Here is a 72089-nt window from a genome sequence, read left to right on the forward strand (position 1 = left end):
GCTCTTGATACTTGTGAGACCTTTAAAATACGATATATTGGTTGATGTGTGCGAATATTGTCCGGTTTTCGATCTTGTCGCCGATTTCAGTGATGAACCTTTACATATTATATAGTTGGGGTGGGGGTTGGGGCTATGTTTGGGAAATGTCGACTTACTGCTTCCAGCATTATTGCAGGCTTCAAGACTGCGACAAGTTATGGACATTCACAGAGAAACGAAATATACTGAGTCAAAAAAGAAACTTCACATTCTTTCTTCAAGGCACTATAAAAGAACAAGAGATGGTAAGATGGTTAAAGTGTTATTATTTCATTGCTGAGATCTGTGTGTTGTACTCGATACACTGACAGTGTCATAATCAGTTCCATTAGGCTACACCGCCGTTCCAAAACATGGGTATACAGAATGTCAAGTCACAAGAATAAAAATGCGAAATTTCTCAGTTCAATATCGTGTATGGCCGCCCCGCGCATTCACCACTGCCAAACAGCGTCTCCTCATCGACTGCCTGATGCTTGTGAACTGCGCAATTGTTCTTGCAAGGCAGCGCCAAGTTCCTGCAAATTCTTGGGTTGGTTCCTAAGACCACGAAGCCTTCTCCCAAGTGCATCCCAAACGTGCTCTATTGGATTAAGGTCAGTGGACCTCGATGGCCAGTCCATGACGTTGATTCCAGCGTTTTGAAGGAAATTTCGTGTCAACATCGCGGTATGCGGCCGAGCATTATCATGCTGGAACTGTAGACCTGGGCCATGGGCCGCCATGAAAGGAACGAGTTCAGGGGTGAGCACCTGGTCGCGGTAAGCAGCAGCTGTGAGGTTTCCACGGATGACCAGAAGTCGGGAACGGTTGTTCCCACAGAAAGCACCCCACACCATGCAACTTCCGCCCCCGAATCTGTCGACTTCCTGTACACAACATTGTGCACGACGTCGTCTCCAGACTCTATGCCTGCCGTCCGCGAATCTGAGGTAAACCTGGATTCATCGCTAAAGATTCCAGTCTCTGGGTCCATCGGAGGTGACGGTGGGCCCACAGCGAGACGTTGACGTTGATGAAACGGCGTCAATATTGGCCCACGATGTGGACGTCGAGAATGGAGATTGGCAGCCCGCAACCGATTTCGAATGGTCTGTGAGGACAGTCGACCTCTAAACATCTCAGCCCTGGTTCGTGTAGCTGGCAGAAATCTGTCAAGTAGGTGACGTAGGACGGTCTTCTGCTCGTGACGTCACACGTGGACGACCCGACCTTGGGCGATCAGAAGTGGTGCCAGTTTGTTGTAGACGACCTTGCAAGTCATACACAGTACGACGGCTGCATCCCATTGCTCTTGCGACGTCAATAATTGATCTTCCCGCCTACAACATGCCAACGGCACGTTCACGTTGCACATTTGGCAATCGTTGCATTTCAAGTACCGTTAGAACAGTGGTTTAAAAGTGTTTTTTCAATTCTTGAGGCCAATGCAAACACGTGCATATGAAGAAAACTTCGATGCGAAGATCACGTGATCGACTTCACGTGCAAAACCTGATTTGGCACTAACGTCATTTGCACGACGAATGGATGGGTTTGAGTGGGTTTTGCTAACGTTTTTCTAGAGTCGAAAGATAGGGATCCCATTTCGGATACATAGATGTATCATCAGAGAAAAATTATTCATTATTTTTCATTTTGTGAAGTTTCTTTTTTGACTCAGTATATATCCTGCTGCCACATATTCGCCCATTGTATTGCACATTTCAGTTCCAAGCCTATATCCCTTCCATTAACATGTTTGTTCAGTATGCAGTGATTTGGTCTGGTTATTTGATCCTTGTATTATTTCATCATGTAGCTCTGGTTCTGGATAAACATTGTTTTCATGTTTGAAATCACCTCGTATCAATAAATTGGAGATCAAGAAATCGCTACTCCACTGTACTCAAATGTACCTGTAGACTGTGCAGCTGCAACGAGCCCCGCGCCAACTCCCGTCGTCGCAGCTGTATACATCCCGGCCCCGATAGCAACTGGCCCCAGTACCGCACCTGCTACAGTTCCACCCACAACAGCGGGGACCCAGGCCCACGGGCTATCCCAGAAACTCTTCTCCTTGTCCTCTTGAAAACATATTTCATGCATTAGGTTTCTTACTCCAAATTTTATACGATACAAGATAGAAAGTCAAGAATTCGTAGAGTAACAGCCGATTCTTGAAAAAACATAGAATCATTTTCTTCACAGTGATTTCACCACTGTTCCCTTATAAAACCCCACAATAACACAATGACCTTAATGGTTTTGACACGGACATAGGGACTGGTGTAATGTCTTCCATGACTATCGAAGGGTCTTGCTGCTTTAATCATTTAATCATGACAATACCTCAAATCTGATGCTGATTCAACCATGCATACAAACAGAACTTTGACCTTGACGTTTATATGCTGACCTTGACATTGGATTTTTTTCTAACCAGATGCAATGTTCACCAAAACTCTCAAACCAGAAGTATCTCAATCACTGACATTTAAAAAAATAGAACAATCATTACTCAACCCATTGCTTTTTTGTATAGTTAACCGTCAGACTGACAAACGTAGACGGTTAAACCAACGTTTCGTCAAAAGTGCTCCCCTGACCTTGACCTTAACATGACAGAAGCAGCCATGTTTATTATGGTTGTTTAATAATGGTCGAAATGGTACATAAAATGGTAACCACGAGACAGAACGCACACCGGGACGGAGTGGCCAATGTTCCCACAAATAAACCTAACCAACTTCAAAACTCAAAACCGAAAGTTGATGAAAAATTAATTCAAGTGATATTGACTCGAAGATATTTTAGCGAATTGTATATTGTGTGCCAGTTACAATAAAAGTATTATGCACAAAGATACTAAAGTTTCGCCGGTATTATAATTAAGCACAAAAACACGTTGGCAAAACAAAGAAGTAGGATATAGACTGGATAAACAGTCTCCACTAAATAAACTTGGTAGGCCATTACTTATTATACTACTATTACAATATGAAAAAGATTTACTTTTTTTTTGGACAGAGTAAATAGGATTATTACATAACTCGTTATAAGCTATTACCTATAGTAATAGTTATGGAAGACAAAATTGGTAGAGAAATCCTTGAAACAGGAAGTCTGATCTAAATGGGATGACTCGGAACCGGAAGATAGCATGGATCTGCATTAAATATGTCGTGTGAAGAAGCTGAAGTACCGTCAGTACAGCCGAACATTGTCGTGTGAAGAAGCTGAAGTACAGTCAGTACAGCCGAACATTGTCTTGTTAAGAAGCTGAAGTACCGTCAGTACAGCCGAACATTGTCGTATGAAGAAGCTGAAGTACCGTCAGTACAGCCGAACGTTGTGATGAAGAAGCTGAAGTACCGTCAGTACAGTCGAACATTGTCGTGTGAAGAAGCTGAAGTACGGTCAGTACAGCTGAACATACTCGTGTGAAGAAGCTGAAGTTCCCTCAGTACAGCCGAACATTGTGGTGTCAAGAAGCTGAAGTTCCCTCAGTACAGCCGAACACTGTGGTGTGAAGAAGCTGAAGTACCGTCAGTACAGTCGAACATTGTCGTGAAGAAGCTGAAGTTCCCTCATTACAGCCGAACATTGTCGTGTGAAGAAGCTGAAGTTCCGTCAGTACAGCCGAACATTGTCGTGAAGAAGCTGAAGTACCCTCAGTACAGCCGAACATTGTCGTGAAGAAGCTGAAGTTCCCTCATTGCAGCCGAACATTGTCGTGTGAAGAAGCTGAAGTACCGTCAGTACAGCCGAACATTGTCTTGTCAAGAAGCTGAAGTACCGTCAGTACAGCCGAACATTGTCGTATGGAGAAGCTGAAGTACCGTCAGTACAGCCGAACGTTGTGCTGAAGAAGCTGAAGTACCGTCAGTACAGCTCAACATTGTCGTGTGAAGAAGCTGAAGTACGGTCAGTACAGCTGAACATACTCGTGTGAAGAAGCTGAAGTTCCCTCAGTACAGCCGAACATTGTGGTGTCAAGAAGCTGAAGTTCCCTCAGTACAGCAGAACACTGTGGTGTGAAGAAGCTGAAGTACCGTCAGTACAGTCGAACATTGTCGTGAAGAAGCTGAAGTTCCCTCATTACAGCCGAACATTGTGGTGTGAAGAAGCTGAAGTAACGTCAGTACAGTCGAACATTGTCGTGAAGAAGCTGAAGTTCCCTCATTACAGCCGAACATTGTCGTGTGAAGAAGCTGAAGTTCCGTCAGTACAGCCGAACATTCTCGTGAAGAAGCTGAAGTTCCCTCAGTACAGCCGAACATTGTCGTGAAGAAGCTGATGTTCCCTCATTGCAGCCGAACATTGTCGTGTGAAGAAGCTGAAGTTCCGTCAGTACAGCCGAACATTGTCGTGTGAAGAAGCTGAAGTACCCTCAGTACAGCCGAACATTGTCGTGTGAAGTAGATGAAGTACCGTCAGTACAGTCAAACATTGTCGTCTGAAGAAGCTGAAGTTCCGTCAGTACAGCCGAACATTGTCGAGTGAAGAAGCTGAAGTACCGTCAGTACAGTCGAACATTGTCGTGAAGAAGCTGAAGTACCCTCATTACAGCCGAACATTGTCTTGTGAAGAAGCTGAAGTACCGTCAGTACAGCCGGACATTGTGATGAAGGAGCTGAAGTACCGTCAGTACAGCCGAACATTGTCGTGTGAAGAAGCTGAAGTACCGTCAGTACAGCCGGACATTGTGATGAAGGAGCTAAAGTACCGTCAGTATAGTCGAACATTGTCGTGTGAAGAAGCTGAAGTACCGTCAGTACAGCCGGACATTGTGATGAAGGAGCTGAAGTACCGTCAGTACAGTAGAACATTGTCGTGAAGAAGCTGAAGTACCCTCATTACAGCCGAACATTGTCTTGTGAAAGCTGAAGCAGTACAGCCGTACATTGTCGTGATGAAGGAGCTGAAGTACCGTCAGTACAGCCGAACATTGTCGTGTGAAGTAGAAGAAGTCAGTACCGACATTGTGATGTAGCTAAAGTACCGTCAGTCGAACATTGTCGTGTGAAGAAGCTGAAGTTCCGTCAGTACAGCCGAACATTGTCGAGTGAAGAAGCTGAAGTACCGTCAGTACAGTCGAACATTGTCGTGAAGAAGCTGAAGTACCTTCAAGCCGAACATTGTCGTGTGAAGAAGCTGAAGTACCGTCAGTACAGCCGATCATTGTGCTGAAGAAGCTGAAGTACCGTCAGTACAGCCGAACATTGTCGTGTGAAGAAGCTGAAGTACCGTCATTACAGCCGAACATTGTCGTGTGAAGAAGCTGAAGTACCGTCAGTACAGCCGAACATTGTGATGAAGAAGCTGAAGTACCGTCAGTACAGCCGAACATTGTCGTGTGAAGAAGCTGAAGTACCGTCAGTACAGCCGGACATTGTGATGAAGGAGCTGAAGTACCGTCAGTACAGCCGAACATTGTCGTGTGAAGAAGCTGAAGTACCGTCAGTACAGCCGAACATTGTGATGAAGGAGCTGAAGTACCGTCAGTACAGCCGAACATTGTCGTGTGAAGAAGCTGAAGTACCGTCAGTACAGCCGAACATTGTCGTGTGAAGAAGCTGAAGTACCGTCAGTACAGCCGAACATTGTCGTGTGAAGAAGCTGAAGTACCGTCAGTACAGCCGAACATTGTCGTGTGAAGAAGCTGAAGTACCGTCAGTACAGCCGGACATTGTGATGAAGGAGCTGAAGTACCGTCAGTACAGCCGAACATTGTCGTGTGAAGAAGCTGAAGTACCGTCAGTACAGCCGAACATTGTCGTGTGAAGAAGCTGAAGTACCGTCAGTACAAACGAACATTGTCGTGTGAAGAAGCTGAAGTACCGTCAGTACAGCCGAACATTGTCGTGTGAAGAAGCTGAAGTACCGTCAGTACAAACGAACATTGTCGTGTGAAGAAGCTGAAGTACCGTCAGTACAAACGAACATTGTCGTGTGAAGAAGCTGAAGTACCGTCAGTACAGCCGAACATTGTCGTGTGAAGAAGCTGAAGTTCCGTCAGTACAGCCGAACATTGTCGTGAGCTGAAGTAGCTGAAGTGTCGTGTGAAGAAGCTCAGTACAGTCAGTACCGAACATTGTCGTGTGAAGGAGCTGAAGTACCGTCAGTACAGCCGAACATTGTCGTGTGAAGGAGCTGAAGTACCGTCAGTACAGCCGAACATTGTCGTGTGAAGAAGCTGAAGTACCGTCAGTACAGCCGAACATTGTCGTGTGAAGAAGCTGAAGTACCGTCAGTACAGCCGAACATTGTCGTGTGAAGAAGCTGAAGTACCGTCAGTACAGCCGAACATTGTGATGAAGAAGCTGAAGTACCGTCAGTACAGCCGAACATTGTCGTGTGAAGAAGCTGAAGTACCGTCAGTACAGCCGAACATTGTCGTGTGAAGAAGCTGAAGTACCGCCAGTACAGCCGAACATTGTCGTGTGAAGGAGCTGAAGTACCGCCAGTACAGCCGAACATTGTCGTGTGAAGAAGCTGAAGTACCGTCAGTACAGCCGAACATTGTCGTGTGAAGAAGCTGAAGTACCGTCAGTACAGCCGAACATTGTCGTGTGAAGAAGCTGAAGTACCGTCAGTACAGCCGAACATTGTCGTGTGAAGAAGCTGAAGTACCGTCAGTACAGCCGAACATTGTCGTGTGAAGAAGCTGAAGTACCGTCAGTACAGCCGAACATTGTCGTGTGAAGAAGCTGAAGTACCGTCAGTACAGCCGAACATTGTCGTGTGAAGAAGCTGAAGTACCGTCAGTACAGCCGAACATTGTCGTGTGAAGAAGCTGAAGTACCGTCAGTACAGCCGAACATTGTCGTGTGAAGAAGCTGAAGTACCGTCAGTACAGCCGAACATTGTCGTGTGAAGAAGCTGAAGTACCGTCAGTACAGCCGAACATTGTCGTGTGAAGAAGCTGAAGTACAGCCAGTACAGTCGAACATTGTCGTGAAGAAGCTGAAGTACCGTCAGTACAGCCGAACATTGTCGTGAAGAAGCTGAAGTACCGTCAGTACAGCCGAACATTGTCGTGTGAAGAAGCTGAAGTACCGTCAGTACAGCCGAACATTGTCGTGTGAAGAAGCTGAAGTACCGTCAGTACAGCCGAACATTGTCGTGAAGAAGCTGAAGTTCCGTCAGTACAGCCGAACATTGTCGTGTGAAGAAGCTGAAGTTCCGTCAGTACAGCCGAACATTGTCGTGTGAAGAAGCTGAAGTACCCTCAGTACAGCCGAACATTGTCGTGAAGAAGCTGAAGTACCGTCAGTACAGCCGAACATTGTCGTGTGAAGAAGCTGAAGTACCGTCAGTACAGCCGAACATTGTCGTGTGAAGGAGCTGAAGTACAGCAAGTACAGCTGAACATTGTCGTGTGAAGAAGCTGAAGTACCGCCAGTACAGCCAAACATTGTGATGAAGGAGCTGAAGTACAGCCAGTACAGTCGAACATTGTCGTGTGAAGGAGCTGAAGTTCCGTCAGTACAGCCGAACATTGTGATGAAGAAGCTGAAGTACCGTCAGTACAGCCGAACATTGTGGTGTGAAGAAGCTGAAGTACCGTCAGTACAGCCGAACATTGTCGTGTGAAGAAGCTGAAGTACCGTCAGTACAGTGGAAAATTGTGGTGTGAAGAAGCTGAAGTACCGTCAGTACAGCCGAACATTGTCGTGTGAAGAAGCTGAAGTACCGTCAGTACAGCCGAACATTGTCGTGTGAAGAAGCTGAAGTACCGTCAGTACAGCCGAACATTGTCGTGTGAAGAAGCTGAAGTACCGTCAGTACAGCCGAACATTGTCGTGAAGAAGCTGAAGTACCGTCAGTACAGCCGAACATTGTCGTGTGAAGAAGCTGAAGTACCGTCAGTACAGTCGAACATTGTCGTGTGAAGAAGCTGAAGTACCAGTCAGTACAGCGTGAAGAAGCTGAAGTACCGTCAGTACAGCCGAACATTGTCGTGAAGAAGCTGAAGTACCGTCAGTACAGCCGAACATTGTCGTGAAGAAGCTGAAGTTACCGTCAGTACAGCCGAACATTGTCGTGAAGAAGCTGAAGTACCGTCAGTACAGCCGAACATTGTCGTGAAGAAGCTGAAGTACCGTCAGTACAGCCGAACATTGTCGTGTGAAGAAGCTGAAGTACCGTCAGTACAGCCGAACATTGTCGTGAAGAAGCTGAAGTACCGTCAGTACAGCCGAACATTGTCGTGTGAAGAAGCTGAAGTTCCGTCAGTACAGCCGAACATTGTCGTGAAGAAGCTGAAGTACCGTCAGTACAGCCGAACATGTCGTGTGAAGAAGCTGAAGTACCGTCAGTACAGCCGAACATTGTCGTGAAGAAGCTGAAGTTCCGTCAGTACAGCCGAACATTGTCGTGTGAAGAAGCTGAAGTTCCGTCAGTACAGCCGAACATTGTCGTGAAGAAGCTGAAGTACCGTCAGTACAGCCGAACATTGTCGTGTGAAGAAGCTGAAGTACCGTCAGTACAGCCGAACATTGTCGTGAAGAAGCTGAAGTACCGTCAGTACAGCCGAACATTGTCGTGTGAAGAAGCTGAAGTACCGTCAGTACAGCCGAACATTGTCGTGTGAAGAAGCTGAAGTACCGTCAGTACAGCCGAACATTGTCGTGTGAAGAAGCTGAAGTACCGTCAGTACAGCCGAACATTGTCGTGTGAAGAAGCTGAAGTACCGTCAGTACAGCCGAACATTGTCGTGTGAAGAAGCTGAAGTACCGTCAGTACAGCCGAACATTGTCGTGTGAAGAAGCTGAAGTACCGTCAGTACAGCCGAACATTGTCGTGTGAAGAAGCTGAAGTTCCGTCAGTACAGCCGAACATTGTCGTGAAGAAGCTGAAGTACCGTCAGTACAGCCGAACATTGTCGCGTGAAGAAGCTGAAGTACCGTCAGTACAGCCGAACATTGTCGTGAAGAAGCTGAAGTACCGTCAGTACAGCCGAACATTGTCGTGAAGAAGCTGAAGTACCGTCAGTACAGCCGAACATTGTCGTATGAAGAAGCTGAAGTACCGTCAGTACAGCCGAACATTGTCGTGTGAAGAAGCTGAAGTACCGTCAGTACAGCCGAACATTGTCGTGAAGAAGCTGAAGTTCCGTCAGTACAGCCGAACATTGTCGTGAAGAAGCTGAAGTACCGTCAGTACAGCCGAACATTGTCGTGTGAAGAAGCTGAAGTACCGTCAGTACAGCCGAACATTGTCGTGTGAAGAAGCTGAAGTACCGTCAGTACAGCCGAACATTGTCGTGTGAAGAAGCTGAAGTACCGTCAGTACAGCCGAACATTGTCGTGAAGAAGCTGAAGTTCCGTCAGTACAGCCGAACATTGTCGTGAAGAAGCTGAAGTACCGTCAGTACAGCCGAACATTGTCGTGTGAAGAAGCTGAAGTACCGTCAGTACAGTCGAACATTGTCGTGAAGAAGCTGAAGTACCGTCAGTACAGTCGAATATTGTCGTGAAGAAGCTGAAGTACCGTCAGTACAGCCGAACATTGTCGTGTGAAGAAGCTGAAGTACCGTCAGTACAGCCGAACATTGTCGTGTGAAGAAGCTGAAGTACCGTCAGTACAGCCGAACATTGTCGTGTGAAGAAGCTGAAGTACCGTCAGTACAGCCGAACATTGTCGTGTGAAGAAGCTGAAGTACCGTCAGTACAGCCGAACATTGTCGTGTGAAGAAGCTGAAGTACCGTCAGTACAGCCGAACATTGTCATGTGAAGAAGCTGAAGTACCGTCAGTACAGCCGAACATTGTCGTGTGAAGAAGCTGAAGTACCGTCAGTACAGTCGAACATTGTCGTGAAGAAGCTGAAGTACCGTCAGTACAGTCGAACATTGTCGTGTGAAGAAGCTGAAGTACCGTCAGTACAGCCGGACATTGTCGTGTGAAGAAGCTGAAGTACCGTCAGTACAGCCGAACATTGTCGTGTGAAGAAGCTGAAGTACCGTCAGTACAGCCGAACATTGTGGTGTGAAGAAGCTGAAGTACCGTCAGTACAGCCGAACATTGTCGTGTGAAGAAGCTGAAGTACCGTCAGTACAGTCGAACATTGTCGTGTGAAGAAGCTGAAGTACCGTCAGTACAGTCGAACATTGTCATGTGAAGAAGCTGAAGTACCGTCAGTACAGCCGAACATTGTCGTGTGAAGAAGCTGAAGTACCGTCAGTACAGTCGAACATTGTCATGTGAAGAAGCTGAAGTACCGTCAGTACAGTCGAACATTGTCGTGTGAAGAAGCTGAAGTACCGTCAGTACAGCCGAACATTGTCGTGAAGAAGCTGCTTCCTAACGGAACGTGACAGGTGGTTGTGAGGGTCCACTTACCTGTGCCACAGACGCCCAGACCGCTGATGAGGAGCAGATAACATACGACGTACGTTCGCAACATGTTGTTACAAGTGATCGTCTGTGAATGAAAGACAGCGGAGTTTTAGTACAATATTAATACTTAACTAAGTAAACATGAGAAAAAGAAGAGGAAAATGATTACATTACGATGTCCGTTCGCTTAATTCGATGTGAAGAGTCCCTTAGGTCAGGCACGCACTAGGAGTGAAACGGTATACCGCGGTATTTTGCCTGCCGTTCAGTATACCGTAATGCTATCCAAAAATTCAGTATTTTCGGTTTTCGTACCGTAATTATATTGACCTTTATAAACCTTTTCTAAATGTCTAGAAATCGAATCATTGTCAAAATATATGCCGCTTTTTTCCCGGAAGTTCGAGACTGCCTCAGCTCGTCTACAAGCAGAGACCATCCAGTCAGCAAGACAGCTACTGCAGATACTAGCGCGGATCAGTAGCTGGCCTCCATTTCTTTTTCAGTTGTTTCAAATCAGACGAACAGCGTCGAGGTGCAACACACCTCGTTTTAACGCGGGTGCCATCCGAAAACGTATGATGACAGAAAACACATAATAAAACGATATTCCTTGATTTCATTTTATTTGATTACATTTGATCCCATTTTCACTCTTTGCAGTAACATCGCAGAAAACGTGCGTGAAATGGCGTCACCTCATTCTATACGTTCACCAGTCACCACTTCCGCTTACCATGTTCATGAGGGTCCGCTTTTCGCGCCTACCGCGGTAGCATCAATTTTACATTATTCTCAGCAATCACAAACTAAATACCGGCTCGTCATCCATGGACCCCTTGACCCGCGTTATTGACTCATTGAAGTCATATTTTACATTCTAAGATGCCTAGCGGTTAGAACAATCGAAAAAACAAACATTAACAGACAATTAAGGTATAGTTTTTTTGATGACGTAACAATTGAATGACTTTATCCTGTCACTGCGCCATTCTAGTGTGCCCCCTCGTAATCGAACCATTTTACATTACGTCACAATGTAAGCGACGTCACGATGCATGTCAGTTGCCATCGCCTCGTACGGCCTCCTACAGTAAACTACGCCGTTGCATCCCGTTTCTTGGTTTGCAGTTGCTTCACGCAGCTAACATCACTGGTGGAAACATTACGTTTATGTTTTACGACGGTTAAAATGTGTCAATTCGACTCACAAGTTTTCAGCGACACCGTAACGTTCGCAATGTTTACATTCCCACAATGCAATCGTGGAATGTCGCTTGACTACTCAGCTTCATCTGGATGTACTGATCTAAACTTACGTTGGTAGTAGAAATGCGACGTTCATATTGCCCCATATGGTTTACGTTAATGACAAATGTAATTAAAATAGTTTAGAGAAGATATTTAATCCGAATGTAAACCGTCATCAAACTGTTATCATTTGTTTTTTTCTGGTAACGTTCGTCTTAACGTAGGGGGGGGCAGACACATCAATAGAACAGCGCGCCAGTTAGCCCTGTGCGAGGATTCATAATTTAGGTCACCGAAACGGTCGTTTGTTTTCTGCCTTAAATTAATCGTAATTATCCCTAGAAAGTATTAAATTTGGCATCTTAGAAAAAGAAATACAGTTCGCTCTACCACCATGCACGCAAGCGTCCTCGTACTTTATCTATAATAGTTCAGGGCGAAAGTGTGCTTTATTACACTATACATGGTGGTAGAGCGAACTGTATTTCTTAAATTAATGGCCAACAGTTTGTAAAATCAAACAGAACCAGGTACCCCAGGAAGTCAACGGTGACTTGTCAAACTGTCTCCTGTGTAAAATGTAAGCCACGTAACCAAAGGTGCAGAGTGTTAATTATTATGTTAAACATATTTGAGAAACATGCATTATACTTAAACGATAGCACTATGTATAATCTCTGTTACAATAATTGCTTGAGATATAACCTATTCTGGTAACGGAATAGAATTTCTTTGATGTTATATGTTCGGATCGTTTATAACTAAATCACCGGTAGATTCGAGCAAAACATGTGTACACAGCTGATTGCTAGTTCCAGCTGAGTTTAATAACAGGATGGTTGATTGCAAGTTTCCTGTACATATCTATTTTCATGTACAAAGTTTGTATTTTTCACCTCCAACAACACGATATAGTTTTGACTGGGCACAGCAGACGAAATACCAGTTCTGCTATGTTCATTGAAAATACGTTTTTAGTTATCCTTTATTCCGTTCTAAGCAGGGGCGGATCCAGATTGATTTAGAACATTGACAGTGATCAGTCACACAGACTGGTAACCGTCATATGACTACAGTGTTGTGTTAATTGGTTTACTATATATTATTTATACCATCAACAGAGTCACATTCGACAAGATCTGATTTGTGTATTGTTGTTTTAAAACATGAACATTTCTGGGACATAGGTGATTTCACTACAGTAAATGTTGATGTGATGATAGTAGTACTATTAGTTCCCCTACAACCACGCTTTTTCGTTCTGAATGGTTTCAGATTTCATTCGTGACGTTTTATAATGTATGGCACTTATCTAGAGCTATACTTATCCCTCATAAGATTTAGCAAATATCAATGATCCATAGTCTCATTAGGAATGACAATGTAAATTCAGATTTATAACGTTATCTGCTCCCCATGAGTGCAGAATTGAAATGAATGAATATAATTCACATCGACACGTGAGCTTACCAAACGAATCACTATATGGTCTGGAATGTAAATGCAATCGTAAAAACGAAAATGGATTTATTCGGGAATTTATAGCCAAAGTATAGCATGGTTATTTATCGACTATTTATCGATACAGTGTTACTTAGTCTCCTATATCATATATGCAGAACTGTAATCCAAATTCGTGAATAACCTTGATTCCTGGATCGCGGAAATTTTCATGCAAGCTCGTAAATTAAGTCTCGACTAACGTCACGAAGCAATATTTTGATGTACATGCAATGCCACGCCTCGCTGACAAAAAGTTCCGAATTTCTGCATTACATGCAAGCACACTAAATATAATTATTCAACAAACGTTTCATTCACGAGTGGAATATTAGGCATTTTCAATTTGCTGGATCAATGAATAAAGTAAGCAGTACGTACACAAAATGAAATCATCTATTTAATACATGAATTTCGCCGTACTTTCCCTTATATCCAAGAATCAAAGTTACGCGAGAGTACAATTTTTTTCGGCATGAATATAATCTTTTCACAGAAAAAAAAGTATATAATATTATTTGAAAAAGACTATAGTATGAATCTCTCGCGCGGTGATCAACGCATTCAACATCGTTAACACAACTTTTTTGCCCAACTTCTTTGAGTGGCATTTTAGAAGTTGGAAAGAACAATATAGAACAAACTTTATGGATAACAACGGTACAAGAATCTGTATCGAAACGTCGCACTCACGAATAAAAAGAAGTTGTTATCCATAAAGTTAGTTCTATATTGAACTTTTTGCTCAGCTGACTGTGTTGTTTTGGGTTTTTTGCGCTATGTTCCATTTCAAGAAAGTCTCCGCTACAATCAGTCGCGAGCGAGCATCAATGGATACGAAACTACAACATTATCACATTATCCGACGAACTATAAGTCAGAGCTGATATAAGTGAAATAAAGATATTAGGCATCGTTTTGTTGGCAACTGTAGCTACAGAACCGAAGCGATGTGATTTCATTTCTAGAACATACATGCATTGTAATTATGTACGACCATGTGATGTTTTCGCACAAGACAAAGTCTTTACTGAAATCAACCGACTAGAAGGAAACAATTGGCCAATGAAATCAACAATCATCGATGGAAACATGTTTCCAAATTTGCACTTTGTGCAGCTGACTGGCAGTGCCATAACATGTGAGATGGTGACCTATCCCAGGAAGACCAGATTACGAATCGCTGGTAGCGATTGCCCAAAACAGGTACTCTGTTTTTATCATTAGGATTAAATATCAATTGTTATTAATGAATAATGCAACATGTCTTTTACAATACTTGTAAATGTTACCAATTACAATGATTAAAGTAATATTGGCTAAGAAAATATTTAGAATTATGAGTTCCTATTACAATAATTAACGAACATGTTTGTTTTTTTATGCAGTCAACTGAAAGAACCACCAGCACATCATCAATCAGTAAATCTCAGGAGTCACTTACACATCACCCATCAACCTTTTCATCTGTAAGTTGATAATAAATTCATAAATAAATACATAATAAGTTAATATATAACTGTGTTTATAATATTTGCAATGTTGTAATTTTATAATGATTGAAAGTAATATTGGCAAACAAATTACTGTTGCTAATTCCGACACCAAATCAGCTATCTCTGACCACATCAAAGCAAACCCAAATCATCAAATAAAGTGGTCCGACTTCACCATTCTCGCCAACAACCAAACGGACTTCACTAAACGCAAGCTCACCGAAGCCATTCACATCAAACGCCATAAGCCCACCATCACCCGTGACCAAGGATACTTCATTCCATCAGCTTATGATCCACTCCTCCACCAAGCCCAATCTATTGTATAAACATCGCACCTATTGTATAAACATCTCCTTCATTGTAACTACTCCTGTATTTATACATCTCTGGCTTCCATTCACTATCCTTTGTGTACTCACTGGCTTCATCAGCTTACTGCTTAACCAATTATGGCAATTATGTTGTTTCCTTTGTCAATTACAATGTATGTTGTTTCATTGTTATATACAGTATATATATGCAGCTCCTCCACTTCATGTATCACTCTTGCTTGACAACGGTACAAGAATCTGTATCGAAACGTCGCACTCACGAAATAAAGAAGTTGTTATCCATCAAAACTTGTTCCATATTGACTTTATATCTTGTTGATATTGTTCTAAATCCTGTGTTTAGTACTCAAATGTACTTATCTAAGACATATCGAAAAAACTACCTCTCACAACTAAATATTTATCTTGGATGTGTTGAATGTTGACTTTATATGTTGTTGATATTCTTCTAAATCCTGTGTTTAGTACTCAAATGCACTTATTTAAGATATTCCGACAAAAAAACAAACAAAAAAACAAACAAAACAAAAACAAGACAAAACAAACTACCTCTCACAACTAAGTATTTATCTTGAATATTACTGCTGATGTTTATATACATTTGAAGTTGATCATCCATAGAACACAACTTTTCCTGCAATTATGCTAATATTTAAGACATACCAAAGAACTACCTCTCACAACTTAGTATTTATGTTAAGTATTACTGCTGCTGTTCTGTATTTTAAGTTGACTATCCATAGAACCTGGTTTTTACTTAACATATACCTATCTACCTCTTACAACTAATTATTTATGTTTGATATTACCGGTGCTGTTTGGATTACATTTGAATGTCATGATTGTCAAATAATAAATTATTGACTTGTATTATTGATATTATTCAACATTATGAATCCTGTGTTAAATACTCAGATATATACTTATTCTTTAAGACATACCAGAAACGTTATTTTACTCCTAAAGAACAAGAGAGATCACCTTCAAGTTATAATCAAAATACTGTGTAGAAAATGTGTATTAGATGTTGGTTTCATTTGTTCTCTTATATTGTGAGATTTTAAATGTTGTTTCAGGACACAATAAGTCAACCCATAAATTAGTCTAAACTGTTTTAATGATGATATTTTTTAATCTTTTGTGTTAATGCTCAATATATATATATTCAATATTATATATTGTTGATATTTGCTTCTAAATCTTATGTTTGATGCTGAAATATGCTTAAATACCTCTGTCAACTAATTTTATCTTGATATTACTGCTTAATGTCTGTATTAAATTTGAATGATTTGATTTTTAAATATTATATTTGTTGATATTATTTTAAATCCTGTGTTTAGTACTCAAATGTACATATTTAAGACAAACCCCACAAAAACCTACCTATCACAACTAAGTATTTATCTTTAAAAAAAAAACCACCAACAACAACAAAAAACAAACCCCAAACAATCAACTACCTCTCACAACTCATTATTTACATTTGGTATTACTACCAATGTTTGTATATCATTTGAATGCCATGATTTTTCAATAAGAAGCGTGAATATTGGTATTGTAATTTGCAGCGTTTCGTTTCCCCAGAAAATACAATACCCATGAGATACAATCAAGTTGGGCTTCCCCCAATTGATTTGTACAAAGCGCTGACAGTGCTCAAGGACCTGATGAAATGTTGAGCTGATGATGTCAACGTCGACGATGAAGATTTTCTCTTATTCCGGTAATGACCGCAAGCACCTATGTGATAGATGCGGAATAATATGTTTTCGCTATACCCGTCACTATTGTAATCAACATAATCAGAACAATTATACCACCAAGATAAAACATTTAATTAACCTAAGAAAAAAAACCCGATTAACTGGTAGGGAACTATGTGAGGACTGTGGTAACATTTATTCAAGAAAATATACACACCATTGTGCACAAAATGTTTATAATTGTGTATGTGGGTATGAGGGTAAGTGTAGAATTCTGTATCTGATACATGATCGCAAATGTAAAATTAGAAAGAGGTATACTTGTACTGAGTGTAACACAAAGTTTTATAACCGCACTTTGTTTAATAATCACATTAAGGTTTGTGAAATTTACATGAAGAAGAAGAAACAAAATTGTAAAAAGTGTTCGAAATCATTTCATACTTTAAAAAGTTTATGTTTACATCAACGAACATGTCATAACAAAAAGCTATCTATTGCTTACAATTGCAGGAAATGTAATAAAAGATTTCCCAACAAAATACTTGTAACTGTTCATCAAATACTTAATCACAATCAATATGGTGGTGGTGGATCTACACAGGACGAACCTTGGGTCAATGATATCAGTAAACCATGGAATAATGAAGATGGTGAGTTAATAGATGAACCTTTAAAAGAAACATATGAAACTTATAAATCAATAATTTTGAAACCTCACGATGATTTCAATGTAAAGAAAATGGTTCGAAAATTTAATTTCCCTTTAGGCGGAAGTGATATTAATGAGATAAACTTCGAATCACAATTGAAGTATATTTATCAACAGGAAAATCAATCCTTCAAACTAAATTTATCATTTGGCATTATTTTGCAAAACTTGGATACAGGTCAATACCGTTACTTCATTCCATACCATAATGCTGATTTATTTGACAAACCTCTTTTGATCCTAAATTTACAAAGCCTAAAACGAGTCCTTAAGAAAATAGAAGATAAGAATATTGAAGATTACATAATGTTACAAAGACCAAATACTAAATGGAAAGCTGTTTTAGTTACAAATATTGTGTACACAATATATCGTACCTCTTATACGTTAGGGAATGGGAATGAGCATACGCCACCATGGTTAAAAAACAAAATGAACCTAATTACTTTTGGTGATAAGTCAGATAATTTGTGTGCTTTTAGATGTTTAGCATATCACAGGAAAAAACAAATACTTTTGGGAAAAAAGAAAAGAAAAAGTAATGGATTAATGAGATTAGAAAAAGATACTAAGTTTCTTTTTTTAAAATGGTATGAAGCAAAATTTGGAAAACAAAATGAAAAGAAATCTTGTAAATGGAAAATAAAATAATTTCAAGGATTATCAATTCCGGATGATGTACCTTCTTTTGAACGAGTGTTTGGAATTAATGTTAATGTGTTTTTTTATAATTCAGATGAAGATAATTGTACACCTTTATACCTTTCTACTAAAACTGACGGATATCGTTCCACACTGAATATGAATTGTTTTGATAATCATCTGAGTTATATAACTAATTTAGCTGGTTTCACTAAAAGATATAAGTGTAGATGCTGTGATATGCTTTTTCCAAAACCATACAGACTGAAAAGACATGAAAAAAGTGAATTCTTTAGGAAAACTAAATCTAAATACCCTGGAGGATACTGTAAACCAATCAAGAATGTTTTGGAAGAATTATTTGAATTAACTGATGTTGAAGTTCCTCCTAACCTCAAACTGTATGATTGGTTCATAATGTATGATTTTGAAGCTATGTTGGAAGTTATCCCAAATATTGATGTTATAAATAGTGAAAAGCAATCATGGACACATAAACACATACCAGTGTCTGTAAGCATATGTAGTAATGTTCCAGGTTACACTCAGCCTAAATGCTTTATTCATGAGAATACAGAATTATTATTGAAAGAGATGGTGGGATATATGTCTGAAATTAGCATTTGTGCAAATCAGCGTACAAAGGAAAAAATATCAAATGTTTTTACACAACTGGATATTCAATTAGAATATTGGAAGAAACATTCCATTGGTGATAACAACAATGCAGATTGTGACACTGGACGTGTCAATGTTCAAGATGGACAGAGTTATTGTGACAATGATATCGTCATCGACGATGACGCTGATTATGATGCAGATGAACTAACTATCATAGTGCCTTGCAAAAACTGTGTGAGACTAATCACTTGAATGTGAGTTATAACGACAGGGAAGATTTGGAAGACAGTGACTTTGAGGAAGATTTGACTCATAATTCTTCCGAACAAGAAAAGGATATCTTATCTATTTCTTCAGTTTCAGCTAAACTTTTTTATAATCAATTGTTATCAATGCAGAAAAAATTAAATACTTATGTTAGTCAGATACCAGTGACCGGATTCAATTCACCAAAGTATGATTTGAATTTAGTGAAAGCACGTTTAGCTCACTCCCTTGGTTTGGCTGAATCTAACAAGACTAGTTTTGTGCATTGCTAACTCTCAGTTTATGTTTTTAGATCTTTCTCAGTATCTTCCTCCTGGTACTAGTTATGCTGATTTCTTATTAAATTTTGGTGTTTCTCAGAAAAAGGGATTCTTTTGTTATGAATATTTTACAGATATTGATGTTTTAAAAGAGAAACAACTACCACCTATTTAAGCTTTTTGGTCAAATCTCAAACAATGTAATACTTTAGAAGACCCTTGTAGTTCACAGTATCTTAAGAAATGTACATATAATCCTGATAAGGATTCTAGTGAGATTTTATCTATGATGAAATTACGTGAGATACCCAAATCTAAAGAAGAAAATTATAAGTACTTAAAAGAGATATGGAAGTCAGAGCGAATATTATCTCTAAAAGACTTTCTTATATGGTACAATAATCTAGATGTTTTTCCAGGAATTGAAGGTGTTTCTAAACTTAAACATTTCTACTGGACTAAACTGCATATTGATATTTTTAAAGAGGCTATATCTGTGCCAGGCATTGCAAGGAAGTTATTGTTTAACTGTGCCCATGAAAACAATTCCAGCTTTTCATTATTCAATGAAGGAAATAAATCTTTATATCATGCAGTAAAGCAAGGAGTGGTTGGGGGTCCATCCATTATTTTCACAAGGTATCATAAAGCAGGAGAAACTCATTTACGAGGTAACCCTAACAAATCATGCAAATCATGTGTTGGATATGATGCGAATGCTTTGTATCTCAATTGCATAGCACAGGAGATGCCTGTATCATACTATGTGAGATGGTTACCAGATGAAACCAAAAAAAAAAGAAAATCATTTTTTTAAAAGATATCAATCGGAAACATATACTGCGGCTTATGACTGGTTAGATTGGCTATCATTCAAGAAAAATATGACTATACACCATAAACTAAGGTAAAGGTAAAGAGAACGCAATTGGACCATATTTTGTAGACGGTTATAGTAGAGAGAAAAAGTGTTGCTTCGAATTTTATGGATGTTATTTTCATGGTTGTCAAAAACCTAATTGTTCACCAAAAAAGAAACAAACAATTGTTGGTGATAAAGAATATCAAAGATATAAGAGGACTATGGAGAGAGAAACTTTTATCAGATCTCAAGGGTATGACATCCTGGTAATTTGGGAATGTGAGTTCCGTATTTTACGAGGGACAACTGAATTTCAAGACTTTCTCTTGCAAAGGCAATATCCATTCTCACGTAATTATCATCAGAGTTCAGTTACTGAAGCAAATATTTTAGAGGGGGTGTTGGATGACTCCCTGTTTGGTTTGGTTGAAGTTGACATAGCAGTGCCGGATCCATTGTATGATCAATTTGCAGAAATGTCACCCTTATTTGTTACCACTAAAGTACCTTATGAGGTAATTGGTCAGCACATGCAAAATCATTCAGAATCACGCAATATGAAGAAAGATGTCAGGACTTTACTAGTAGGTGGGATGAAAGCACGACATTTATTGTTGGCTACTCCTCTACTAAAATGGTATTTATTGCATGGTTTACATGTTACGAAAGTTCATCAAGTAGTAAAATATGGAAGGAACAAATGTTTCCTTTACTTTGCAGAAAAGGTAACACAAGCCCGTCGGTTAGGGGATGCTAATCCTGATTTTGCTGTTATGGGGGAAGTTTTCAAATTAATTGGAAATTCAGCGTATGGGTCTATGCTTCTGAATCAAGAAGCTCACAAAAAATGTATTTATCTTCATGGGGTTGATAAAGCAAAAATAAAAGTAAATTCTCCAACATTCGTGTCAATATGTGAACTGGAAGACGATGATTATGAGTTGCAAACGGCAAAGAAAACTATCAAACTTTCACTTCCAAATGTTCTTGGTTTTTTCATTTTACAGTATGCTAAGAAACGCATGCTGGAATTTTATTATGACTTCCTTGATAATTTTGTTGATAGATCTGATTTTGAGTGTCTACAGATTGATACTGATAGTTTATATTTTGCAATAAGTGGTAGAACCTTATCTGATATCATAAAGAAAGATAAGAAAGATGAATTTGATCATATGTTAATGGGGTTTTGTGATAGAGATAACATTGAATCTGATGCTGTGAATCACTTCTTCCCCAGAGAATGTTGCTCTTTCCACGCCTTGAGGGATAAAAGGACACCGGGTGTTTTCAAGTTGGAAAGCCAAGGTTTTGAGATGATCTCGCTCAATTCAAAGACTTACGTCTTAGCTAAAAGTAAAGATTGTAGTGATGACAATTTGAAAGTTAGTTCTAAAGGTCTCAGCAAGAGAGGACTGAAGAACGTTGTTGAAATGTACAAAGATGTATTATTTAGAAAAGAGACTGACTGAGTCACGCCGCTTTTAGCAATATTCCAGCAATATCACGGCGGGGGACACGAGAAATGGGCTTCACACATTGTGCCCATGTGGGGAATCGAACCCGGGTCTTCGGCGTGACGAGCCAACGCTTTAACCACTAGGCTACCCCACCGCCCCTTTAGAAAAGAGAGCAAATCTTCTATCAATCATGGGTTTCGAGCACACAACAATCATGTTTATAGTTACAGACAAGAACGTTGGGGGTTAAGTTACTTCTATTGCAAAAGAGAAGTGCAAGATGATGGTATTTCAACCAAACCTCTGAGGTTAGTACTGAAACCTGTTGTAAAATAGACGGAAAAAAAAATGTAACTGTTTGCATTGAATTTATTACAATTGATATATATTGTTAATGTCATCATCACAAACATATATTCAATGTAATAAAGAAATTATATGTACAGAAATCATTGTTGTTGTTTTTTATAATAATAATATAATAACAATAATACTACCTCTAATACTGACTGACTGACTGAGTTTGGTTTTACGCCGCTTTTATCAATATTCCAGCAATATCACGGCGGGGGACACGAGAAATGGGCTTCACACATTGTGCCCATGTGGGGATTCGAACCCGGGTCTTCGGCGTGACGAGCCAACGCTTTAACCATTAGGCAACCCCACCGCCCCACTAATACCTCTAATATCTACACCACAGTAAAGGTGTTACATGCTTTGATTTAATTCTCCTTTTTTGTGACATCTTTGATCCTTTCACCCGTGGATTAGTCTCTGACTTTGCATTCGTTCGGTTGCATTTGTCTTCTAAATCTGTCTTCTAAATATTCAAATGATGGCTTGTAGCAGTGAATACTTTACACATATGTTGATTAGATACGACATCATCAATCAAATCATCAATAACCAACAAACTATGATCATTTTGATTTCCCGAAAGTTCAATTAGTTTTTCTTCAGAAGGTATTCCTTTATGGAATTCTACAAACAACTCTCGAGAATTATTATTTCTCTCAATTTTTTCATACAAAGGTTGCCAGACAGAATATGCATACAGAACTTTCTGAAATGGTTTTGTAAACATAGAATTGGCATTCTCAATTAATCTTTTAGTAAACATAGATTTACCTGATTGTGAACATCCTGCTATGTAAATAGTACTTGGACTTGGAATTAACAAAACAGGTGATATATCATTCGACATTATACAATCAGAATTGAGAATCAAACCTTAATGATATAGTATCAAGTTAGACAGGATATGCACAGTATAGCTCACGAGAAGAACTGAGACATTCTGGATATCTTTTCAATATATAATCAAAAACATATACATCATGTACATTTTTATCCTCTTTGTCGAATCGATTAATAATTTCATCCATTGAATATCCTCTTAGACGAAACATTAAGTAAAATAATACATATTGAGCACACACATTGGAATGAAAACTTTGTAATTGATACTCGTTAAATCTGATTCTATAATCTCTGTGTTTTATGTTCAACAAGAAAGAGTAAATATTCTTTTGAGAATAACTAGTTGATAACATTCCGAGACTATCAAATACTTCCATATTCCTACTGTTTTCATGATAAATAGCTAACCAATGATTTCCAGGTTTTGAAATGGGGTCAGTATTTACGATGTATGCTTCTTTCTGCCATGATGATCTCTGATTTTACTTAGCAAAATACCTCAACAATTGATCCGATGCAAACACTCCTACAACATATTGTCGAAGAATATGATCACACTGTATAACACAATTCATTTGGTCCGTATTCATGTTGATGCAGTCGTTGATTCTGTTAATGGTGATGTTGCTGCTATCGCTCCACTGACATATTGGGAGCACAGTCAATTAGTCCTAAACTATAACACTTCTAGCTTTATCGATCTCAAAATATCCAGGAAATTCTCCATAAACTATACAGTTTGTTGTCTCTGTTAAAGCTGTTCCGAACTGAGCTTCTAATCTCAGGTAACCTTGTTTTTGCAATGTAAGATATGAAGTTTCATGATGACAACTGAACAATGGTTCCAACTGAAAAGTGTACAATGCATATTCACCAGAAAGTTCATCACGAGTTACATTCAAATTAATGTTATGTTCACTATCCTAGGCCCCTGATGCACGTAACATATTAACAAACAAGGGTATGACAGTTTGACCTGAGGTTTGGTTGTATGTTAACTTCATCGGTCCCGAATCTCCAACGGCTACTCCATCACAGAATAAAGTGATCTGTCTCAAATCAAAATTTGCAAACGAGAAAGGATTTTTGTGCAAATCCCCAGCAACTGCTTTTGAATAAACAAATGCAATAATAACTTTACTTGGGCGTGTCCGCGAAAATATTTGGTCCCATGAAAAGCCAACCTGACCTTGGGGGATAGACATCATTTTTATTTCTGTTTTGCAATACATATACTTACAGTTAGTAAGACCAAGAGCTTCATTATGACCCCAAATTACACCTGGATTTACGGAAACTTTCATTACTTTCAAAACTGCGTCTTCTAATCGAATCATATAATTTTCTGTGTTGTATTTTGACATAAGACAAAAACTTGTCGAGCTTCTGTATAACTTCACTTGAACATCAACCTGGTTTAGAAGATAACGTTTCATTCGAAAGAGATCATGGTAAATGGGACCCTCCATGTCAAATGTTTTGCTTCCCTGTGTGAACTCCCATCGCTGATAAAGTCCTTCGTTTGCTCCATTCGGATCAGGGTCATCCATTGCTTCCCGAGTGTCTTTATAGTACATCTGTGACGTTAATGTGCTTTCTGATGTATCCCTACTGCTGTTCATCATCACGTAAAACATGGCTCTGTATGGGTAGTGATTACTTGTAGAATTAATCAAACGTCCTTGTATCCATACATCAACTTGTGAAAACAAGCTGTGAAGAAACAGGTTAACGGGTGCACATTCATGGCTACGATCTAAGGATGTTCCATCAGACTTAAGGATTTTGCATTTAATATACAAACTAGATCTTCTTAGATCTAAATACATGTATTCCAATGCATTTTGACCACTTATATGAAATTCAATTGGTGATGATTCCGTCAGAGGTGATATTGATCTGTATTCTTGTATATATGATCTTTGTACAGCGGTTTGTGTTGGGGGAAGGGTAAAAAGATCCAGTTCTGATGGTTGAATTTCACTGAAGAATTTTGAATCACTCGATAACATTGCCATGTTAATGTTCTTCTTGAAATGTTCTGAAGATGATGATTTAAGAACTGAAGATATCTGGTAATAATGATCTTCCTCTTTTCCCACCAATCCGTTTTCTCTTGGCTATTTCCCTTCCTGCTTTCTCTTTCTTCTTTAGTTTGTTCTTAGGTTGCGTCCCACTTCTTCTCTTACCAATGGTTCTTGGTATACTACCACCTTTTTGCTTTTTTTTTTAGTTTTAACCATGGCAGTGTGGGAAACTGAATCGGGATTGCGTACTATTTCAGCTTTAGCTTGTTGTACTGCCTGTTCACTAGGGCTCACCATTTTTATATCTGACTGTTGCATCTTGTTATTTTCAACAGAAGGGGGCGTGGTCTCCTTTCGATTGCTTGATGTAATTCCATTTGAAGTGTTCATAGTTGAAATCAACTGTTTTGAGGGAATATGTTCTCCTTTGGCAACGTTAGAATAATGTTTCACCCAAAGGTTGGCATTTGGAACATACAAGGATTGTCCAATCTCTGTAGAACTCTGTAACACTGACATTGTAAATTATACCAGGAAAGGGTAACGTTTGAGGTGAAGTGACATTGACACTCTCTCCTTAAAGAATGCTGCTGGTTCTCCTTTATGATTAGTTATATATATTCTTATCTCATGTGTAGTTGTATTGATTGAACGACATTTGATATATTGATAATCCTGCAATTCAGCATTCCATGTATTAGGTTTATTAGGATATATTCTTCGAAGTAGTGGTTTGGGTTCACCATCAACAAGAATAGGTTCACAAATTGAACAGTGGATATATAATAAATTATCTGTTATAGTGGTACCTTTCTTCTTTCTGTTTGTCCCTTGTGCAGATCTTTTAGCATAAAATTCTGTTAATGCTATGCTCCAATAACCTTCCATGACAATGGGATGTCTAAAGTAAGCAATGAAATCATATGGTTTATTATCAGAGAAAAGATTATCATTGCTGTCACTATTTATAATCAGCCTCTGTTCTCTCATCTTCAACAATCTCACTTGCATCTATCCATGAATTGAACTTCGACGGGAATCCACTCCACTTAACTAAAGACTGTTTTATTGTATTTCTTCCTCTTCCTTTCCAACGAGTTTTTATGACATGATCAATATGCCAAAGATTGTCATCTTTCTTCACTCGTTGCAATTCTTCATTGTAAAAAGAACCATTGATTTATTCAGAGAGCAAATCTTCAATCCTATACACAGGAATTCCAGCTTTCCGAGTTCTGTCAACAACCTTAAATACTTCTTCTGACCACTTTTGTTGATACTCCTTTTCAAAAGTTCTTTTTGACAATGACACTCTAACAAGGTCTCCAATCTTAAATTTGTATAACCTAGAGTTTTGATTGTGCACTATGTTTTCCGTGTTGGAATATATCTGTAACCACAGTGCTGCTTGATTTTGTTTAGTCACTTTAGAAGCTGACAACCCAAAAAGAGACCTGTTTGGCCTTTTATTGTAATTGGAAAGGAGATCTTCAAGAATATCAATATATCTGTAAGATCTTTTGTAAGAGAAATATCTAAACATCATATTTCGCAATGTCCGTATGAATCTTTCAGCATAGTTAGCTTTTACACCTGAATTTTGTGTGGTAAAATATTTTACATGTTGTTTTAGATATTTTTTCATGAGATGGTTATTAAATTCATGTCCTTTGTCTGAACGTATAGCCATAGGTTTCTTTTCAACTGAATCCAGTATACTTTTCAAAGCATGATGAACGGTTTTACTATTTTTGTTTGATAGTGGGCGAACCCAAACATATCTGGAAAAGCAATCAATAACCACTAATAAAAAGGTTACATTGTTATTATATTTTGCAATGTTAGTAACATCACACAAATCAACATCAAACTGAGCAAATAAGCCACTTGTTATGACTCTGTTTCTTGGGAACCGTCTTCTCACTGGTCTGTGTAAAGTATACACATCTTGGGATTGTAACCAACGTTTAGTCTTTGCTCTGGATATTCCGAAGTGTTTAACGTTAGAGTACAACTTATCCAATCCACCGAAAGCTCCAGGTTCCTTTGGATTGTAATATTTTGATTGCAGAATCTTTTCCTGCTCTGCACCGCTCACTGACATGTTTTTATCGTGTCAGTATTTCCCTCACAGAACGACATACTTCCTCAGTCAACGACTCTGTTTTCAAAGCTGTGTTTCTATAATCCAGACACTGATATTTAAGAAGGTAAATGGATGGTATTCTAGACACACACGATAAAGATGTCACATATTTCCGCCATCGATGAATAACATCTGTTTCATCTACACAGTTCAGACTATGTTTGATGATTTCTTCTGAACACTTTTGTTTGTTAATAATAGTTTCTGTAACAGTCATAACATAAGCATGAACCAACAATTCTTCAAGGATATGACATATTTCAGAACTTTCAATTTCATCTATAACCACATTGTTGAAATTCATGATTATTGAAAGATTGAAGTTGTTTGTTTTTTTTTACTTAACTGATTGTCAACGTCACGCAAGTTACCAAATACGCCACACAAGTATAATTACCTTCAAAATATTTGAACGTTTACATAAGCTCTATTTAAACCTCTTAAGTAGATTTATAAACATAATCGCGGGAGATTCTACTTGATATGAGTACAAATAATCTCTTAAGTAGTTTAATAAAGATAGTCGTGGGAGTCGTGTGATTGCTACGTGATATGAATACAATAAGGTGGACATTCAAAAACTGTGGTTTTAGCGGAACACTATATACTACTGATGATAGTGACTTAAATCATACTTGGCTACTTGCTAGTCTGCTACACAACTGTGGCCTCCTAGGTTCCAGTGAGACTTTAGTTCTTCTATCTAGTCATGAAATGACAGTTTTGTTCGTTCAAACTAACAAATATTATTGTATTTTTCCCATGGTATTAAAGAATGCAAAGTTTAACTCATGTCAATTTTCTGCATTATGATCATATCACATATACCGAAACGGACCGTACCAAAACGGGCCGTACCGAAACGGACCGTACCGAAGGCCTTGTACCGCAATATGTAGCGTCCGTGGTAAGATTGTACCGTTTCACCCTAGCACGCACGCACGCACAAACACACCAACTATTCCAACACTAACATGTGCGTTGATATTTGGTCGCTATTTTCACGAAATTGTGCACACAATGCAAGACATGGAACTGAACGACCACATTAATTAAATATCGATAAAATCGTCATTTTATCACATTTGATGATGCGATTGTCGCCGATATGTCCAGTATCTTCCATCGCTATAAAGTGGGTTTGACGGAAATTTTTCGAATGCCCTGTAAAATAACTAATAAAACTAGAAGGCCGTTTTGATAAGAAACTGACTGGAAAGGAATGAATGACTTACCCGAACAGTCTTATGTGTACAACTTCTCTTCTGCGTGTGTTGTGAAGCGCTCGGCTTTTATATGGTTGTAATACCCATGACGTAAGTCAATGCATGAGCTACGTGGCATCATGTGGAACTTTCCTAAAGGGGCACGTATCTACCAGTCACCGTTCTACTCGCATTGAGTGACTAATAGCTCGTGACCCTCACAGTGACGCCCACCTGGCATTGATCCAGTTTACAGAGAGCCATACACCACACACAATTACTGTGTTACCCAAATTTACTAACATTAGGGAATATACGTTTCATCCGGCGGCCATATGAACAACGTTTGATCTTCTACGTATCATCTGGCTGTCAGATTACACACGTTTAAAGGGGTGTTAAAATAAATGAACACTCAAGTCTGTATTTACTTGGTGTGTAAATCTGGCCATTATTTTCATGTGTTTTCTAGCATGTGTAACGTATGTAAATGCTGTCATTGTAGGACATGCATTTCAATACCTTTGAAATCTCGTATGACCAGGGTTAGGTTTGTCATATATTTAGTACACGCGTAAATGGTTGGTAATGGGTAAATATAGTGTTACAAGATTAACACTACTTTAACATGTATTTCAATGGTTTTGTAATGTAACTGTCACATCGGGTTCGTTAGCGCGTCGGACCACGCCATAACGCGCGGAGATCATTAGAAACACATGGCGAAGTGATACCCATGACTGAGCACCACTATTAACGTGCCTGCCTTTCTTGACATACACATGATGTCTGTTTAAAAGGTTACAATATTGGGTCTATGGGCCGGAGCGATATGCATGTTAGGGAGTGTGTGTGTGCATGTGTGTGAGGGAGAGGGTGTAGGGTGGGGTAGGCCTAGGGTGGGATGGTGGCGGTGGAGTACTGATAAGCCTTTCTGATCAGTAGGTAATACCGTTTATACTTAAATTACATTATAGTTTAAATAATTGACCTTAGGTACACTTCTTATATATGACATACAAGGAGAGACAGCTTATTGCAATAAAACACAGACAGGTGTGTTCACATAGCTGCACAAATTTCATTATCTGTACTTTCGAAAAAGATAATTACAATGTATTACTGATGTGAAGTACTGTTGTAAATGTGTAAATATGCACATACTTGGTATTAGAGCTGTGCTTCGTAGTCTAAGTGGAGAGACTATATATCCTGATACCAGTTTAATGAGGCGAGACGATATATCATGAGTGAGTGAGTGAGTTAAAGTTTACAGTCACAGTGGCAGTATTTCAGCCATATCGTGACTACGAATAGTTATAAATTCATTAAAACCTGTGTTACTTTCACACACACACACACTTAAAGAGCTGCTGATCTCATAAAATTTCAGCATTTCATGTTGAAGAAGGTACAGTCAAACATGTTCAGCACACCTTAAAATACATTTGAAACTTAGGTTTCCTTTGGGAAGTTGTGTTTCCACACCAATTCGTTCACAAACAATTCAATGTAATTTATATCAGAATTCAGAATCACTGAACAAACTCTTAAGTCTACTGTCTAAATTGTATCTTATCTTTGTTCTCTTTCTTAACAAAGCTAAGACATCATTTATAGTTGTGAATAAATGGTGTTATGTGTCAAACAACTAAAACATATTTTAATTGCTTGAAGACAAGTATTGTACAGTTCACAGAGTTTGAAACATGTTCACACTCTTTCACTTCTACACCAACTCCTTTGTTCATGTAACAGATACAAACAAATATCCCTACTGTCCAACCAACATTAGAATGAGGTGCGCGAAAGACGCGTTTGTTAAAGGAGAGGGGGAGCGTGTCGTGAACTGATCCAATACCCACTCGAAGGGGGAACAGGTGCGAAAACTTCGGGCACGTGATTTTTGTGATCCTTGCAGTAATCCCTTTTGCGCAATGATTCGCAAATGTCGTGTTTCTGGTCGAGCATGTGTATACTAGTATCTTGTAAAGTGGACTGTTAAAAGAGTATCAAACTCTGCAGGTATTTGAAACTTATCATGTCGCACTCTAAATTGGGTAAACGGGGTCAAGTCATTCATTCACAAACACGTGAGGTTGCCTACAATGTCATTCAGTACATGTGTACTATTTCCGACAGCACACACAGTGCACTCTAAAAAGCCAGCGATGCTACTGGTATATCTGTCAGTACCTTGCGCAAAATAAAGGACGAAGGTAAACAGGGGCGTAGCTACGATTATGAGAAAAAGCCCGGGCTCACACATGATTTTGAAAAGTTGGGCAAGCTTTCAACACTAACTAAATATAAAGCTTTGCAACCTACCGGGCTTACACGAAAAAAAATAAATCTTTCTTTCTTTCTTTTTCTTTCCTTTCTTTACTCTTCGATGTATTAGTTTGAACACTTGGATGTATTAGTTTGGACACTTGGATGTATTAGTTTGAACACTTCGATGTATTAGTTTGAACACTTCGATGTATTAGTTTGAGAAAAACATTGTCAAGGTGTGATGTGTGCACATGATACTTAACAGTGACGTAGTTTAATAGGGGTCGTGTTGAACATTATTTTGGTCTGTGTACCTCAATGATAACTGTGCTGAGCTATGACACCTCTGTGAACTGTTAATCAATGTAATGGTATGTTATGGCTTTGTCGGGTTTAACAGGAACCAAGTCAGAATCTCGCTGCTGGAATCAAGAGAGCTACGTGCTGTTGTAAGACCATACCCCTCTTTTTATACCTGAACTGGTATACATTTTCTGGACAAAGAACTAAGTCATATTCAAGGTTGCGGTACTTCTTCTCATAGCTACACGCACAATTGTCCTAAAGGTGCCTCCACATGACGAATGTGAACCTTGCTCTCTCCTCTCGGTGTTCACATAGTACATTTGTTTGTCACAGGTGCAGTAGTTAAGCTGTCGAATGGTGTTTACAGGTTATTCATTGAAGACAAAAGATGTTTACCAGTCGTTGTCAAGTTAAGATGATAAGTGCTCAGTGTAGGTATTAATGCAATATGGAAATCCGTAATGTATGGTGAATGCAGTGACATACCGGCTATATTCCACCTGCAAGCAGGACCATATGAGTGTAAATGGTATCAACAGGGCACACAAAGGGTCCTGTGTAAACTCAACTGACACCTTTCACACCAAAGTGTGACGAAGCCGGGTTACTTAGAAATACTAAGCTGTATACATGGTATACTTTGCTGTACATAACCAACGCATGCATACAAAACATCTGGAGTGACAAAAGACTTAGTGAGTGAACGCGTAAATATTGCTTAAAGGTGAGTCAGCAGTATTGCAAGTATTTGCAGCTAAGTTTGTAAGAATATGTGGCAAAACACTTAATTGTGTATGATTATATCAAAAGTGTGATATTTATTATCCAAAATGTCTTCTGGTGGAACTACGGAAACATAAAAGACCCACTCTGCTAAAATTCATTGTGTATGTAGAAAATTTGTGCATATAATATATTGTGAAGCGGTTGCAATGGTATGTATGTATGTCCGCCCACGTGTTGGAAAAAAACCCACTTATATACACTGACTTGACTTTCTATGGCATGTTTGAACAAACACATCTGTTAACCTTAATGATCTTGAAGAATATCTCATTTGTAATCGGTGTGATGTTCTGAAACTATAATACGATAATGATCACGTGACCAGCTACCTTAAACTCTTTGTGATTTGTTTTCATTTGTTCCAATAATTGAATACAAGCATATAAAGTAAAGCAAAAAGTGTACATATGCATGATCAAAGTTCATCAACTGGTAGCATGAAGAAATTACAATGCAATAAAGTTATTCAAGTTTGATTACAGATTAAGTCAGAGATTGAAAACTGAGGATAAAGGAAACCATTTCTCTGAAAATTATCAAAATTATTGTTTCTTCTGGATATGAATTTTTCAACCGTGTAAGTGTCTTTAAAAAAATTTAAGACATTATTAACTTTTGGAATTCTATTCTTTAAAGTGCAAGTATATATATATGACTTTTAGCATAAAAGATTATATGATTTAGCAATGGCTTATTACCAAAAACCAAACCAAACCAAAGTCTTTCTTATTTCAAATTTCTGTTTGTTTTGGATTATCCAGTTTTCAAGTTCTTTCCAGAAGGTTTGAGTTACAACACATTCCCAATATACATGACATAAAGTTTCACTATCAACATTACAAAAAACATATATGTTCCTCCAATATCAAATTTGAGTTTCAGATCTTCAAAAGACTTAAAATATCTTCATTACAAAGGTCCTTAATTGTTAAAATTCCATTTTTAGCCCAATGCCTAATAAAGTGATTTGGGTTTTTGAAATTATCACCTTGAAAAAAGCCCCGGGCTTAGACATGATTTTGAAAATGAAAGTTGGGCAAGGCCTCAACACTAACTAAATATACAGCTTTGCAGCCTATCGGGCTTACACGACAAAAATTGGCTTGCTACTTGCCTGGTAAATGCGTTCCCGCGCAATTCGCCAGTACATTCAACACTGTTACACAGTAACCAAGACAATGCCAACACTGACAGTTTATCGCTTTACATACCCTGGGCACCTTAATGGTAAAATGGACTGCACCGCTATTCAGATGCACGGGTTCAATGACAGGTCGGCATTATTCTTAAGTTCGTCTCACAGTACAAGGTTCACTTCAGAAGAATTTCAAAGAGACTCCCTTCCTTTTCCTAATGCAATACTCCTTACAACTTTCAGTAGTACTTAAGTTGTATCGGGATATATCGTCTCTTGTGGCGATACATCGATGTATCACAGCCCTTGCGATATTAATATCCTGATGTATTGCCTAAATGTGTTTTGTATTGATGCATTCGTATCGCATAGTTGACTATGCAAACATCGATACTATCGATGAATCGTTACACCACTACGTCAAATGGCCTCTTTTGATTCGGAATACAGATGTTGTCCCATACGGACGTTTTCTCAAATTTCAGTTACCTGACGGAATATACTGTACACCTATTTTGATTCCATCTCTTGAGTAGATTATAGAAAACTGTAGTGATTGCAATTAGTTCATAAAGTTAGATAACTAAGCAGTAATTATTGAGAGCTTACTACCTGACATCATTTATGTTGCTTATGCGTTTTAATTTTTGCTTTTTGCTGTCTGATTTGTTATTTCCAAGGCGTTCCGACTAGCACCTTTACCTGTCAGGTAGATGGTATTTTACCTGTCGGTATCCCGTACCTGGGATGGTGTGTCGTTACCTGAACTACGGTATACCCCCGTACTTCGGTCCTGACGATATGGGATGAGCGAGAGGTACAGTGTCAGTACCCGGGGGCCCTTGGAACTTTACCGTAGTTCATCCAGCAAACACAAGACGATGATCTTCGTTCAATAGTTTTTATTGAAACTGTGTTGCTGGTCAACCTACTCTATGGTCACTCTATAAGACTTCAGCCGCGAAGCTTCAGTCTTAAGCCAAAATGCTGGTGCTTCAAGATAATTTCTCAGACGGTTCCTAGTGACCAACAGCAAGAGCAGGCCCGCACCAGACTCCCGTTTCTGAGCTTTGCTCCTGCTTAAACCTGGGTTCCTACGTCACAGCCAACACCCTTTTCATTTTTTCTATTGGTCAATAACCCATAATTTGACTATCTATATCTCTCCCCACCTCTATATCGTACCCCACTACCATATTTGTACGACCGTGAGGTGGATTCCAAGAATCTCAAAGTCTCTCTCCCCTAACCATATAGGGCTCGTAGAATACCAGGAACTGGTGGCCAGGTCCCCGGCCAGGTCCCCGGCCACGTCGCTCCATCTTGATAGTATAGTAGTTTTTCCTCTATCTAAGCTATGACTCACTTTATCCTGCACTCACCAGCTCCAGCGACCTACTTTCATGTTCATTCCCTACGTTACTGACTTTCTACCTAACCTCCCACCTTACAACGTTACCAATCACTTCATATCTTAAATATTTTATTAAAACTCTCACAATTTGTATCTTCTGCCCCTTAATCCCCTGTCATTAATAATGTTAATTGTATATCTCTTATTGTAATAAAGACCATAATCTCATGCTTATAATACGATCTTAAATATTTTATTAAAACTCTCACAATTTGTATCTTCTGCCCCCTTAATCCCCTGTCATTAATAATGTTAATTGTATATCTCTTATTGTAATAAGGACCATAATCTCATGCCTATAATACGACCCCCCTTCCAACGAAGAGTGTGTCCCCACACTCTATAGGACTGTGACGTCGAGACCCAAGCTACTTGTTTTTGGTTTCCTTTAATTACGTATTTTACCTTGTTCTTGTTGTGACCATGGGGTTGATTAACCGCAACCATACAAATACAGACATAAGTTACAACATCAAGCACAAATTATTATTATCAATATGGTTTAAGTACAATTTTTCTATGTCTAACAAGAACAATATATATGAACCGGACGGAATACATGTAAAATGGCTAATATGTCAATAATAATATTATAGAGATATAATTTTGGCTTCCCTTGACGACGCGGTTGGGTAGGGGTTTTTGTTTGTTTGTTTATTGACCCAGCATCCCCGATTGACTGGCCCCTGGGTGTCAAAGTTTCCACTCAGGGTCTACCTGCGAGGACCTCCAGGTACAACCATCCCAGTGATTCTGGCTTTGAGGGGGGTAGAACAACTTTAATTTCATGACCAGTTGTTCTACCGGGTAAGGGGCCATCCGTCTCTTAATACTGGAGACGAGGCCTTCAGGAAGGTCAGGCAATGCTGACTCTGTCCCTAAATAAAAACAGACCATTGATTCCTCCGGGACTACTTTAACTCTTCTGGGGCGGTAGTAATTTGTTAACGGCATGACGTCATATTGATCTAAAAAGCTGCTGGGTGGGAACAACGCCGGATGCTGGCGGAGGGTGGACGACATGCCGTCCGACACTCCGATGAACGGGCTCTCATAGGGAACCTTGCAATCCGGGCACTGGTTGACATTCAACCAACTTGGGAGACGTGGGAGTGGGGGACCCCCAGCCAAAAAGGCCTCCAACCCGTCCATGCCGTTGCCTTGGGGTACAACCAGGCATATGCATGTTTGCTCCCCTGGTGCCATGTCATTTCGTGTCACCTGGCGGAAATCAGAACCTGCTACTTTCAAAAGTGTGGCCGCACACCCTGTGTGTTGAACACGTCGACACCATTTGCAGAATGTGAGCGGCAGAAATTTCCTACGGGTGTCTCGGATCGGGAATATTTCCTGAGTACACAGGGCGCAAAACCTCAGTGCCTCCTTACTGAAGGAAAATCCCATCCTACTTTCATGGAAGCGGGACGCCGCTCGCCTGACCCCTGTTGCCACCTCATCCGATGTTGGATTAGAGAGGGCTTCCCAAACCCTTGTTCCCGGAATGGGTAGCAGTTGCCAAAGGATTTCCGCGTAACCTCGTAGTTCCGTACCCATGTCAGTATGGAGTTGAGTCAATTGGAATAAAATGGTCACGTCCCTGTCCCTAAACGCCGCTTTAACGCCTAGACCCACGAGGAGGGGAAAATCAAAGTACAGGCCATACATCAGGAGTACCGCCGCCCCGATATCCAAAGCCTGATCTATATTTTCTGGGTGGGACGGGTCTCTCGCGGCTAGGCGTGACGGTCTCGCGGCTACAATTAGGGCCCTCCTTATTCTGTCAGACAAATCAGGGGGGCTGGGTGTAAAAAGAATGGCTGGCTGCCAAGAAAAGACGCCTCTCCTTAATTTTCTTCCTGCACGTTTAATAATTCCGCCTGATCTTTTAATATTTGAATTCCGCGGATCCCCAATGTTATAAACATATGAAAACAGGCATTTTAAAACGAGTGAGAAGCGACACAATTTGTTCCATACATCGTAGGGAATGCTAATTGGTGGGGATCGTCTTTCAAAGTCGTCGTCAAGGTAATCTACCACACGGTGTGGGGTTGATGAAGCCATGATTATTTAAGATTGATAACAAGAATAAATTAGATACAATATATGGGCAATACGCCAATTAAATACTAGATATATAATGTAAACTCAATATGTAATATATGTACGTGTGGAAATAATCCCCGTTAAATAGTTAGATATACAATATAACTCAATCTATAGCGTAATATAATAATAGTGATAAATAGTACTCAACAGATTATTTATGCAGTCCCAGGGGTAACACCCCTGTCGAACTGGAATTGCTGATAACTTTTATGCGGCCAACAATATCAACACCGCTGTCGGACTGTAATTATAACACCCCTGTCGAACTGGAATTGCTGATGATTTTTATGTGGCCAACAATATCAACACCAATGGTACAAATTGCTAATTTGTCGTATTGATTTCCCGTCGAACTTTACCAACCAATGACTCTACGAATATCTCTCCCCGGTTTTCTCACTATCGTAGCTAGCACGGGCAAATGTTATCAGCCATGAACCTCCATGTGTTTTAGGGTGTAGGTACATGTTGTAGGTGTGTGTGCGTGATATCGTCAACTGAGCCAACCTTTCATATTGGGGTTGCGGTGTATGCGGAGGTGTTCGTGGTAGTAGGTGTATATGTCGTGTAAGTGTTGGAGATGCGTTGGTGTGACAGGGTTTGTGTGGATTGTCGCATGTGACCTGTAAGTGTTGGAAGTGATCAGGTAACCCTATGACGACCCCTAAACACTAAGAGACGGATAGAGACCCCCAGCATTCTGTTAGTGAACTGGTCAACCCCTGTAGCCGGAGGAGGCGTTGATGTGCCAGCCATAACCGGATAGGCCGTACGAAATTGCACTAAGTACAAAAATAACAGGTATTTGCCTTGCAAAATGTTGTACAGACGCCCGGCCACGTATCGGGGAACGGTTAACACTACTGGTAGGGATACCTGGGTATCGGTAAGCGTGTTGCATAGCGATACATTGTCGGTGGGCCATTTGATGTGTATTTCTGATGTGAACCAGTGGTGTTTGATCTGCACGTTGTTTGGGATATACTGTGGTTGCGATAATGCAAGGACGGTTGGTGGGGCATCGACCCGTAAAACGCTGATTTGGACATGGTGGTGAGGGGAAGAAAAACTTAAATACAGTGTGGTAGATGCATTGGTTTGTATCTTATAAAAGTATATGGCCAGAGCGAGAAAGAGGGTTATCACAAATAAAAGGACAATCATTTCGAGGTTCCACAAGGGTTTGAGTATAGCCGCGACTGACAGGGCTGGGGTGGTGGCAGGTCCGCCCGTGGTAGTTGGTGGCGTCCATATTAAGGGGCCCTGTGTTGAGGTCACCCCTGTTGTGACGGCCAAAGCTGACCTCATTAATAACTGCGACTGTACGGCAGCTATGCGACGGTTGGTGAGGAATAGTAGAACTGCCAGGACCGCTATGACGCCCCACATGGCGAATGTGGAATAAGCCACGGAGCCAAACCAGTCAGTACCCTCCTCGGTACTGGTCAGTGCGTTCATATACACGGGGTCAGTGGGGTCAGTATAGATTATTTCATTAGCTTTGGCTTTTGTTACTGCATGGCGGAGGTTTACACTTAGCTGTTTGTCTGTTTGGATAAGTTTAGTGAAAGACGCGTTGGCCAGGCGGAATTCTGCTGTTTTATATTGTACGGGTTCACTTGCAACAAGCGTCGGTAGCCTATTTAAGATGTCTTGGGATGAAAAGAAGTGTCGTAACAAGGCCACGTTAAGGGTATAGTTAAGGGAAGACGTATCGTGGGCTTGGCGACAACCCGTGAGTCGGGGAGGCAGCATCTTATCTTCGGCCTGGATCGAGCATGAACAATAGATAGGCGCTATGCAGAAGTTACAGCCTGGCTGTATTTTTGTAGAGTTTTGACACGTGTAGACAACCTCTGAGATTCTTACCAGCAGTAATTGATCTGAGCCTAATTCGTATAACTGGGGTTGGGCACTGTCGGGTACGAGATGGAAATTACACCAGTCGTGGACCAAATCAATGTCGTTCAGTAATATGGCTAGCGTACAGGAGGGGTTGACAAAACTTCTCTCGGCCGGTAACCTAGGACAGTGCGTGTGTGTTGTGCTTACACAGGATTCAAACTCTTCTTTAGTAAATTCGACGAAGCGTTTCTCCTCCCGGGAGATGGCTATATAGGGGCAAGGTTCCGGACTATGGTGGTGTCATTAGACTCCTCATGTAGTGGGACAGGAACAGTAGTTGATTGGTAGAGGGTTATATCATCCTTGGAAGGGGTAATGGGAACCAACAGGGACAGGAACAATACGTTTCCCTTCCGTCTGGTTTGTACGTGGCCAGAGGAATAGTACGTACGAGGGTCATTGTACACCAAGTCAAATCCTGGGTAATCGAAAGCTAGTTGTACTTTAATTCGATTCAAGACTACACCAAATGTGGGTAAGGGGACAAGTTCTTGTGGCAATTGTCCTTTAAGCAACTTAGATGTACTTAGCATTAAGTCTTGCGATTGGGAGTTTAGCTTGCTGGTGAGATGAAGTTGCTGTGTAGTCAAGAGTAATAGTAGGGGAAAATAGTTTCTTATACCAATCGGCTTCACGAATTGTGGTCTGTGAGGCACGTACTATTTGATCATGATTAATCTGTACTATCCTAACCAGATTATCCAGTCGGGAATTGGTTTGGGACATAAAGGAGGACATGGCATGGCCTGTGATGTTAAAGGCGATGTCCCTCATGTGTACTTGTCCTGCCAATAATCTAACATGGTCGGCAATTATTTTCAAATCCCTTTCCGTGGCGACCCCCGCTAGACCTTTAGCAATGTCTCCCAGAAATGGTAACAAGCTTCTTTGTTGGCGGGACTGGCTCTCTGGCTCTTCCCCCTCTCGAATAAAGTGTTTAAGTGTGTCAAGGGTATCCCGTATGTGAGTGGTGGCTGCGTTATGTATGTTGCGAGTATAATTCAGTATTGGTTCTGCGGCGTCCTTTGCCTGTCTACACCTGGCGATAGAGCCCTTATAGGAAGCGACGCAACGTGGAAATGTAAAGGTGAGGTCTGTAGGGGAGTGTGTTTGGTAAAGTAAGGGCAAAAGTATGTACCCACGTCTGGTCATAAGTCTTAAGTCTCCCTAGATTCTTAAACAAAACCCCAAAATGTAGCCGTTGGATGTCGTCATCCTCTATGCATTCAGCCTCCCGTATACTCCAGGACCCTCCTAGGATGATAGCCATCAACAGCCAGGGGACCATCATGTCTGAGAACAAATAAATATACGGGAATAAGGACATTGTGGATGTGTGGTCGTCAGTCAAATTACCGCGACATTTTTGTATGGGGATTTTATTTATACAGTTTTCCCGGGCGCGTGGGCAGTATGGTTAGGTAACGTTGTCTCGGGTTTTTGTAAGTGTGTGTGATTCGTACCTCGTGTCTCTGTGCGGTATTCTGTTTTAGCTTTGCTTGGAGTACTGTTTCCACAATCTATATCTAGCTACACATCAGCAGGAGGCAGGCATCGTCCCAGTCTACCTGTGGCAGTACGGCTTGTGATGTATGCCACTATCACGTGCACTTGACAGTGGCACACTCACTTTTATGATGTTGCTGCCCATATTGTCAATCGTTACTATCCCATACTGTGAATTATTATCTCAAGTTCGTCGGCCAAGAATTGTCAACCAGAATTTATCCCTAGCAGCCTGATGGATAATAACCTCATCGGACAGATGACCAATTGAACAGACTAATGCATATCACCTCGGACAGGATTCCGCCTCAATAGGCTAATATATCTCATCGGACAAGACTCCGCCTCAATAGGCTAATTCATATCTCATCGGACAAGACTCCGCCTCAATAGGCTACTTCATATCTCATCGGACAAGACTCCGCCTCAATAGGCTACTTCATATCTCATCGGACAAGACTCCGCCTCAATAGGCTAATACACATATAAAAAATATAGATCTCTCATATTATCCAGGAAATTCGCTTCCACGGCGAATACATATCTCGTCCAACAAAAAACCGCCTCAACAGGCTAGTACCCTTATAAAAATATAATCTCTCATGTTCTCCAGGAAATTCGCTTTCACGGCGAATACATATCTCGTCCGACAAGAAACCAGGAAATTCGCCTCCACGGCGAATACATATCTCGTCCGACAAGAAACCAGGAAATTCGCCTCCACGGCGAATACATATCTCGTCCGACAAGAAACCAGGAAATTCGCCTCCACGGCGAATACATATCTCATCCGACAAGAAACCAGGAAATTCGCCTCCACGTCGAATACATATCTCGTCCGACAAGAAACCAGGAAGTTCGTCTCCACGGCGAATACATATCTCGTCCGACAAGAAACCAGGAAATTCGCCTCCACGGCGAATACATATCTCATCCGACAAGAAACCAGGAAATTCGCCTCCACGTCGAATACATATCTCGTCCGACAAGAAACCAGGAAGTTCGTCTCCACGGCGAATACATATCTCGTCCGACAAGAAACCAGGAAATTCGCCTCCACGGCGAATACATATCTCGTCCGACAAGAATGCGCCTCAACAGGCCATGTACATATACCTCATCTTGAAACATAACCTCCGCCTCAATAGGCCAATGTCTAACTTTTTTCCACAAGAATTCGTTTGTCTAACCGATGGGCGATAGTGTGACTGGTTGGATACGCTCCTGCCTCCCATCAACTAGTCAGGACAGTTGGGTTCTCTCCCTTTTGTAATCAATATGTGGCATGTGGTCAATCTGGGTGTGTGTGTGTGATAAGTGTAAGGTTGGCTTGGTGCCATAACGGTACGCCTAGGTACCCACGGTGGTTGCTGTGTTTGGGTGCTCCTGTACCGGTGACTGTTGTTGTTCCCGCTGCGTCCTAAGTCTGGTTTTCATAGTCCATGTTCGACGGGCATGGAAGTCTTCCATCAGCATGTCGGGTAAAACAGTGTGTGGTACCCATCGGCTCCGGGTTTCACCGGCGTACTTCACCTTGTAGTGTCGGACACCTCCCATACACCTAGACTGTAAAATCTTCTCTACGACTGGTTCGTCCCTGGTGAGATCGTGGCCTGGGGGGCACCAAGGGTGGTTGAGTTTCTTTCTGGGTTTTCCTACGCAAGACCGAGAGTGGTACTTCATCATCGGAATCCCAGTCTTCCTCCGTATCAGTGTCTACAGTATCCGTTTGTCCAGCGTTGGTGCGATCTGGTAGGGGTAAGTCACGGGGGGCGGTTTTCCGGACCAAGGTATGGCTTGAGGCGGTTAGCATGGACTGGGGAACGAAGTGGTCTGTGTGTTCCACATCGGCGTAGCAGGTAGTTTGGGGTTTCGTACGCGAAGACGATGTAGAATGGACCTGTGTAGGCCCTTTGGAGCTTTCGTGAAATATGAGGCTGTAGGCTTCCTTTCTTTAGCCACACTTTCTGTCCTACCGTGAAGCTGGGGTCCCGGGCTTTGAGGTCATATCTCGCCTTGTATGCCTCTTGTGCTGATTTAACGTTGGCCTGAGCGATATGTCGAGCAATATCCAAGTTGTCAAGAAGTTGGCGCAGGTCTGTTCTGACTGTGTACGGGAGGCCATCTGGGAGAGGTTGCAAGATGTTGTCGATAGGAAGCCGGGGTTCCCGTCCATAGACCATGAAGTAGCCAGTAGAGTTGATGGCTGGGCTCAGTCGGTATCCTGCCATAATGTTTGGAAGGAGATGTGGCCAGGCTTCCCTAGCATCCTCACAGTAGACCCGGATAGCTTGAGCGATGACACTGTTCATTCGTTCCACAGCGGCATTAGTCTGCGGGTGGAATGGGGATGTCCGGAGTCGCTTGACTTCAAGCAGTTTGCAGAGCTCTGTGAGGAGGCGCGAGATGAACTCACCCCCATTATCTGTCAGAAGAGCTCTCGGGGTAGAGTGTCGGGTGATTATGCCATCATAGAATGCTGCCGCGACTTCCTTTGCTGTTTTGGTTTTAAGAGGAAAAGCTTCACACCATCTTGAAGCAGAGTCGACACAGACCAGAACATACTGATACCCCTCGCTGGTTGTTGTAAATTTGCCTAATAGGTCTATTGACCACCGGTCAAACACGTCGACGATCTGCAATGGTTTCAGTGGGGCAGGGCGATAGTGAAAGTCGCGTTTAGCAGCCTGGCATTGTACACATGTGGCAACCCACATCTTGACAAAATTGTACATCCCATTCCAGTAATATTTGAGTCGCATGGCTGCATAGCAACGATCTATTCCAGGGTGTGTAGCAAGGAGGTGGTCATGGTAGGCTCTCATGATATCTTGTCTGAGTGGTGCAGGGACACAAATCTGCCTGTATGTCCTCATGGGGAGTTCCGTGCGATCTCTGGGAGTATAGAAGTGTATGAGAAGTCCCTCATCCATTTCATAATCGGCCGCCTCAAGCATGACACGCCGGGCTGTTTGGTCATCCTTGGGTAGTGTCCCCTTTTCCACATAATCCATAATTTCCCGGAAGGAAGGGTCTCCGAGTTGTAGGCCGCGTAGTTGATCTGGGGGCATTCCTTCTGGGTACTGTGGTTGGTGTGTATCCTCATCGGGTGTGTCTGTCTCCTGTTCTGTGACCTGGGTCGCGTCATGTTCCGCTGTTGGTATGGTGTGGCTGATTGTATCGATCCCTAGTAGTTCCTCTTGTTCATTATCCTCTCTAGGAGGGTAGGGCCGTCGGCTGAGGGCGTCGGCATTGCCGTTCTTGGGCCCGGGGACGTAAGTGATGTGAAGGTCATATTGTGATAGCAGTATGCTCCAGCGACCGAGTCGTCCGGTGGCGTCCTTGATGGAGTTCAAGTATTGTAGGGCTGCATGGTCGGTGACAACTGTACAGTGACTGTCCGCCAAGAATGGGTGGTAGTGTTTGAGGCCTAACACAATAGCCAGACACTCCTTTTCGGTGATTGAATATTTCTTGTGTTGGAGACAAGCTGTTACCCGCGAATGAGATTGGGTGTTCCTTGCCATCTTCCCCCTTTTGAGATAGAACAAACCCAACATATTGGTCGGAGGCATCACACGACAATATGAAGGGCTTAGTGAAGTCTGGATATGCTAGGATAGGGGCAGATGTGAGTGCCGACTTGAGAGTTGCAAATGTCTGTTCTGTGGTAGCCGTCCAGGCATAAGGAGTATCCTTCCGCAGTAGGCGATGTAGAGGTTCGACAATGTTAGCATAACCCTTTATGAATTTCCTATAGTATCCAGCCAACCCCAAGAAGGAGCGGAGCTCTCTTGTGCATGTAGGTTGAGGGTAGGTGACCACACTGTCAACCTTGGCTGGGTCCATAGCAACGCCTTCCTTTGAGATCACATGACCTAGGTAATTGATAGTGGAAAGGGCAAAATGGCACTTTGAGGGTTTCAGTCGTAAATTTGCCATTCGGAGTTTGGCGAAGACTGCCTCTAGATGTGTCAAGTGGTCTTCAAACGTTTTTGAGTAAATGAGGAGGTCATCCAAATAGCTAAGGACAGATCTCCAGGACATGGAGGAGAACAATGATGATATGATGAAGGAAAAACAGCTGGGGGCGTTGAAAAGGCCAAAGGGCATGACCTTAAATTGGTATGCTCCTTCGCCTTGGACGATGAAGGCTGTCTTTTCCTTGCTGTCCTCGGCCATGGGAACTTGGTGATATCCAGACATAAGATCCAGGCTGGTGTAATTACATGCTTGACTGGTACCTAGGGACATCAACGACTGGTCTATATTCACGAGAGGCCAATGTTCGAGGGTCGAAATCTTATTCAAACGGCGGAAGTCCACGCAAAAGCGCGTCGTCGTAAGGTCACGCTTCTTGACCAGTAGCACTGGGGCAGCCCACGGGGAGAAGGATGGTTCAATGATATCATTGTCCAACATTTGTTGTAAATGTTTACTAAGTTCTTCACGTTGATTGGGGTTGACAGGGTAGGGTCGTTGACGCAGTGGTTTGTGTGATCCTGTGTCAATATAACATTCAAAGAGGTGAGTGCGTCCAAGCTCTGTGATGTCCTTTGCGAACACATCCCTATGACAGCCAAGCAGTAACACAAGTGCGTCCTGTTCCGTGCGCGTGAGGTTAGCTTGAGTTAAATCAATTGTTAAGTCTGCAGCCCGGCGATAGACGATAGCCATCAGTGTTGAGGGGTGTGACACTTGACCTTGGTGGTCCATACTGGTCTTGTGGGGACATCCGACCTTGGTGACATCACATCAGGGGTGACAGCAGGCGATCCAGTGACAGGTCATCACTGTTGATGATTGGAGTGGGTGGTCATCAGGGTTTGACCTTGGTGACGGATCCATACTGGTGACCGACGACTTGGGGACATCCGACCTTGGTGACATCACATCAGGGGTGACAGCAGGCTTGAATACAATGGCACTTGGTGACAGGTCATCACTGGTGACAGATGATTGGAGTACAGTTGACCTTGGTGACGGGCCATCAGGGTTGACAGAGGGGAGGGTGACACTTGACCCTGGTGACGGATCCATACCGGCGACAGACGACCTGGGGACATCCGACCCTGGTGACATCACATCAGGGGTGACAGCAGGCTTGAATACCTTGGCACTTGGTGACAGGTCATCACTGGGGACAGATGGTTGGCGTATAATTGACCTTGGTAACAGCTCATCAGGGGTGACAGAGGGGTGGGTGACACTTGACCTTGACCTGATGATAGATGACTTGGGGGCATCTGACCTTGGTGACAGGTCATCCGGGTTGACAGAGGGTTTGAAGACATTTGACCTTGGTGACAGGTCCATACTGATGACAGACGACCTGGGGGCATCCGACCTTGGTGACAGGTCATCCGGGTTGACAGAGGGTTTGAAGACACTTGACCTTGGTGACAGGTCCATACTGGTGACAGACGTTTGGAGTACAGTTGACCCTGATGACAGGTCATCAGGGATGACAGAGGGGTTGGGGACACTTGACATGGGAGGCTGGTCAGTCGGTGTGACTGTCGTGTGGGGTACACTCAACAGGGTGATGTTTCCACCCGAGGGGTCAGCAGACGTGGGGACATTTGGAGTAGGTGACGGATCCTCAGAGACGACCGATGACATATTAAGGCTTGGTCTGGGTGACGGGTCATTCCGTGCGGCTGTTGTCTGGGTTGGACTCAACTCGTAGGGGACAGAAGGTGTGACATGCTTGGACACTGCAAGTATTTCTAGAGTTGCGTCAGGGGTTGATGACAAGCCAATATCAGTGACACGGAGGTGGTGGTCATTCGTTATGGCCGGCACCTCGATGTTTGGTCCGGTTGTTGACGGTCCCGAGTTTCCATCAGATATTTGCATTCCCATATCAAAATCATCCTGTAGTGTTTCAAAAAGTGCAATCTCAGTCCCTTTTGTAATATGTACGGGGGTGTCAGTGGGGTTGAGAACTTGGAATGGTGCAGAATTGTTGTCAACCGATACCAAGCAATGACTACCTATGACTGAATATAGTTGTGCAAGCTTAGGGGACGGTTTCAATACCCCTGTGAGTCCAGTTGCGTCAGAGTCAAGTAATACCGAAAAACAAGCTTCCGCGCGTGGAGGGATGGCTAGTGAGTGTGGTGCTCGAGCAAGTGTGGTTGCATACGGTGTGAGGAATGGTGCAGCTGTGAGACCTTGCTGTAATACTAATTGTCGTTTAGTGAAATCAATGGAGGCTGCATGGTCTGTTAAAAAGTCTAACCCCAAGATGACGTCTTGTTGTAGCCCATCGACCACATAAAATGTCTGAGATAATTTCAAGTGGGCCACTACGACCGGTAATGTGACTATTCCTATGACCGTGAGAGTTGCTCCGTCTGCCCCAGTTAGTTTAACCTGTGGAGCTGACTGTAGTGGGAATGACCCCTGACTCCCTACTTGTTTGTAGCGATGTGAGTTAAGACACGATGTGGATGCGCCTGTGTCCACCAATGCACAAAACTCTTGGGCCTTAATGTTTATTGGTATCATGCTGTTTGCCAAGTGTACACTATTGATGGTGTGAAGAGATGGAACCACTATCGGTGGGGGAGAGGGACAGCGCACCTCTATCTTGGGAGGGGAATCCCGCGGTTCAGTAACATGGTTGACCTCTGACCCAGCTGTAGTAATGCTAGTAGTAGTGGAGTTCTGGCTAGGTTCCATTCGCAGATGAGGGGTGCTGAGTGTCTTCGGAATGGTTTGCCCCGAGGTTCGGTGGCTGGGTGATAGGTCTGTTGGTGGGGGGGGGAGAGGGGAGAATCTGGGGTCGGTGGGCGAATCTGGGGTCGGTGACCGCGTTGGGCGGACTGATTACCCCTGGATATGCGGATTGCCTAAATCTCTTGGTGAATGGTTTGTTAATGGGACTTCCTTCTGGTTGTAGTACTGGGGGTCATGGTTGTGGAGCCCCCGTCTATTTGTAGTCATGTGGACTGTTGGGGGTTCTGACACCATCGAGCTATATGACCTTGTTGATTGCACCGATAACAAGTAATCAGCCTGGCTCTACATTCGCGGGGATGGGAGTGAAGCATACCACAACCCTACACGTGAACGGGCGTCTGTCCTGTACTGTATTTCGAGGGCCATAAGAATTCCCCGGTCTATCGGTATAGTTTCCCTGTTGGGCAAAACGGACATTACGACTATTTGGATGTCTCCCCATGTTGTGGTTGTTGTTCTGGGGGCGATAGGGTATTTGCGATGTGTGTGTAGGCATGAACTGTGGATGGTACATGGTTGGCTGCGGATTTGAAGTTGGTGGCTCCTGGAGCATGTGTGTGTTTTGCTGTGTCGGAGTGTGTAAGTACTGACTTAAGTCAACAACGTTTACTGGTTGTGTAGGTTGCCTAGCATGAGTTGTTAGTTCGTCCACCTGTTCGCTCAATACATGAATGGCTTGCATTACTTTGGATTCGTCCTCAGGGGACCCAGTAGCATCTGCAATTTCTGCACTCTGTATGACTTCGGACAGAGTAGTGTGTGGCCTAGTAAGTACAAAACGTTTTACATCTTGGCATGCATTTCTAAGAACGAGATCCCTGACGAAATCATCATTGTTTCGGCCGATTAAGGCCGCTTGACGTCTGACCGCCTGTAAAAAGTCAGCGAATGGTTCAGACGGTTTTTTGTTTCCTATCTATGAGGTCATTAGCCCTTTTTAACATAACAATGGAATTTGGGGCATAGCGCTGCAAGAAGGTTTTCTTTAAGGTTGGCCAGGAACACTGATCCTTAGCCAAGGTCCCGTCAAACCAGTGTGACGCCTGCGAGGACAGATATAATGGGAAGAGTTCTTTCTTTTCCTCATCTGTATAGCCATGTACTTTAGAATAACGTTCAAATCTTTTTAACCAACCCTCTGCGGCGAGGGGGGTCCTTACCATCAAAATGGCTCATTGGCACTGCAGATAATGAGACAGCTCTGGTGAATGAATGAGCCGGGTTCACTGACGGGATGGACTGTGGATTGGTGCCATTTGGCGCGGCCACACTGGATTGATACGTGGGTGGGGCGGGGCAGCCTTGAACTACTGCTGCTGTATGAGTGACAGGTGTACTGAAAATATCAGTGTGTAATAATTGGGGGCCTGTCATGGGGGAAGAGAACGGTGACCAGTCAACCGGGAGTGGGGGGCAACTAGTACTCTGGTTACTGGATGTTGTGGTTGTAACGCTGGCGGACATGATTGGCGTGGTATCAACCCTAGTAGAAGGGCTCTCTTGGTCCGACGGGACGGTCTTACTACTTGGGAGTGGGGAAGCAAATAATGCAGACCAGCTGGAGGATGTAGCTACAGGGGATAAACATTGCTGATTGACAGGGCGTAAAGAGATTGGATTCCCGCTACTGCTGGGTGTTACAGGCATGATTATCTCAAGGATCTCGCTCTTTTACAAAGTGTTCATCATAAATAAAAATAGAATTGGCTTACCTAAAGCAGATTCGATCCCGTGGAATGTGCACTATAAGTTAGTCAAAATGTCACACACCACTGTCTGTCACTTTCCTATCGGATCACTGTCACATAAGAGTTCAGCCCGTTGTTTCCCTGGTGTTTCACTGTTCCGTACGGACCGTCCCACCTATGGTTCCGTCGATCTGGTGTTGTCCTCCTGTCTTCCTCTGTACCTGCAGCCCTCCCTCTCTCGACCAGCTGGCGTTGGTGGCGTTGCCCTTCCTCGGCCGGTCTCAAAGTCGTCGTTTGCACTCAACCTCACTAGTGCAATGTTTTGTTCGTGCAACCGCTGCACGTTTTCAGCCTCGCTTCGTAAATAAGCAGCCCAGCTTTACTCTACTTATTGTAAATTGCCGTGTGCATGCACCCGCTGCACTGCACTTTCAACCTCTCAACCTCTGCAAATTATCAAGCAGCCAAACGTCGCTCTGTTTATTGCCAATGGCCTTGCGTGCATCGGCTGCACTTTCAACCTCTCGAGTTATTAAGCAGCCAAACGTCGCTCTGCTTATTTCAATGGCCTTGCGTGCATCGGCTGCACTTTCAACCTCTCAATTTATTAAGCAGCCAAACGTCGCTCTGCTTATTTCAATTTGCCGTGCGCGCATTCGCTGCACTGTACTTTCAGCCTCTCAATATTTTAAGTAGCCCAGCTTTATTCTACTTATTACAAATTGCCGTGCGTGCCCTCGCTACACTGCACTTTCAGCCTCTCAATATTTTAAGCAGCCAAACGTCTCTCTGCTTATAGCAGATTTGCAGTGCGTGCAACCGCTGCACAGCACTTTCAGCCTCTCAATATTTTAAGCAGCCAAACGTTGCTCTGCTTATAGCAAATTTGCAGTGCGTGCAACCGCTGCACAGTACTTTCAGCCTCTCAATATTTTAAGCAGCCAGACGTCGCTCTGCTTATAGCAAATTTGCAGTGCTTGCAACCGCTGTACAGCAATTTCAGCCTCTCAATATTTTAAGCAGCCAAACGTCGCTCTGCTTATAGCAAATTTTGCAGTGCGTGCAACCGCTGCACAGCACTTTCAGCCTCTCAACCACTCGCTACAGGGAACTTACCCCCGCGTCTCCAGCCACCTTTCCAAGGCGTTCCGACTAGCACCTTTACCTGTCAGGTAGATGGTATTTTACCTGTCGGTATCCCGTACCTGGGATGGTGTGTCGTTACCTGAACTACGGTATACCCCCGTACTTCGGTCCTGACGATATGGGATGAGCGAGAGGTACAGTGTCAGTACCCGGGGGCCCTTGGAACTTTACCGTAGTTCATCCAGCAAACACAAGACGATGATCTTCGTTCAATAGTTTTAATTGAAACTGTGTTGCTGGTCAACCTACTCTATGGTCACTCTATAAGACTTCAGCCGCGAAGCTTCAGTCTTAAGCCAAAATGCTGGTGCTTCAAGATAATTTCTCAGACGGTTCCTAGTGACCAACAGCAAGAGCAGGCCCGCACCAGACTCCCGTTTCTGAGCTTTGCTCCTGCTTAAACCTGGGTTCCTACGTCACAGCCAACACCCTTTTCATTTTTTCTATTGGTCAATAACCCATAATTTGACTATCTATATCTCTCCCCCACCTCTATATCGTACCCCCACTACCATATTTGTACGACCGTGAGGTGGATTCCAAGAATCTCAAAGTCTCTCTCCCCTAACCATATAGGGCTCGTAGAATACCAGGAACTGGTGGCCAGGTCCCCGGCCAGGTCCCCGGCCACGTCGCTCCATCTTGATAGTATAGTAGTTTTCCTCTCTATCTAAGCTATGACTCACTTTATCCTGCACTCACCAGCTCCAGCGACCTACTTTCATGTTCATTCCCTACGTTACTGACTTTCTACCTAACCTCCCACCTTACAACGTTACCAATCACTTCATATCTTAAATATTTTATTAAAACTCTCACAATTTGTATCTTCTGCCCCCTTAATCCCCTGTCATTAATAATGTTAATTGTATATCTCTTATTGTAATAAAGACCATAATCTCATGCTTATAATACGATCTTAAATATTTTATTAAAACTCTCACAATTTGTATCTTCTGCCCCCTTAATCCCCTGTCATTAATAATGTTAATTGTATATCTCTTATTGTGATAAGGACCATAATCTCATGCCTATAATACTGAAAATTGCTAAATAAATTGAAAACTACATTGGGTAAAGATTGCAAACAGTTATTATTTATATACCTGCTTTAAATTATCAGTGTGCAGATCATGTCACAAACATAAAAACTGAAGGAGGGTTGTGGAAAGAGTGGGGGAAAACACGTGCAACGTCTCTGAGTCAGCTGAGATTATCCTTCAAAAACATCATATGTACATTAACAATCACTTATCATTAAGTGCAACAAAAGCATTACAAAAACGCCATATTTCCACCTTTGGCTGGAGTTCTAAATATTTGATACCGAAAGCCTGTCAGTTAACTCAAAGGAAATAACCCTTGTGTTTTACAGTGATGGCTTAATCATAGTCACAATGAATTATCGGCTGCTATGCGTTTTCGAATGTAATTGAGTCAGTGAAATACTAATATTTATCAAATCAAATTCTAAAGGAGCTTTTCTTCAAGCAGTAACTTAAAGCCATACATAGCTAGACTTGCTTAGATTATAGACTTCATATAAGGCATCATAGATATTTCACAAGCATGGTACAGGACCCTTAGCCTCATTAGCGTATTGCCTCACCACTTGCGAATTAAGCGTTGGCAGATGTAAATGTTACTGAAGATGTTGGTCCCCGCCAGCCGCCGGTGTTTGGTATTGTTTACTCTGTAACCCGAACCCTGCAGTGAGTTTTAACAGACGCTGAACCTGGGAATATCTAGATATGCTTCATTTAGGGCGTAAGCATTACAGTAAGGGCTGGGCGGAAGGGGAAATAATATCGTTCTCTGACTATGATAAAACAGAGACTATATAATAGACTATTGTATGGTCTCTGGATACAGATTGGGACAAGATATGGAAAACAAAATATTTGGACAACAGACCATTGTTTGAGTCTTTTGATTGTAAATATGATTCCAATAGCTTAACCTAGATTTCGATATCCTTCGAATGTACATTTGGTTAAAACTGGAAAGTATACTTGTATCCCGTAACAAGAACAAATACTTAATAATTCAAAAGCATAACAGCACGAGTATCCATTTTGTCGTTTGCCTACATACGCTCAATCACATGAATTGTGTCTCCAGGTCACGGAGCATCAGTGGTTTAGGGGCCCGTATTGCAATTCTCGTGCGTTTCCGTGTGTTGTTGACGCGCCATGGCCGCCTCGTAACATCACTATTTGATTATGATTCACAAACACATGCTCATGATATGGTTGGAATCGTGCCTTGGATTAGCAGATATTTATCATGAAGGTTTTTTATGTAGGTGGCTTGAAACGCGCTTTGACAACGGCCTATAGGTTCGATCACATTAATATTCGTTTTACAGCTTCTTTTCTCTAAAGATGCTCACGCCAAAACTGATTTAAATTCTAATCGCAGATAAAAGAATAAGACAATAAATAGTATGCCAAATTATCGTTACCATGACAACCCTGTGACATTTCACCTTATGTAAGAGAGAAATAAATACGATGCTGGGTATAGCAGTACTACTGCAGATGATAGTGTATGTCGTAAATTTCAATAAGTTGCTGCAGCGCTATCCCTAATCACTGGATATCTATACAATTATATGTGTGATGGAGGAGAACCTGCGTCGCTACTTTTCTCAGTAATCTGAATACATGTATGTAGCGTGAAACAGGCAGATACCTATAGAAGAAAGTGTTTGCCCTACCTGTAACAACCATGTCCCGTGTCTATAAAGAGGATATAATGTGGGAATGAATGACATGTACTTTTATCTGTGCCCGTTTATGATGATACATATTGCGATCTTTCACAATAATCTCACTGGCTATCAGATTGAGGGTACGCTTCAAACATAACCGGTATTTCTATAATGGTATTTATACAGCAACATTCTTCGAACTTTCTCCATATACGTCCGCCAGATACATTGCACACTACCCCATTTCTCTCTTGATCTTCTCAAACGACTGTTGCAAGTTCGAAGAATCCTGGTCAAAGTTGAAAAGTCTTAAAACTATTCCCTACAAATCTGTAACTTACACATTGTACCATAAATGGGTAGAGCTTCCGTTCGGGGGAGTAACAGGAAGACAACGATACCATTATCTCCAATGTTGTAGAAAGCACTCCACTTACTTAGGAAAACAATAACCCACTGAGATATTGCATTTTTGCCGGAATCAATATTTTCGGCACCTGTCAGATCTGAACTTGAACATGCGAGGTCTGCGTCTATGTCAGACTAAAGGTCTGCAAGATGTTTAGCAACACTGGGGCGTTATAGTCATAGGCCTGCTCCAAACAACGGAATATATATCTTGTTAGAAGGACTTCTCCGACATGGAAAATTGCAGCAATGCAACATCACATATACTGGTGTGACATTTGCTTTCGGGCTCTGGGTTTATGGATCGTCAATTTAAACAGGACAATCAAGACAAATTTTACAAAAGGCACAGAGGCCCAACATGCCAATGGTGTACTCAGAGAACGCACCCGCCTGTGCCATCCGGACATAATCGCTGCACGATAAAAACTATTTTTTGTGTGGCGTTATTACAGCAAAGGCTGAGCGGAAGGAGAAATAACATGGTTCAGGCACTGTGAGACTATTAAGAAAGGTCACATGCAGTGCAATAATATTCCAATTATGTACTACCAAAACTTATTTTACAGTACCGATGCGCGAGCTGAAGAGACTTAAGAAATTACGAGTTGGTTCGTGTAGCGTATTTGGTCGTGCTCAAAGAGAGATAGACTAATGCTTAGTCTCTGAATATATATAATTTTGATAGTAACAGACAAGCCCATTTAAATTTGAAAGGAGCCCCAGGGAGACTAGAGATTCAGAACCTGTGGAAATCTAGACTTGCTTTATTTAGGGCTTTAGCACTGCAGAGAGGGCTTGGCAGCAGGGAAAATAATGTGGTTCAGGGACTGTGAGACAGACTACAAGAGAGATAAGGTGCTATTCTGTTGGGACAGCTAGGGACACTTGCAAAGACGAAGGGGCAGCTTATCGCCCTTTTGTTCACCACTCACAAGATTTGCCAACACCGCAGACAAAGCGTAACTGATACTGGCAAAAAGTGCGAGCGCAGCTTAATAAGCCATGTTAGCTTGCGTAATACCGCTTTATTAGTCAGGCTCTTTTGATGATAAGAATAATGAGGTCACGTGAACGTTGATTTCAAACGTACTAAAATGTGTGAAATTACATGAACCAAGTAATTCACATGATGGAAACTAATGATCATATTGCTTGAGCACAGGTAACATGAAGGTGTATGAACCGTTCATATACATACCCCTGAAATCCTTTATGATACATAAATATCTAAGGTGTGTAAACATTTGCACATGTGAAAATTTGCAAGTGTTTCCCCACCTAAGTAAATTTACATGTTTCCAACCTGGGTAAACTTAGAACGAAATCGTAAATTTCAGCGCCCATTGAAATTCAAAGGAATGCATCGGAAATACTGTATGATCATGTATTTACTGGGTTATCTGTTTTGCAATTCATGTTTGGAAATACCTGACAATCCGGTCATGGCATACATGAACGAGGTACTTGTGCATACGAAAATGTACGATGAGCATATGTTTCAAAGGTATAGATTCATATGAAATATATGCCCGAAGTTAGGAAATATCTGAAAACATACGTAAATCCGGTCAAGTTATGTATTTCCTACTGTATTTACGTTTATTTCAATGGTTTACTATCCGGTTTTTGATCCTGTGATAAATCGAATATTATTATTTACACGGTCTTTTGAAAGGGTGTACGGGACTGTAATACCCTTGTAAATTACGTAATTCCTGAGGCGCAGCATTTACAAGGGTGTTTCAGTCCCGTACACCCTTTCAAAACAACGTGTTGGCTTAGTTTATGAAATAGACATTTAATCATTGGCTGAATGAGACGCAAAACGTTTCGCCATTATTTTTCCTGAACGGTCATAAAGGGAGATAACTCGGGATGGCTTAGTTTATGAAATAAATGATCGATTTTGAGGTTTTGTTAAACGACAACTGAAATACAGAAACATTTTATTTTTGGATGTATTTATTGACACAAACAAATAAGAAATTATGGCAATAATTTTAATACTCTGTTTATACTCATAATTGTATACGTCAACTCAAAGTCAAGGTCATTCGTACAACCCGTGTAGTGTGTCACGTGACATATTTGACGGGGTGTTCGGTTCGTACACCCTGGCAAATCCGCCTACATGGTTTGGTATGGTATGCTTTGGCTATTGACCAATCAGATTTCGACAAATTTATCTTTAGGGTAATAAATGTTGATACAGGAATAAAACTTCTGCCCAAACTTGAAACAGGTGACAGGTATGCCGCGATCTGGCTGAAGAGAAAAGAGATATACTTGATAGACAATGATGGAAACAGGAAGTGTTTTAGTGAGGAACGCTTGTCACGGTTCAGTTTGCCTGCTGCTTGAAACAGGGGTTCGTTATGTTTGCATATGTAATTCGTGTATGAATTTGGAATTTGCCAGAAGTAGTGTTTGGGGCAAATGGGGGGTTCATTCTCCACTAAAATGGAATAGTTACGTTATTTTGGTGTCTTGGTGTCATTAAGAAAATACATGCTTGGTTTGATATGGCACATTGTTTCTAATATTTGTATGATAACCCTATATATGAGAAACACATCAAACCCCCCTGTACTGATGCTATGAAAACTAAATGATGTGATTTTGATTTAAACAGTATATTATTTCCCGAAAGACGTGTGATATACAAAAAGAATAATAAATTCAAAAGGCAAACAAATCAGCAAACAGACTACATCAGCCTATATAAATGTTTCTCCTTCCTAAGCTAAATGATGGCCGAAAGTAATGTTTCTCAATATTTCTCGTGTCGCCGGTTACATGTAACACCATATAAACATTCTGTTGGGATATTTACCTGTTGCTGCAAGCATTTAGATTAAGCCTAACAATGTGTACGGTTCGTTTAGAAATTACTGTGATAAAAAGGCGCGTAAGTCCCTTTAAACCAGCAAAATAAAACACAAAGGAGTCTATAATATTCACTTATATACTGAATGAAACAAAAGTTCAATGTAGACGAGGCCTCTTTCAGGATGGTTGGTCTTGAAACCTCAATGTTGACAGACAGATGAGCGTAAATCCAAAGTCGTCCCCCACACATTTCAGCAAACCATCCCTCATATACCTATTACACAGTTCTAGAGTATTCTGACAAAAGTCATGCCACATCACATCTTCTCAGAGCTTCCAGAACCCCATAGAAGACACCGGAAGCAACAAACAAAAGGGAGATAATTCTTCAGCTTAACAGGTTCACATTCCTCTTAACAGGTAAAATTACATAATCTTAGTTCAAGATGTCAGTTCAAATCCACATCTAGCGCTTTAATCTTTTGTGACCCATAACAGCTAAAAGTTAATTAATGTGACATTATAATTAACAAAAACACATCCTCATAACAACAGACGCACCTGCCTTGGTACAAAAATCATTTCGGGGGTAGGGCTTTTATACATAAGTTTATGCCCTCGTGAATAGCATTTAAAGCGTCTGCTTTCTTTCTTTATTGTTAACGACTATCAATCTTCGAGATAGGATTGATGCTATGTTCAATGTTAGACTAGTTAATGAGGGGGGATAAATACTATAATCCATTCCCATCATGACTTACAGACATTATTTTAGTTTTAGTGGAAGCTTATTAAATATAAAACAGACACGACATCTCCGACATCAAACGCGCTCGGTGTGATATTTTAATTAAAGGAGGGCATGGCAACGAAATATATCAAAACAGTACTTGGCGAACACGTTAGTGAAAATACAACGCGCTACGAGCACACAACTCGGTGAGTGATTTCATTTCATTCTCGTACACGATTAGAGGTTATTATTACATGTTAGGTATTAGGTAATAAATGAGTTTAATAAAACTTGGAGCTGTACTATTAAAACTTACTATTTATTCTATTAACATTCTCTTGCGACGGTTTTTTTAGTCATCTAATCGAGTTGTAAATAATCCCATGAATAATCTGTTGGTTGATATGGGAGTCGATCATCAACGTGATTCTTTTAAAATACTTGCTCACCATTCGACGATGTCGGGTTTTATAAATCCCGCTTGTTGCGGTGGAATATTCCGATTCAGCTCGAGTAGTAGAAGATTAGTTGCGTGCTAGTATATTTCTTTGGGCTGTATTTATGTATACAGAAAGGTACGTCGGGTGTATTTGTGTGTACAGAAAGGTACATGGGCTGTATTTGTGTATACAGGAAGGTACGTGGGCTGTATTTGTGTATACAGGAAAGTACGTGGGGTGTATTTGTGTGTACAGGAAGGTACGTGGGGTGTATTTGTGTATACAGGAAGGTACGTGGGGTGTATTTGTGTGTACAGAAGGGTACGTGGGGTGTATATGTGTACACAGAAGGGTGCGTGGGGTGGGAAGCACCGTAGAAGTTCACCCAACAAAACATCGTCTATTGATAAGAGCTTAACTTACTTACTTCAGACTATTCACTTGCAAGTTGTTTAGATGTTTGGACAACTGGACATGTTGTTGGGTGCATTGTTTTGGTCGGTTTAAACAGTATAACATCATGGTAAATTAAATGATAATAATAATAATAAAAGTATTAACAGATTAAAGTCATGGTAGATCAAACTCAAGTATTAACAGATTAAAGTCATGGTAGATCAAACTCAAGTATTAACAGATTAAAGTCATGGTAGATCAAACTCAAGTTTTAAGATTTGCGAGGAAAAGTATTGATCAGAATAAGATGGTCTTGGGCCACACTGATGTTTATTTGCGACCTGCAGCCAGTTGAAATCGTCAGTTTCTTGTCTAATTCTTTTAGTCTCCTGCACAATTTGATTCCTTGCACCGGCTAAAGAAGTATCCTATGGTTGCCCTGGCTGCGGACCCCGCTCCTACAGATGGAATTGATGGAATATAACGGTTGAAAACATTTAATTGAACAATCAAGGTCCAACGAAAACCGTAATTTTGTTTCAGTTTGTGCTTATTACTTACTTACTCTTAAAAAGATCGGCTTCAAACATTACACCCATATGGGAAATTGAATCCAGTGAGACGTTTTAACCACGAAGCTTAAAAAGAATGTGATTGATGTGATCAATACACCAATAGAAGTATCTGAGTACTAAGCCCAACTTGATCCTAACACTGATACTTTTCTGTGGCAGTGGACATATTGGCAGATTATGTCTGATGATTGTTAGTGGCAATAGATGGTGGCAAGTTTAAGTCGCACCTTTGTTACCTTTCCAGTCAAGAGAGCTCCGCTGTGAAGTGCTTCTCTACATTCATTATCTGGACGGATTACGTCATTCTGTGGTTTTATTTGTCAGGTTGACGTTTCTAGACGCTTGTCGTACCTCCCCTTGGAAAATGTCGACTGCCTGTCGACAGTGTTGCTGGCTTCAGGAGCATAACATTTATCTGGCTTCAGGAGCACAGCACGTGCCCCTCTCAAGATATGTGACTGCAAACTAGGGTGACAAGTTGTGGACATTCGTAGTGTGGGTTGGTATCCAATGAAGCCCTCGGATGAACAGGAAAACAGACTTGGTTGTCTAGTCGCTGGAAGGCTCAATGCTCAGCGCTACTGAAATCATAACACACCAGCCAACGAGCGTCATTCCATTCCATGCAGAATCGTGCCACAGTTCCTGTTCCAGCAGGACAATGCACGACCCCATTACTGCACGATTGACCATGCAGCTCTTGCAGGCATCATTGAACAACATCCGGGTACTAGACTGGCCTGCAAGATCATGCCAGACTGGAAATCATCACACCCCTATCGAGCGTGCGTGGGACCTGGGACCTCCTTGGCAGACGAGTGCGTCATCATCATCCCAATATGGTGAACATCCATCAACTTGAGCAGGCCCTGCGGCAAGAGTGGAACAACATCACAGTCGTCGAGATCAACACCCTCATTCGCAGTATGCGACGACAACGATGCACAGCCGCCATTCACGCACGTGGAGCACACACACGCTATTAACTCGTTGTTGTCATTTGGAACGTTTCACCCCTACCCTACAATGTGTAACGTCAGCTTGACGTCCTGGATTGAACACGTCTTTTGACACTTCTATTGTGCGGCCAAATGCTCACTCTACTTCTATGCGAAATGAATTATAGCATCAAGTGTTACTTGTTGAAAATTAAATACAATTTCCAAAAATGTACTAAACTTTTGTTGCTCAGTATATATCCTGCTGCCACATATTCGCCCATGGTATTGTCCATTTCAGTTGGCCTGCCTTTAGAATATGTTGTGTTCCCAACCACATCTGTGGTTTGTAACAGACAATATGTCTGAGGATATTCTTACTTCTACTACACTTAAGTATCTCAATCATTGACACTTTCCAGAGGACAAAACTGACGACCTCGTTCCTAAATTTCAGCCATAAACATGCGAGAACATTATATACTATCCCCCAAAAAGAAACGCATAGTTGTTTTGTATTTTTTTAAATCTATTGTGTTCAAACAATCGTCAAACTATGCAACAAAAGTGTTGATAACATGATTTTACACAATTGCAAAACAAATCGACTTCACCTGAAAATGTTGACTTTGACGAGATACCTTAAAGGATTAAAAAGGCATTGCCACAACGCAACAGAAATCACCTTCCAGTTGAAATTGTGCAGCAAAGAGCATGCACTGTGTGGCTATATAAATCCAGATTACTTTCGGAAATCGGCATTCGTTTTGAAGGAGTTTCAAAGTCAAATGACTACGCCACGTCTTGGCGGTACGACACGGAACAGCGCCATTGAAAGAATGCACGCTGTGGATTACCAATCTTCTGTTGCCAGTTGAAAGTTTGTCTGAGCACGATATCACGGCATGCAGCGCGTTACAACCAAACAGGTATAACAAATGGCCGTCCCCGTACAAGCAGACTTCGAGTCACCACTGCAGTACAAGATCGGTACATCCGGGTACTACATTTGCGTGATCGTACTGCCACGGGTGAGAACACAGCAGCCAGAGTGCCTGGACTTCGGAGGATATCCGGTCAAACTGTACGGAACAGGTTCAGAGAGATTAGACTGAGAGCCAGGAGACCCGACGTCGTTACCATCGCGCTCAGCCTTCTCGTCATCTACAATTATCCAGTTAGTTGTATAAACATTTAATTCTTCTCAACTGATGTAAAAATTCATGCACTAAAGTCTATTTGTGGATGAGTTATACAGTTTTGAAAATACAACATTATCCCAACAGATTTCTGGGTTATGCGTTCCCTTTTTTAAATAATATAGTTCTGGGAGTGTTAGTTTTCATTGTCTATGTTGACTATGCTCACATTAGTTTAAGAATGGAACAATCATTACACATGCCACTTGGTTTTTTTATACTTTATTGTCAGATTGTCAAACGGTGACGGTTAACCCATGCCGAACATTGTCGTGTGAAGAAGCTGAAGTATTGACACTACAGCCGAGCATTGTCGTGTGAAGAAGCTGAAGAAGCTGAACATTGTCGTATTGACACTACAGCCCAACATTGTCGTGTGAAGAAGCTGAAGAACCGTCAGTACAGCCGAACATTGTCGTGTGAAGAAGCTGAAGTCCCGTCATTACAGCTGAACATTGTCGTGTAAAGAAGCTGAAGTACCGTCAGTACAGCCGAAACATTGTCGTGTGAAGAAGCTGAAGTACCGTCAGTACAGCCGAACATTGCCGTGTGAAGAAGCTGAAGTACCGTCAGTACAGCCGAACATTGTCGTGTGAAGAAGCTGAAGTACCGTCAGTACAGCCGAACATTGCCGTGTGAAGAAGCTGAAGTACCGTCAGTACAGCCAAACATTGTCGTGTGAAGAAGCTGAAGTACCGTCAGTACAGCCGAACATTGTCGTGTGAAGAAGCTGAAGTACGGTCAGTACAGCCGAACATTGTCGTATGAAGAAGCTGAAGTATTGACACTACAGCCGAACATTGTCGTGTGAAGAAGCTGAAGTATTGACACTACAGCCGAACATTGTCGTGTGAAGAAGCTGAAGTACCGTCAGTACAGCCGAACATTGTCGTGTGAAGAAGCTGAAGTACCCGTCAGTACAGCCGAACATTGTCGTGTGAAGAAGCTGAAGTACCGTCAGTACAGCCGAACATTGTCGTGTGAAGAAGCTGAAGTACCGTCAGTACAGCCGAACATTGTCGTGTGAAGAAGCTGAAGTACCGTCAGTACAGCCGAACATTGTCGTGTGAAGAAGCTGAAGTACCCTCACTACAGCCGAACATTGTGGTGTGAAGAAGCTGAAGTACCGTCAGTACAGCCGAACATTGTCGTGTGAAGAAGCTGAAGTACCCTCAGTACAGTCGAACATTGTCGTGTGAAGAAGCTGAAGTACCGTCAGTACAGTCGAACATTGTCATGTGAAGAAGCTGAAGTACCGTCAGTACAGCCGAACATTGTCGTGTGAAGAAGCTGAAGTACCGTCAGTACAGCCGAACATTGTCGTATGAAGAAGCTGAAGTATTGACACTACAGCCGAACATTGTCGTGTGAAGAAGCTGAAGTATTGACACTACAGCCGAACATTGTCGTGTGAAGAAGCTGAAGTACCGTCAGTACAGCCGAACATTGTCGTGTGAAGAAGCTGAGGTACCCATCGTACAGCCGAACATTGTCGTGTGAAGAAGCTGAAGTACCGTCAGTACAGCCGAACATTGTCGTATGAAGAAGCTGAAGTATTGACACTACAGCCGAACATTGTGGTGTGAAGAAGCTGAAGTATTGACACTACAGCCGAACATTGTCGTGTGAAGAAGCTGAAGTACCGTCAGTACAGCCGAACATTGTCGTGTGAAGAAGCTGAAGTACCGTCAGTACAGCCGAACATTGTCGTGTGAAGAAGCTGAAGTACCGTCAGTACAGCCGAACAGTCGTATGAAGAAGCGAACATTGTCGTATGAAGAAGCTGAAGTATTGACACTACAGCCGAACATTGTGGTGTGAAGAAGCTGAAGTATTGACACTACAGCCGAACATTGTCGTGTGAAGAAGCTGAAGTACCGTCAGTACAGTCGAACATTGTCGTGTGAAGAAGTTGAAGTACCGTCAGTACAGCCGAACATTGTCGTGTGAAGAAGCTGAAGTACCGTCAGTACAGCCGAACATTGCCGTGTGAAGAAGCTGAAGTACCGTCAGTACAGCCAAACATTGTCGTGTGAAGAAGCTGAAGTACCGTCAGTACAGCCGAACATTGTCGTGTGAAGAAGCTGAAGTACCGTCAGTACAGCCGAACATTGTCGTATGAAGAAGCTGAAGTATTGACACTACAGCCGAACATTGTCGTGTGAAGAAGCTGAAGTATTGACACTACAGCCGAACATTGTCGTGTGAAGAAGCTGAAGTACCGTCAGTACAGCCGAACATTGTCGTGTGAAGAAGCTGAAGTACCCTCAGTACAGCCGAACATTGTCGTGTGAAGAAGCTGAAGTACCGTCAGTACAGCCGAACATTGTTGTATGAAGAAGCTGAAGTATTGACACTACAGCCGAACATTGTGGTGTGAAGAAGCTGAAGTATTGACACTACAGCCGAACATTGTCGTGTGAAGAAGCTGAAGTACCGTCAGTACAGCCGAACATTGTCGTGTGAAGAAGCTGAAGTACCCTCAGTACAGTCGAACATTGTCGTGTGAAGAAGCTGAAGTACCGTCAGTACAGCCGAACATTGTCGTATGAAGAAGCTGAAGTATTGACACTACAGCCGAACATTGTCGTGTGAAGAAGCTGAAGTATTGACACTACAGCCGAACATTGTCGTGTGAAGAAGCTGAAGTACCGTCAGTACAGCCGAACATTGTCGTGTGAAGAAGCTGAAGTACCCTCAGTACAGTCGAACATTGTCGTGTGAAGAAGCTGAAGTACCGTCAGTACAGTCGAACATTATCGTTTGAAGAAGCTGAAGTACCGTCAGTACAGCCGAACATTGTCGTGTGAAGAAGCTGAAGTACCGTCAGTACAGTCGAACATTGTCGTGTGAAGAAGCTGAAGTACCGTCAGTACAGTCGAACATTGTCGTGTGAAGAAGCTGAAGTACCGTCACTACAGCCGAACATTGTCGTGTGAAGATGTTGAAGTACCGTCAGTACAGCCGAACATTGTCGTTTGAAGAAGCTGAAGTACCGTCAGTACAGCCGAACATTGTCGTATGAAGAAGCTGAAGTATTGACACTACAGCCGAACATTGTCGTGTGAAGAAGCTGAAGTATTGACACTACAGCCGAACACTGTCGTGTGAAGAAGCTGAAGTACCGTCAGTACAGCCGAACATTGTCGTGTGAAGAAGCTGAAGTACCCTCAGTACAGTCGAACATTGTCGTGTGAAGAAAATGAAGTACCGTCAGTACAGCCGAACATTGTCGTATGAAGAAGCTGAAGTATTGACACTACAGCCGAACACTGTCGTGTGAAGAAGCTGAAGTACCGTCAGTACAGCCGAACATTGTCGTGTGAAGAAGCTGAAGTACCCTCAGTACAGTCGAACATTGTCGTGTGAAGAAAATGAAGTACCGTCAGTACAGCCGAACATTGTCGTATGAAGAAGCTGAAGTATTGACACTACAGCCGAACATTGTCGTGTGAAGAAGCTGAAGTATTGACACTACAGCCGAACATTGTCGTGTGAAGAAGCTGAAGTACCGTCAGTACAGCCGAACATTGTCGTGTGAAGAAGCTGAAGTACCCTCAGTACAGTCGAACATTGTCGTGTGAAGAAGCTGAAGTACCGTCAGTACAGCCGAACATTGTCGTATGAAGAAGCTGAAGTATTGACACTACAGCCGAACACTGTCGTGTGAAGAAGCTGAAGTATTGACACTACAGCCGAACATTGTGGTGTGAAGAAGCTGAAGTACCGTCAGTACAGCCGAACATTGTCGTGTGAAGAAGCTGAAGTACCCTCAGTACAGTCGAACATTGTCGTGTGAAGAAGCTGAAGTACCGTCAGTAAAGTCGAACATTGTCATGTGAAGAAGCTGAAGTACCGTCAGTACAGTCGAACATTGTCGTATGAAGAAGTTGAAGTACCGTCAGTACAGCCGAACATTGTCGTGTGAAGAAGCTGAAGTACCGTCAGTACAGCCGAACATTGTCGTATGAAGAAGCTGAAGTATTGACACTACAGCCGAACATTGTCGTGTGAAGAAGCTGAAGTATTGACACTACAGCCGAACATTGTCGTGTGAAGAAGCTGAAGTACCGTCAGTACAGCCGAACATTGTCGTGTGAAGAAGCTGAAGTACCCTCAGTACAGTCGAACATTGTCGTGTGAAGAAGCTGAAGTACCGTCAGTACAGCTGAACATTGTCGTATGAAGAAGCTGAAGTACCCTCAGTACAGTCGAACATTGTCGTGTGAAGAAGCTGAAGTACCCTCAGTACAGTCGAACATTATCGTGTGAAGAAGCTGAAGTACCGTCAGTACAGCCGAACATTGTCGTGTGAAGAAGCTGAAGTACCGTCAGTACAGTCGAACATTGTCGTGTGAAGAAGCTGAAGTACCGTCGCTACAGCCGAACATTGTCGTGTGAAGAAGTTGAAGTACCGTCAGTACAGCCGAACATTGTCGTTTGAAGGAGCTGAAGTACCGTCAGTACAGCCGAACATTGTCGTATGAAGAAGCTGAAGTACCCTCAGTACAGTCGAACATTGTCGTGTGAAGAAGCTGAAGTATTGACACTACAACCGAACATTGTCGAGTGAAGAAGCTGAAGTATTGACACTACAGCCGAACATTGTCGTGTGAAGAAGCTGAAGTATTGACACTACAGCCGAACATTGTCGTGTGAAGAAGCTGAAGTACCGTCAGTACAGCCGAACATTGTCGTGTGAAGAAGCTGAAGTACCCTCAGTACAGTCGAACATTGTCGTGTGAAGAAGCTGAAGTACCGTCAGTACAGTCGAACATTATCGTGTGAAGAAGCTGACGTACCGTCAGTACAGCCGAACATTGTCGTGTGAAGAAGCTGAAGTACCGTCAGTACAGTCGAACATTGTCGTTTGAAGAAGCTGAAGTACCGTCACTACAGCCGAACATTGTCGTATGAAGAAGCTGAAGTATTGACACTACAGCCGAACATTGTCGTGTGAAGAAGCTGAAGTATTGACACTACAGCCGAACACTGTCGTGTGAAGAAGCTGAAGTACCGTCAGTACAGCCGAACATTGTCGTGTGAAGAAGCTGAAGTATTGACACTACAACCGAACATTGTCGAGTGAAGAAGCTGAAGTATTGACACTACAGCCGAACATTGTCGTGTGAAGAAGCTGAAGTATTGACACTACAGCCGAACATTGTCGTGTGAAGAAGCTGAAGTATTGACACTACAGCCGAACATTGTCGTGTGAAGAAGCTGAAGTACGGTCAGTACAGCCGAACATTGTCGTGTGAAGAAGCTGACGTACCGTCAGTACAGCCGAACATTGTTGTGTGAAGAAGCTGAAGTACCGTCAGTACAGTCGAACATTGTCGTTTGAAGAAGCTGAAGTACCGTCAGTACAGCCGAACATTGTCGTATGAAGAAGCTGAAGTATTGACACTACAGCCGAACATTGTCGTGTGAAGAAGCTGAAGTATTGACACTACAGTCGAACATTGTCGTGTGAAGAAGCTGAAGTATTGACACTACAACCGAACATTGTCGAGTGAAGAAGCTGAAATATTGACACTACAGCCGAACATTGTCGTGTGAAGAAGCTGAAGTATTGACACTACAGCCGAACATTGTCGTGTGAAGAAGCTGAAGTATTGACACTACAGCCGAACACTGTCGTGTGAAGAAGCTGAAGTACCGTCAGTACAGCCGAAACATTGTCGTGTGAAGAAGCTGAAGTACCCTCAGTACAGTCGAACATTGTCGTGTGAAGAAAATGAAGTACCGTCAGTACAGCCGAAGATTGTCGTATGAAGAAGCTGAAGTATTGACACTACAGCCGAACATTGTCGTGTGAAGAAGCTGAAGTACCGTCAGTACAGCCGAACATTGTGGTGTGAAGAAGCTGAAGTACCGTCAGTACAGCCGAACATTGTCGTGTGAAGAAGCTGAAGTACCGTCAGTACAGACGAACATTGTCGTGTGAAGAAGCTGAAGTACCCTCAGTACAGCCAAACATTGTCGTGTGAAGAAGCTGAAGTATTGACACTACAGCCGAACATTGTCGTGTGAAGAAGCTGAAGTACCGTCAGTACAGCCGAACATTGTCGTATGAAGAAGCTGAAGTGTTGACACTACAGCCGAACATTGCAGTGTGAAGAAGCTGAAGTATTGACACTACAGCCGAACATTGTCGTGTGAAGAAGCTGAAGTACCGTCAGTACAGCCGAACATTGTCGTGTGAAGAAGCTGAAGTACCCTCAGTACAGTCGAACATTGTCGAGTGAAGAAGCTGAAGTACCGTCAGTACAGCCGAACATTGTCGTATGAAGAAGCTGAAGTATTGACACTACAGCCGAACATTGTCGTGTGAAGAAGCTGAAGTATTGACACTACAGCCCAACATTGTGGTGTGAAGAAGCTGAAGTACCGTCAGTACAGCCGAACATTGTCGTGTGAAGAAGCTGAAGTACCCTCAGTACAGTCGAACATTGTCGTGTGAAGAAGCTGAAGTACCGTCAGTAAAGTCGAACATTGTCATGTGAAGAAGCTGAAGTACCGTCAGTACAGTCGAACATTGTCGTATGAAGAAGTTGAAGTACCGTCAGTACAGCCGAACATTGTCGTGTGAAGAAGCTGAAGTACCGTCAGTACAGCCGAACATTGTCGTATGAAGAAGCTGAAGTATTGACACTACAGCCGAACATTGTCGTGTGAAGAAGCTGAAGTATTGACACTACAGCCGAACATTGTCGTGTGAAGAAGCTGAAGTACCGTCAGTACAGCCGAACATTGTCGTGTGAAGAAGCTGAAGTACCCTCAGTACAGTCGAACATTGTCGTGTGAAGAAGCTGAAGTACCGTCAGTACAGCTGAACATTGTCGTATGAAGAAGCTGAAGTATTGACACCACAGCCGAACATTGTCGTGTGAAGAAGAAGCTGAAACATTGTCGTGTGAAGAAGCAGTACCGTCAGTACAGCCGAACATTGTCGTGTGAAGAAGCTGAAGTACCGTCAGTACAGCCGAACATTGTCGTGTGAAGAAGCTGAAGTACCGTCAGTACAGCCGAACATTGTCGTGTGAAGAAGCTGAAGTACCGTCAGTACAGCCGAACATTGTCGTGTGAAGAAGCTGAAGTACCGTCAGTACAGACGAACATTGTCGTGTGAAGAAGCTGAAGTACCGTCAGTACAGCCGAACATTGTCGTGTGAAGAAGCTGAAGTACCGTCAGTACAGCCAAATATTGTCGTGTGAAGAAAATGAAGTACCGTCAGTACAGCCGAACATTGTTGTGTGAAGAAGCTGAAGTACCGTCGGTACAGCCGAACATTGTCGTATGAAGAAGCTGAAGTATTGACACTACAGCCGAACATTGTCGTGTGAAGAAGCTGAAGTATTGACACTACAGCCGAACATTGTCGTGTGAAGAAGCTGAAGTATTGACACTACAGCCGAACATTGTGGTGTGAAGAAGCTGAAGTACCGTCAGTACAGCCGAACATTGTCGTGTGAAGAAGCTGAAGTACCGTCAGTACAGCCGAACATTGTCGTGTGAAGAAGCTGAAGTACCGTCAGTACAGCCGAACATTGTCGTGTGAAGAAGCTGAAGTACCGTCAGTACAGCCGAACATTGTCGTGTGAAGAAGCTGAAGTACGGTCAGTACAGCCGAACATTGTCGTGTGAAGAAGCTGAAGTCCCGTCACTACAGCCGAACATTGTCGTGTGAAGAAGCTGAAGTCCCGTCACTACAGCCGAACATTGTCGTGTGAAGAAGCTGAAGTACCGTCAGTACAGCCGAACATTGTCGTGTGAAGAAGCTGAAGTCCCGTCACTACAGCCGAACATTGTCGTGTGAAGAAGCTGATGTACTGTCAGTACAGCCGAACATTGTCGTGTGAAGAAGCTGAAGTACCGTCAGCACAGCCGAACATTGTCGTGTGAAGAAGCTGGAGTACCGTCAGTACAGCCGAACATTGTCGTGTGAAGAAGCTGGAGTACCGTCAGTACAGCCGAACATTGTCGTGTGAAGAAGCTGCTTCCTAACGGAACATGATAGGTGGTTGTGAGGGTCCACTTACCTGTGCCACGGACGCCCAGACCGCTGATGAGGAGCAGATAACATACGACGTATGTTCGCAACATGTTGTTACAAGTGATTGTAATCGTCTGTGAATTTAAAACAACAGAGGATGAATGGTTTAGGTAAACAATACTGGACTTGAATGAACATGTGAAAAAACTGATTACATTGCGATGTCCGTTCTCTCATTTTGACGTAATGAGTTGCGTAGCTTAGGTGATATACCACCCACCCACCCGCCCCGAACTATTGACACACACACGCACGCACGCACGCACGCACGCACACTCCAGCTATTCCAACACTGATATGTGCGTTGATATTTCGTATCAGCTCTCAATTGTCACGCATTGTGCTCACAGCACATGGAACTAAACTACCACATTAATTGAAAATCGATAACGTCGTCATGTTATCACATTTGATGAAGCAAATGTGTCCGATAATGTTCCGTATCTTCCATCTTTATAAAGTGGTTTATGCGGAAATTGTTCGAACGCTCAGTACAATAACTAAGAAAAACTACAAGGCCAGTTTTGTGGGTTCGAATCCCGGATGGGACTCAACCCAAAAAGTACTAGAATTTGAACTTTACTAAGAAAATGTAATCCCAAGTATGACATATGCTAGTTTTGATACGAAACTGACTGGTAAGGAATGAATGACTTATCCGAACAGTTTTATGTCGACCACTTCTCTTCTGCGTGTGTTACGGCCGGCTTTTATATGGTTGTCAACAGCAGCGGGACTCATATAATGTATAGGCTACGTGACATCATGTGGAGGCTTCCTAAAGGGGCATGTATATGCAGACACCGTTCTACTTTCAGTTTCGTTTCTGGAACTATATGTGTGTTTTTGTGTCTTGTGTCGTTATCAGTAATTGAATAGCTCGTGACCCTCACAACTGCTTCGTTGACACAAACCTGGTATTTACAGAGAGGCATAGATCGATCACGGCCTCGTACATATCTTTAGACACAGCAGGAAAAATCAGAATACATGGCCTCGTACATATCTTTAGACACAGCCGGAATAATCAGAATACATGGCCTTGTACATATCCTTAGACACAGCAGGAATAATCAGAATACATGGCCTCGTACATATCTTTAGACACAGCCGGAATAATCAGAATACATGGCCTCGTACATATCCTTAGACACAGCAGGAATAATCAGAATAAATGTTGATAGTGGAATAAAACTTCTGCCCAAACCTGAAACAGGTGGCAGGTATGCCGCGATCTGGCTTAAGAGAAAAGACTGACTGACTGCCTGAGTTTGGTTTTACGCCGCTTTTAGCAATATTCCAGCAACATCACGACTGGGGACACCAGAAATGGGCTTCACACATTGTACCCATGTGGGGATTCGAACCCGGGTCTTCGGCGTGACGAGCCAACGCTTTAACCACTAGGCTACCCCACCGCCCCTTAAGAGAAAAGAGATATACGTGATAGACAATGATGGAAACAGGAAGTGTTTTAGTGAGGAACGCTTGTCACGGTTCAATTTGCCTGGTGGTGGTGGCGATGATATGACATTGTTTCTATAATATGTATAAACCCCCTATATATTAGAAACACAGCAAAATCCCCCTGTGCTGATGCTATGAAAGCTAACGTATATTATAGCCGTAAGTAACCTTATTTGTCAATATTTCTCGTGTCGCCGGTTGCATGTAACACAATATACAAGCTCTGTTGAGTTATTTACCTGTTGTAGCAAGCATTTACCTGTTGATGCAAGCATTTACCTGTTGATGCAAGCATTTACCTGTTGCTGCAAGCATTTACCTGCTGCTGCAAGCATTTACCTGTTGATGCAAGCATTTACCTGTTGATGCAAGCATTTACCTGTTGTTGCAAGCATTTACCTGTTGCTGCAAGCATTTACCTGCTGCTGCAAGCATTTAGATGTGGCTAAACATTGCATTACACAAGTCTATGAACAACTGAACAGAAAATCCGCTAAATTAGGATTTTTTTAACTTCAATTTCCATGTCTTAATATAGTCGACCAGATACTTTTTTAAAGTGAACATAAAAACAACAATGTTCCTGCATTGATTAATTTATTTCAGTACAATGAAAGGTAAGATATTCATTCTTACAAATGAATCACAAGATCGATGGTCTTTCAACATGTCCACGGTTTACAATTTTACCTTTTACCTTTTTACCTTTTTACCATTGAAATTACAGGAAATAATTGCTCCTAAACAAACGCAATAAATTCTTCTACCATTTTGTAATAATCTACATATTGATATCTATCCTTCTTACTTTGTGTACAACGATAAGTAGCGTGTGTTTGTGTATACAGGAAGGTACGTGGGGTGTGTTTGTGTATACAGGAAGATACGTGGGGTGTGTTTGTGTATACAGGAAGGTACGTGGGGTGTGTTTGTGTATACAGGTAGGTACGTGGGGGTGTTTGTGTATACAGGAAGGTACGTGGGGTGTGTTTGTGTATACAGGATGGTACGTGGGGTGTGCTTGTGTATACAGAAAGGTACGTGGGGTGTGTTTGTGTATACAGGAAGGTACGTAGGGTGTGTTTGTGTATACAGACAGGTAAGTAGGGTGTGTTTGTGTATACAGAAAGGTAAGTAGGGTGTGTTTGTGTATACAGAAAGGTACCTTGGGTGTATTTCTGTGTACAGAAAGGTGCATCATGTGTATTAGTGTGTACAGAAAGGTGCATCGTGTGTATTAGTGAAAACAGAAAGGTACCTTGGGTGTATTTGTGTGTACAGGAAGGTACGTGGGGTGTATTTGTGTATACAGAAAGGTACGTGGGGTGTGTTTGTGTATACAGGAAGGTACATGGGGTGTGTTTGTGTATACAGGTAGGTACGTGGGGGTGTTTGTGTATACAGGAAGGTACGTGGGGTGTGTTTGTGTATACAGGATGGTACGTGGGGTGTGCTTGTGTATACAGAAAGGTACGTGGGGTGTGTTTGTGTATACAGGAAGGTACATAGGGTGTGTTTGTGTATACAGACAGGTAAGTAGGGTGTGTTTGTGTATACAGAAAGGTAAGTAGGGTGTGTTTGTGTATACAGAAAGGTACCTTGGGTGTATTTCTGTGTACAGAAAGGTGCATCGTGTGTATTAGTGTGTACAGAAAGGTGCATCATGTGTATTAGTGAAAACAGAAAGGTACCTTGGGTGTATTTGTGTATACAGGAAGGTACCTTTGGTGTATTTGTGTATACAGAGAGGTACGTGGGGTGTGTTTGTGTGTACAGGAAGGTACGTGGGGTGTATTTGTGTATACAGAAAGGTATTTGGGGTGTGTTTGTGTGTACAGGAAGGTACGTGGGGTGTATTTATGTATACAGAAAGGTACTTTGGGTGTGTTTGTGTATACAGGAAGGTACGTGGGGTGTATTGTGTATACAGAAAGGTACCTTGGGTGTATTTGTGTATACAGAAAGGTACGTGGGGTGTGTTTGTGTATACAGGAAGGTAAGTAGGGTGTGTTTGTGTATACAGAAAGGTGCATCGTGTGTATTAGTGTGTACAGAAAGGTACGTGGTGTGTATTTGTGTGTACTGAGAGGTACCTGGGGTATATTTGTGTCTACAGAGAGGTACGTGGGGTGTATTTGTGTATACAGAAAGGTACCTGGTTTACCCTTGCATAATCCGTACCAACAACCTCGACAGCCTTAGTGGCTGATATGATCAAATATTTTGAAGTTGTAGACACTTGTTTGGATGTCAACGCCTTTATTAAGTTTAAGCAAACACCACTAAAGTTCACCCAACAAATCTCTGACTATGAATGAAAGCTGAACTTTCTTCAAGATATTCAGTTACATATTGTTGAGATGTTTGGACAGCTGGACATGTTGGGTGTGATGTTTTGGTTGGTTTAAACAGTATAACATCGTGGTAAATCAACCCCAGGGAACAAGTATTAACAGATTAACGTCATGGTAGATCAAATTCAAGGTTTGAAATTTGCGAGGAACAGTAGTTATTAGAATTAGGGTGATCCTGAGTGATACGGATTTGCGATTGTCAGTTTGTTATTTATTCCTTTTTATTCTCCTTTTCACACTTTGGCCCGCTGGAGTAGTAGCCCGCGGCTGCCCCGCCGACTGCGGCCATTGCTACCTTCGTTCCTATAGCTACACCAGCAGCCCCTGTGACAAGACAAAATTGATGGAAGATAATGGTTGACAACATTCATTTATTGTAATCTTGTATTTATTGTTTCTGTTGTGCTTATTACTTAAGCTCTTAAGTAATCATAAATATGTTCTTCAAACAGTATACCCATATGGGAAATTGAATCCACTGAGACGTTTTAACCACAAAGCTTAAAAAGAATGTGATTGATGTGGTTAATGCACTAATACAAGTATCTGAGTACTAGTGAGTGAGTGAGTGAGCTGGGTTTTACGCTGCTTTCAGCAATCTTCCAGCAATATCACTGCTTCTAACAATGTTGCTGGCTTAAAGAACACAGCCAATAACAAAACACGTGCCCCACTCAAGATATGGGACTGTGACAGTTGTGGACGTCCGGGGGAGCCCAGAGTTACGTAATATATCCTGCTGCCACACATTCTCCCATTGTATTGTCCATTTCAGCAGCTAATCCCTTCTAGTAACATTTTTTTTAGTATTCAGTGATTTCGTCTTGTTATTTGTTCCTTGTATTATTTCATTATGTAGCTCTGCTTCTGGATAAACCTTGTTTTCATGTTTGAAAACA

At 42.0% G+C, this 72089-nt stretch overlaps 1 protein-coding gene and 1 long non-coding RNA gene across 6 annotated transcripts in view; both read right to left on the reverse strand.

The window, feature by feature from the left end:
* Positions 1-2007: 2007 nt before the first annotated feature.
* On the reverse strand, positions 2008-28170 carry LOC124272763. The gene is made up of 4 exons (XR_006897419.1): positions 28090-28170; positions 27346-27352; positions 10370-10451; positions 2008-2108 (listed from the first exon to the last, which is right to left on the reverse strand). It is a non-coding gene; the product is annotated as an uncharacterized LOC124272763 (long non-coding RNA).
* A 41250-nt stretch (positions 28171-69420) lies between these two features.
* LOC124272762 (interferon alpha-inducible protein 27-like protein 2B) overlaps positions 69421-72089 on the reverse strand; it is a 12400-nt gene continuing 9731 nt past the window's right edge. For all 5 annotated transcript variants that reach the window (XM_046707968.1, XM_046707969.1, XM_046707965.1 and 2 more), the window contains 2 exons: positions 70806-71514; positions 69421-70434 (listed from right to left, as the gene is read on the reverse strand). In XM_046707968.1, the coding sequence (XP_046563924.1) occupies positions 71402-71514 (113 nt within the window). In that variant the 3' untranslated portion in view covers positions 69421-70434; positions 70806-71401. The remainder of the gene's footprint in view (positions 70435-70805; positions 71515-72089) is intronic.

This window comes from Haliotis rubra, unplaced genomic scaffold, assembly GCF_003918875.1.
Source record: "Haliotis rubra isolate DU_JTF1 unplaced genomic scaffold, ASM391887v1 Scf1725, whole genome shotgun sequence".
Classification (NCBI taxonomy): domain Eukaryota; kingdom Metazoa; phylum Mollusca; class Gastropoda; order Lepetellida; family Haliotidae; genus Haliotis; species Haliotis rubra.